Genomic DNA, 71,733 nt, shown 5'->3' with positions numbered 1-71,733 from the left:
GTAACCCTTAGCCTGGTCCAAAAGTTTTTGAGTCAAAAATATTTTCTAAAAAAATCTTGCTCTCATCCCTCCATTTCAAAAATGCTTTCCACTTTCCTTCTCTCAGAAGTCAGATGGAGGTCCGCTGCCAAACCAACTTTTGCCAGAATGAAGATGGTTTCCCAAAGTTGTTGAGAGCATGCAAAGTTCACCTCCGAATCAGGAGCCAGCCAGAGTATGATGGTCGTGAATTCGTCGAGCATGGCACAGAGAAGTGTGTCATGATTGTATACATTAGATCCAGTCTGCACCATGTGGAATGGAGTGTCACTGCTGCTGGGCACAGATTCAAAGACACCTGCCAAGTCGTCGCCCGTAAGGCATTGAGGCCCTGTGTCAGATCTATGAAGAAGAAGTGGTCAACACACCGCGCTCAGATTCTTTCCGCCATTTCAGAGAGACCGTCCCGTTTGGATGGCCAGGATGCGTGCATTGGAAGGGCAACAGCTGCTTGAGGACGACCCCACAGTCATGTACCTCACTGCGTACCTGCTCACCCTGGATGCACAGTATGATTTCTTGGCTCGGCACCACCGTCAGATGATTGCCCGAGCAGAAGATGTAGAGAAGCGCAACCGTCAGCTCCATGTGGATCTCACCACAGCTCAAGCCCATGCAACTGCATTGGAAAGTCGTGAAGTCATTGCGGTTGAAGCCCTGAAGCAAGCCAAGGATGAGCATGTCCAGAAGCTGATGGAGGCCTACTTGGTAACCCATAACCAACGTAGAGCCCTGCGGATCCAAGAACCCGCTTCATCCAACCCAGTTCAGTCCATGAGAGTTGAAGATCCCCAGATTCTTCAAGGTCACACGGTCTCTATCAAAGGAGAGAAGAAGGCTCGGAAACTCCCGGAAGGAGCCATAGTCTTGGAAGGAATGCCAGTCTTCCCTCATGTTATGGATAAGCAAGAGCACCCCGAGTCCTCCCAAGATCCACTGCCAGAGTTGTTTGAGCCCCTCACCATGAAGAAGATTCCAGCACCATCCCTTGAAGTCAAGGAAGAAGCTGCAAGCACCCCGCCAGCACCGCTGCCCTCTGAGGAGCTACAAGAGCCAGTCCCGCTTGAAGAAGAGTTCGACCCCGTGTTGCCATCTCAGTCGCTGCCAGAAGAAGGCATCAACATCAGCTCCCTCTTGTCCCATCTAGGAGATGTCTCAGATTGAAGTTGTGCGCCAGCCTTGCCAGAAGAGAAGCTGCCTGGTTTGAAGTTAGTTATGCCCAGTCCTCTACATGCATTGGGTAGTGAAGTTTTTTCTTCACTTTGGCTAGAGCCCTGCATGTATGAGAGGTAACCGTGTAGTCTCGTGTTTCAAAAACTCTAATTGTGTGGCCCCCTAGGGCATTTCAAAATGAATTTCGCTTGATGTTTTCTCCCCTTTTGAGTGCATATGTGATGCTTTAACGTTAGTGCTCATAAATCGCATTTAGCATAGTTCTCTGTTAAGGAGACGAGCAATAGTAGTTATGCTTAGCCCCCGAATCTCAGTAGTTCGTGCTTTGGAAAAACTCTATCCTTCCCTTATTCAAAACATTTGATTTGTTTGTGCTTATCATTGCTGAGCTTGTGTGTTTTCTTTCTTTTTAAGAAAGGTTTTCTCTAAAAACATAGATCACAAATTAGAGCTAATCCTCACCTTATGCTTCCATTCTCATCTTAACCCATCTCAAGAGAAAAGCACCTTACCCAAGAAGATATCGGGAAGCTTACCCTTGAAGCCTGGAATAAGCTACACAAGGAACCTATCCAGCCGCTCAGTCAAAAGGACCGACCGTGAGAATCAAAGCATTGCCCCTGAGTCAAAGTAAACAGGAAAAGAGGACAGAAGAAGTTATTACCATATAGAGAGGCAAAGATTCTTGGAACCAGAGACCACAAACATTAGGGTCATTGACCCCACAACTCACCCGTGGCCCCGCACGCGTGCCCGCCTCCATGCGCACCACCATCGCCCTCACCCCCTTTGCAGCGCACCCACCGCCTCCATCATCGCCGGCAACACCAGGCCCCCCTCCCCTTGTCGCACCAGCTGCCGCGTAGCACCTACTCCATCACCACTACTCCGCAACCGAACACCAACGCTCGCCTATAAAACTCCCCCAGCAGCTCCCTCAACTCCCATCCCAAGCAAAGCACACACCAGATAAAATACCCTCTGCCAAATTGCAAGCAGCTCCATTTTTCCACTCCCTCGCCCCTAAGATCATAATGCTTGGTGATTCTTGGGTTGAAGACTGTTGTACATGGTTCATAGTCTTTGGTTTCCTCCAATGTATGATGGTAATACTCTTTGATAGAATCCTCAAGTGGGAAGAGCAAAGAGAAAGAAAGGGTCAGTGAAAAGAAGATAGTAAAGAGAAGATAAGAAGAAGGTCTCCCAGAATCAACCCTGTGTCAGTCATATCTACGCAGCCTGCTCAAGCAGCAACAGCAGAAGAAGGCCCCGTAACACCCTTGTTATGAGGTACTTCAAGGAGTTCAAATCCCCAAGATTCAAGAGTTCTACCCTCATTCTTTTCAAGTGGGGTAGTGTTCCAGTAAGGTTCCTGCTATGGAGAAAAAGAAGAAGGCATGTAGCAAGCTTGTGGAGGACCAGATCATTGAAGTATAAGTTTCTGGATGAGAAGTGGTCACCCAAGTTTTGTTGATGAAGCACCAGAAGACCAATCAAGGAAGGAATCCATGTGGGAGTTCGCAAGAGAAAGGTTTGCGTGTTGGCATCAATCCTTCCTCAATAAGGTAGCTGCCAAGCGAAAGCCAGAAGACTGAAGATGATCTTTGAGTAGCTAGAATCAGCGTTTGCAATCAGCAACCGAATGCTCCTGAAAGGCCACATTTTGTTGAAGTTCCATCTCCTCGAAGAGTCTGCAAAGTGAAGATATGTAGCTGAAGTAAAGCTATACCCATAACCCTTCTAAGCCAAATCTCGAGGACGAGATTCCTTTTAAGTGGGGTAGATTTGTAACATCCCAAAAATTCAAATCTTGAAATTTTCTCAAACTTGCTCTAAATTCAAAATGAATTTCAAATTTCATTTCAAAATGTTTGTTTGCGAGTTGATATCAGCAAATAAACATAGTGGTCTATATTCCCTCCAAAATCCTCCTCAAAATATCCTACAAATGTTTCTCTAGTGACCCCCTCAAAAGCTTTCCAGAAATACTGTCCAGATATTTCTCGAGTAATCCCCTTCAAGTTCTTTCAAGAAATACTGTCCAAATATTCCACCCATATAACTCCAAGTATTTTCCTCTTGAGAAATACCTTCAGAATCATTTTTCAAGTCCCTATAAATATTTTCTTCATAACTTTCCTCATGCTCATACGTATACGTATGCCTCCAGTGTCATACGGTGAGCTCTACAAGCTAATCTTACTTATACAAGACAAATACATGCTAATCTCCCACTAATCCTCTCATCCTCCCACTAATCCTCTCATCCCTCCCCCTAATCCCCCACCATGGCTATAAATAGAGGGGCAAGGGCCTCCTCTCATCCCACCCCAAGCCATTTCATGGCAACTCTCTTCCCCCCCCCCCACACACACCCACTCCATGTTCCACACAAGCACACGGTACCACAAGGATTGTTCGGTCGTTCTTCGATCGTTCGTCCACCTGTTCTTAGTTTGTTCGTTCGTTCGTCCGATCGTTCGATCGTTCGTCCGATCGTTCATGGTTTGTTCGTCCGATCGTTCGATCGTTCGTCCGTTCGTTCATCCAAATAATCTTTGTTCAGCCGTTATGCTGCCGAAATTCCGATCGGTCATTCGTTCGATTGTTCATCGTTCGTTCATAGTTCCTATTCATCGTTTATCGTTCGTTCATAGTCCCTATAAATCGTTCGTCCAGATAATCTGTGTCTTGCCGTTATGCTGCCGAAATTCTAATCGTTTGTTCGATCATTCGATCGTTCGTTCGTTCGTTCATAGTTCCTATTCATCGTTCGTTCATAGTTCCTATTCATCGTTCATCGTTCGTTCATACGACTATTCACCGACACTATTCATCATCGTTCCTATATGATATCTATAATTACTTTTTTGTCGTCACTATTCATCATTACTATTCATCGATCATCCGATCACCCCAAATTTCAACTACTCATCCATCATGCTGTCTAGTCCACCTAAGACCATATTCCAATCATACGAACTCCGATGACTGTGATTTTTCTTCCAGTAGGGAACTTCCCATCTGGTCACCCATCCTAGGTTTCTCCAAGTTGAGCATGCTTAACTTTGAGATTCCTTTGAACCAGGCTTCCAAACTTAGATTCCAATAAATCTTGTTTCTAAATTCTTATCAAACTATTCCCTATCCAACCATGTCATCCCTTAAGCATGGTCCATATTCCAGAAAACTCCCAAAATACTCTTGTCCCATATTCTGCCTATAACTCTCATGTTCATACTAAGTCAGACGATTCATTCGTCACTATTCTCACCAACAGTGAACTTCACTGTGCTACACCACATACACTCAGCTATAAATACACCCAGCTACCCTCTCCCTCTCCACACACACTCAACACCCTCAGCCAAGGAAAACACCCCACCCACTTAGTTACTCCGCTCTGTCGGCTACACGCATAGTGTCGCTTCGCCTCTAGTCCACCCTCCTGGTAAGCAGCTCCGCTCCACCACCAGTAATATCACAACACCACATGACACAGATTCTACTCAAGATTCTACCCATCCATATATCGCTATTCTGACCACTATACTAAATATTTGTTGATATACTTGTTGGTTTGTATGTTTGCTTATTCATGTTGCCTAGTTATCGGAGCGTTTGTGTCGTCTCGTGGAGGCCAGATCCACAAGTCTACACCAGGCGGTGGAGCCAGAAGCCAGTTCCGCGAGCTCCCCTTCCTCCTTCACCGGATAAGCACGGCAAGCTCACTGGATCCCTTTGATGCATAAATTACCTATGATTTTTCAACCACAACCCTCAGCCTGTTATTTTATGCATGATATGATTTTGAGACAAGTTATTATGGCCACCCAGCCGCTTGCCGCAATCAATCCTTGATATATTTGTTACAAATGATTTGAGAAAAGGTGTGAGTTTTCAAAATAAAATGCTTTTCAAAATGTGTATGATGAAGGGTTTTCACCATTATTACCTTGTGAGTGGGATGATCAGGGACTCTCTGGTTTAGGGGAGGGCCTAAGGTGGTGGCTCAGCTGGTTTAGGTGTGAGCAGAAGGATTTTCCCCTCATATAAGGACCGGTTTGTCATCCTTCACTACCTGTACTCATGACAAGTACAACCACTCGAGACTGTATGGGCAGTCACTCAATCTGAACTCGTACGGTTCAAACCCCAGGATTATGAAGGCTGGGGAGCACCGTGAGGATAAGGAGGGGGAATGTTTTGTCCGGTTTGGACATGGTGGTGGTCTGACTCCTTCCGGTATAACCGCTAAGGTAAGGACGTGCGAGGAAAGAAAGAGATTCGGTTTCGGGTCTCACTAGCTATGAGATCGCAGAGCCGGACTAGTGGGTAAAGTGTACACCTCTGCGTAGAGTTTGAAAACCTATTCGAATAGTCTGTGTCCACAGGAATGGACAAGTCTAGTGTGGTATGGCAATTAGTGTTTTGTTTTAAAAAAAGGTGCGTTTGAGAAAAGTGGTTTTTAAAAGGTCCGGCGGTTGAGCTGTGAGCTATGGTGGACGGGAAGTCCAGTAGCTATTTTTGAAAATAGAAACCAGTGACTGCTGAGATACCTGGATGGTTTAGTCCAGGGGATTTTGTTCTAATATTGAAAAAAACTTCCTACTCTTTTGGGAGAGGATGCGCTTTGCAAAATACAAAATGTTTTACAAAACAACCCTACATAAAATATTGTTGTTTCTGCAAAATATCCTGAGCTCCACATATTCCATGCATTATATCTTTTTTCCCCAATCCGCGGGTGAAGGTGGGCTGCTGAGTACGTTTGTACTCACCATTGCTTATTTTTTGTTTTTCAGAAAAAGGAGATCAAGTAAGAGTTACGACTGTTCCCAACCTTGCCTATGGCTGTTGGACCGCTGATTTGCTTCGCTGCGTATATCGGGCTGCTTCAGCCCCACTCTGATGATATGTCCCGAGTTGTGGACCAACTCTTAAAGTTGATCGCCACCTTTATAGGTTTGTCTCGTTTAAGCAGATCTGGAATCATCTGATGTATAAATGTGTTTACTAGCCTCCTGGGACTAGTAATTGTATCACATTTGAGTCCCAGAAGATCTAGGGCGCTTCAGGTGGTATCAGAGCTGTTAGGTTGGCCGCAGGACGTAACCCTTAGCCTGATCCAAAAGTTTTTGAGTCAAAACTATTTTCTAAAAAAATCTTGCTCTCATCCCTCCATTTCAAAAATGCTTTCCCCTTTCCTTCTCTCAGAAATCAGATGGAGGTCCGCTGCCAAACCAGCTTTTGCTAGAATGAAGATGGTTTCCCCAAGTTGTTGAGAGCATGCACAGTTCGCCTCGGAATCAGGAGCCAGCCAGAGTATGATGGTCGTGAATTCGTCGAGCATGGCACAGAGAAGTGTGTCATGATTGTATACATTGGATCTAGTCCGCACCATGTGGAATGGAGTGTCACTGCTGCTGGGCATAGATTCAAAGACACCTGCCAAGTCGTCGCCTGCAAGGCATTGAGGGCCCTGTGTCAGATCTATTAAGAAAAAGTGGCCGACACACCGCGCTCAGATTCTTTCCGCCATTTCAGAGAGACTGTCCCGTTTGGATGGCCAGGATGCGTGCATTGGAAGGGTAGTAGCTGCTTGAGGACGACCCCACAGTCGTGTACCTCACTGCATACCTGCTCACCCTGGATGCACAGTATGATTTCTTGGCTCGGTACCACCGTCAGGTGATTGCCCGAGCAGAAGATGTAGAGAAGCGCAACCGTCAGCTCCATGTGGATCTCACCACAGCTCAAGCCCGTGCAACTGCATTGGAAAGTCGTGAAGTCATTGCGGTTGAAGCCCTGAAGCAAGCCAAGGATGAGCATGTCCAGAAGCTGATGGAGGCCTACTTGGTAACCCATAACCAACGTAGAGCCCTGCGGAATCAAGAACCCACTTCATCCAACCTAGTTCAGTCCATGAGAGTTGAAGATCCCCAGATTCTTGAAGGTCACACGGTCTCTATCAAAGGAGAGAAGAAGGCTTGGGAACTCCCGGAAGGAGCCATAGTCTTGGAAGGAATGTCAGTCTTCCCTCAGGCTATGGATAAGCAAGAGCACCCCGAGTCCTCCCAAGATCTACTGCCAGAGTTGTTTGAGCCCCTTACCATGAAGAAGATTCCAGCACCATCCCTTGAAGTCAAGGAAAAAGCTGCAAGCACCCCGCCAGCACCGCCGCCCTCTGAGGAGCTACAAGAGCCAGTCCCGCTTGAAGAAGAGTTTGACCCCGTGTTGCCATCTCAGTCGCCGCTAGAAGAAGTCATCAACATCAGCTCCCTCTTGACCCATCCAGGAGATGTCTCAGATTGAAGTTGTGCGCCAGCCTTGCCAGAAGAGAAGCTGCCTAGTTTGAAGTTAGTTATGCCCAGTCCTCTACATGCATTGGGTAGTGAAGTTTTTTCTTCACTTTGGCTAGAGCCCTGCATGTATGAGAGGTAACCGTGTAGTCTCGTGTTTCGAAAAACTCTAATTGTGTGGCCCCCTAGGGCATTTCAAAATGAATTTCGCTTGATGTTTTCTCCCCTTTTGAGTGCATATGTGATGCTTTAACGTTAGTGCTCATAAGTCGCATTTAGCATAGTTCTCTATTAAGGAGCCGAGCAATAGTAGTTATGCTTAGCCCTTGAATCTGAGTAGTTCGTGCTTTGGAAAAACTCTATCCTTCCCTTATTCAAAACATTTTATTTGTTTGTGCTTATCATTGCTGAGCTTGTGTGTTTTCTTTCTTTTTAAGAAAGGTTTTCTCTAAAAACATAGATCACAAATTAGAGCTAATCCTCACCTTATGCTTCCATTCTCATCTTAACCCATCTCAAGAGAAAAGCACCTTACCCAAGAAGATATCGGGAAGCTTACCCTTGAAGCCTGGAATAAGCTACAGAAGGAACCTATCCAGACGCTCAGTCAAAAGGACCGACCGTGAGAATCAAAGCACTGCCCCTGAGTCAAAGTAAACAGGAAAAGAGAACAGAAGAAGTTATTACCATACAGAGAGGCAAAGATTCTTGGAACCAGAGACCACAAACATCAGGGTCATTGACCCCACCACTCACCCGTACCCCCGCACGCGTGCCCGCCTCCATGCGCACCACCACCGCCCTCACCCCCTTTGCAGTGCACCCACCGCCGCCATCATCGCCGGCAACACTAGGCCCCCCTCCTCTTGTCGCACCCGCTGCCGCGTAGCACCTACTCCATCACCACTACTCCGCAACCGAACACCAACGCTCGCCTATAAAACTCCCCCAACAGCTCCCTCAACTCCCATCCCAAGCAAAGCACACACCAGATAAAATACCCTCTGCCAAATCGCAAGCAACTCCATTTTTCCGCTCCCTCGCCCCTAAGATCATAATGCTTGGTGATTCTTGGGTTGAAGACTGTTGTACATGGTTCATAGTCTTTGGTTTCCTCCAATGTATGATGGTAATACTCTTTGATAGAATCCTCCAGTGGGAAGAACAAAGAGAAAGAAAGGGTCAGTGAAAAGAAGATAGTGAAGAGAAGATAAGAAGAAGGTTCTCCCAGAATCAACCATGTGTCAGTCATATCTACGCAGCCTGCTCAAGCAGCAACAGCAGAAGAAGGCCCTTTAACACCCTTGTTATGAGGTACTTCAAGGAGTTCAAATTTCCAAGATTCAAGAGTTCTACCCTCATTCTTTTTAAGTGGGGTAGTGTTCCAGTAAGGTTCCTGCTATGGAGAAAAAGAAGAAGGCATGTAGCAAGCCTGTGGAGGACCAGATCATCGAAGTATAAGTTTCTGGATGAGAAGTGGTCACCCAAGTTTTGTTGATGAAGCACCAGAAGACCAATCAAGGAAGGAATCCATGTGGGAGTTCGCAAGAGAAAGGTTTGCGTGTTGGCATCAATCCTTCCTCAATAAGGTAGCTGCCAAGCGAAAGCCAGAAGACTGAAGATGATCTTTGAGTAGCCAGAATCAGCGTTTGCAATCAGCAACCGGATGCTCCTGAAAGGCCACATTTTGTTGAAGTTCCATCTCCTCGAAGAGTCTGCAAAGTGAAGATATGTAGCTGAAGTAAAGCTATACCCATAACCCTTCTAAGTCGAATCTCGAGGACAAGATTCCTTTTAAGTGGGGTAGATTTGTAGCATCCCAAAAATTCAAATCTTGAAATTTTCTCAAACTTGCTCTAAATTCAAAATGAATTTCAAATTTCATTTCAAAATGTTTGTTTGCGAGTTGATATCAGCAAATAAAATATAGTGTCTATATTCCCTCCAAAATCCTCCTCAAAATATCCTACAAATGTTTCTCTAGTGACCCCCTCAAAAGCTTTCCAAAAATACTGTCCAGATATTTCCCGAGTAATCCCCTTCAAGTTCTTTCTAGAAATACTGTCCAAATATTCCACCCATATATCTCCAAGTATTTTCCTCTTGAGAAATACCTTCAAAATCATTTTTCAAGTCCCTATAAATATTTTCTTCATAACTTTCCTCATGCTCATACGTATACGTATGCCTCCAGTGTCATACGGTGAGCTCTACAAGCTAATCTTACTTATACAAGACAAATACATGCTAATCTCTCACTAATCCTCTCATCCTCCCACTAATCCTCTCATCCCTCCCCCTAATCCCCCACCATGGCTATAAATAGAGGGGCAAGGGCCTCCTCTCATCCCGCCCCAAGCCATTTCATGGAAACTCTCTTCCCCCCCCCCCCACACACACCCACTCCATGTTCCACACAAGCACACATTAGCACAAGGATCGTTCGGTCGTTCTTCGATTGTTCGTCCACCTGTTCTTAGTTTGTTCGTTCGTTCGTCCGATCGTTCATGGTTCGTTCGTCCGATCGTTCAATCGTTCGTTCGTTCGTCCAAATAATCTTTGTTCAGCCGTTATGCTGCCGAAATTCCGATCGGTCATTCGTTCGATCATTTGATCGTTCATCGTTCGTTCATAGTTCATATTCATCGTTCATCGTTCATTCATAGTCCCTATTCATCGTTCGTCCAGATAATCTGTGTCCTGCCGTTATGCTGCCGAAATTCCGATCGTTCGTTCGATCATTCGATCGTTCGTTCGTTCGTTCATAGTTCCTATTCATCGTTCATCGTTCATTCATAGTTCCTATTCATCGTTCGTCCGTTCGTTCATAGTTCCTATTCATCGTTCATCGTTCGTTCATACAACTATTCAACATTACTATTCATCATTACTATTCACCGACACTATTCATCATCGTTCCTATTCATCGATGATATCTATAATTACTTTTTCGTGTCACTATTCATCATTACTATTCATTGTTACTATTTGTCGATCATCCGATCATCCCAAATTTCAACTACTCATCCATCATGTTGTCCAGTCCACCTAAGACCATATTCCAGTCATACGAACTCCAGTGACTGTGATTTTCCTTCCAGTAGGGAACTTCCCATCTGGTCACCCATCCTAGGTTTCTTCAAGTTGAGCATGCTTAACTTTGAGATTCCTTTGAACCAGGCTTCCAAACTCATATTCCAATAATTCTTGTTTCTAATTTCTTATCAAACTATTCCCTATCCAACCATGTCATCCCTTAAGCATGGTCCATATTCCAGAAAACTCCCAAAATACTCTTGTCCCATATTCTGCCTATAACTCTCATCTTCATACTAAGTTAGACGATTCATTCGTCACTATTCTCACCTACAGTGAACTTCACTGTGCTACACCACATACACTCAGCTATAAATACACCCAGCTACCCTCTCCCTTTCCACACACACTCAACACCCTCAGCCAAGGCAAACACCCCACCCACTCAGTTACTCCGCTCTACCGGCTACACGCATAGTGTCGCTTCGCCTCCAGTCCACCCTCCTGGTAAGCACCTCCGCTCCACCACCAGTAATATCACAACACCACATGACACAGATTCTACTCAAGACTCTACCCATCCATATATCGCTATTCTGACCACTATACTAAATATCTGTTGATATACTTGTTGGTTTGTATGTTTGCTTATTCATATTGCCTAGTTATCGGAGCGTTCGTGTCGTCTCGTGGAGGCCAGATCCACAAGTCTACACCCGGCGGTGGAGCTAGAAGCCAGTCCGCGAGCTCCCCTTCCCCCTTAGCCGGATAAGCACGGCAAGCTCACTAGATCCCTTTGATGCATAAATTACCTATGATTTTTCAACCACAACCCTCAGTCTGTTATTTTATGCATGATATGATTTTGAGACAAGTTATTATGGCCACCCAGCCGCTTGCCGCAATCAATCCTTGATATATTTGTTACAAATGATTTGAGAAAAGGTGTGAGTTTTCAAAAGAAAATGCTTTTCAAAATGTGTATGATGAAGGGTTTTCACCCTTATCACCTTGTGAGTGGGGTGATCAGGGACTCCCTGGTTTAGGGAGGGCCTATGGTGGTGGCTCAACTGGTTTAGGCGTGAGCAGAAGGATTGTCCCCTCATATAAGGACCGGTTTGTTATCCTTCACTACCTGTACTCATGACAAGTACAACCACTCGAGACTGTATGGGCAGTCAATCAATCTGAACTCGTACGGTTCAAACCCCAGGGTTATGAAGGATAGGGAGCATCGGGAGGATAAGGAGGGGGAATGTTTTGTCCGGTTTGGACATGGCAGTGGCTTGACTCCTTCCGGTATAACCGCTAAGGTAAGGACGTGCGAGGAAACAAAGAGATTCAGTTTCGGGTCTCACTAGCTATGAGATCGCAGAGCCGGACTAGTGGATAAAGTGTACACCTCTGCGCAGAGTTTGAAAACCTATTCGAATAGTCTGTGTCCACAGGAATGGACGAGTCTGGTGTGGTATGGCAATTAGTGTTTTGTTTTCAAAAAAAAAGGTGCATTTGAGAAAAGTGGTTTTTAAAAGGTCCGGCGGTTGAGCCGTGAGCTATGGTGGACGGGAAGTCTAGTAGCTATTTTTGAAAATGGAAACAAGTGGGAAACTGCTGAGATACCTGGATGGTTTAGTCCAGGGGATTTTGTTCTAATATTGAAAAAAACTTCTTGTTCTTTTGGGAGAGGATGCGCTTTGCAAAATACAAAATGTTTTACAAAACAACCCTGCATAAAATATTGTTGTTTCTGCAAAATATCCTGAGTTCCACATATTCGATGCATTATATCTGTTTTCCCTATTCCGCGGGTGAAGGTGGGCTGCTGAGTACGTTTGTACTCACCCTTGCTTATTTGTTGTTTTTCAGAAAAAGGAGATCGGGTAAGAGTTACGACTGTTCCCAACCTTGAATGTGGTTGTTGGACCGCTGATTTGCTTCGCTGCGTATATCGGGCTGCTTCAGCCCCACTCTGATGATATGTCCCGAGTTGTGGACCAACTCTTAAAGTTGATCGCCACCTTTATAGGTTTGTCTCGTTTAAACATATCTGGAATCATCTGATGTATAAATGTGTTTACTAGCCTCCTGGGACTAGTAATTGTATCACATTTGAGTCCCAGAGGATCTAGGGCGCTTCAGGTGAATAGGTGATCCTAGGAAACTTAACTCAAACAATACAAAATTGGTCCAATTTATGGGTTAGTGTGACTAAAAACCAAGTTCAGATGAGAAGAGGAGAGAAACAAAGATTCTTCACTTGATTGCTCACTTGAGATGTGTATTAAACTAAGAGCAATATGTAAGTGAAGCTTATGCTCAAAGGAAGATAGAAATCACAGTAAAGTTAGAGACACAACATTTTTTCCCTTGATTCGGCCAAAGCCTACTCCATGTTGTGGTGACCTCCTCGATCAAGCGTTGCACTCAACCCCTCTCAAGTTATCCAAAGATCAAACTTGAGTGCCACAATATTCTTCCTTATATCAATCCCATTTGTCAGGAATCTCCACAAGTTGGAGTCTCTCACGCCTTACACAAGTGATCACAATCAAAACCAGAGTAAGGGAGAGAGTAGAATACGCACACAAGAGCACAACGCAGCAGCAACACACACAAATGCAAAAAAAAGAGCAACAACAAAGAGATGGAGTAACAACTTAGAAAATGCGCTCAAATCTCTCTCAAGCACTTTGGAGGCGTGGTCGCGGAGTCTCAGAGCTGTAGTGTGCTCAAAGTATGCTTGGTGTGCTGCTCCATACGCATAAGGGTCCCTTTTATAGCCCCAAGAGGCTTAGGAGTTGTTGGTCCGGTGTTGCCCAGACCAGCCCATTATTCTCTCTATTGTGCCAAACTTCTTAACTCCTTTTTAGCTAGTCTTGAGAGGTTCCCTAGCACTTAGATGAACATGTTAGTAGAGAAAACAATTTACTAAGTGTAAGAACCATACCATTTTGATTCCTTTTCGTAAGGATTTGAGGTATGCCCAAACTCAAGCCCAAAAAGTGCCTTTCTTATTTTCCACAAACTTTTGGACTTGATTGCTTAAATTTGCTTTCTAAACACCTATGCTCATGCTCATATGAAGAGTGTTAGTTCATAGTGGTGTGTTGTCACACCCGAATTTAGGGGTACCAATCCCGGGCATGAACTTCACCAAGTGTGCTAGGATCAAGTCTCACACATATGATGACTCATGGTACAGAAACGAATGTCACATCATTAATATATAACGGAGTTTTGTACAAAATAGATAAATAGTTACATCATACGAAGACAATGATCCAGCAACCCTAGTTGACTGGGAGACGATGGCCTAGACCACTCACGAACTCATCATAGCATCCTTCACGCGCCTCATCGTGTGGTACCTGTCCCTGACCTGGGGGTGTGAGTACAGAAAGGGTGAGCTCACATACGTTCATCGCTCAACAAGTTGTGGGGAATAATGTTCATGAACACACCAAAGGTGGGAGCTCATGTGAAGTGTAAGGCTTACCAAAGGAGATGGTTAAAGCTGAGCATTGCTTTTTAGAGTTGGTCAAAATTTTATTAGCAGTTGTTGGTAACTTGTTCTCAAATGTTGTGAATCAAGAACAAGCCAACAGAACTGTTAAAGGTCAAAGACCTTCGTACTCCGAAGTATTATCTCCTTTTGGATATAATAATCTTCAGACGAAGGTCATGAAGGACATGACTTCATGATTCATAATAATTGAGATATGAAAAGACAATGAATGTAATTTATTGGTTTACCCACATATGTATTTCATAATATGCATATGTACATTAACAAAATTTATATTACATTGATACCTTGGGCTTGTTCGAAGGTGTTGATGCGAGAGCGATTACAATTCAGCGTGAACAGTTCGATGCTACTGTTTGTCTATTTATAGGCACGGGACATAGCCCGAGTAAAAGTACATTTGTGTCCCCAACATTTACTCACAACTATAATACAAATCATTAGGGACTGACTAATCTTTTTCTCTTCGGGCCAACATCATGTTTGATCTTCATCATCGCCTTAAGCCGAAGATGTTACTCTTCGGCTATAGCTTCAGCATTCATTCTTATCATCTTTGGGCTATATCTTCGTCTTGTACACCTTTGCCTTGGGAGAAAACTTTCATCCTGAAGCCGAAGCTCCCTGTAATAATCCATGTTATGCTGAAAGTATATGGTTAGTCATGTTTTTGAGGACCTTCGGAAGAGGAAGGCCCCCAACAGCAGTTACTAAGTGTAAGTAGATACCGACCCAACTAAATAAGAGATCAAATTAATAACATCACCCACAATGCAATGCATATGACAAATTAAGTTTAATTCCATAAGTTAATCATGTGAGTGTCCGAGCCGCTCATGACCGTGAGCACGGCTGATATACCAGTTTTACACTCTGCAGAGGTTGCACATCTTTACCCACAAGTCGTTTTACCCATTTGACATGGGGTTGTACGGACCCCATACACCTCTACCAAGGAAGCGAGGCAGGGTAGCACTATGAGGCCTTTCCACAACTCCACTAGTTCGAGAAAACTCGCTACAGATTTAGGAAGAAGGAAGCATATGAATCCCTCGTCCAATAAGCTTTACAGATAGTTCGACCTGGGGACCTCCCTATACTCTAGCAGCGACGCCTCCCTGCTTGCCCCATCCAGGTAAGGCAATCTCTCCCTAGCTTTCCTAATTACTTGGTCAAGGGCGTCCCATTCCACGCTTGTAATAGCACTGTTTTCCTGGGTGGTTCTCCATGTTCTAATAAACATGATGATCTTATCATGAAAAATAAATAAAACAACAACATAATTGGAACATGGTCATAATAAAACATTAATTTCACAAAACCAGGTAGAGCAATAGCAAATCTACCCAATAATTCATCTGTTTGCAAGGTGGGGGTAAACAATGCTAAGGAAACCTATTAGGTCCCATCAAATTAACCTAAGCATGTCACAGTGATTAATAGGGACATTATTAGGTAAAGAAAAGTGATCAAGGGCACAACTTGCCATAGACTCGAGATTCCAGGTACCAAGTTGGTCTTCAGATTCTCGTGACCTCACTGTTATTCGTAGCAATACATAAAATAGACAAGGAGTACATAAACATAACAATACACCAAACATGAGAACAAACAACATAAGAATATTCTACTCAATGCTACGAGATCGTGGGTTCGAGAAACACTAAATTCGGAGTTATAGTTGGAGAGAGATGGATTTCGGAAGATCTATGTGATTAACCAATTGGATCTAGGTCTTTATGATGATTTTACAAATTATGTGATAGAGATATTAAAGGAATAACTTTAATGTACATAATACTAGAGTAGAAATAATATTTTAGTTACATTATAATCGTAGACAAACTAACTTTGATTAGTAAGATAAATCTACTACTCATAGGATAAATAAATATCTAATTGTAAAAGTATGTGATATGACACAAATATTGTTATTATTGCGTAGGAAATTTTATTACGAAGTTGATGCAACTTGAACGGATCAAATTAGGGTTAAAACGTAGGAGATATGAATTTTCTAAGGTTTCCGGGTTTATTTTATAATTAAAAATCATTTTCTTGATTTATAGGATCTACTAACATCCTCAGATGGCGGTTACAATTTACTAGGAAAGCAAGGGCTATTTTATTAAAAATAGGACTTACATGAAAGGTTTTCTGTGCAAGAGTGGGTTGTGGATTGATTCAAAATAAAGTTAGGGTTTTTTAGAAAATATGTTTGGTCGAAGGGGTATAGCGCGATTTCAGTCGCCTGATCTGATCCAATGGTCTAGATTAGATCGTGGCTGCCCAAACTCCTAGATCGCCCGATCCGCGACCAACGGCCCAGAAGTTGCCCACGCATCCAACAAGCGCGAGCCCTTGGATCCAGATTCAACAACCCAGATTAACCCTGGTCGAAAGGGTACCCCACTTCTAATCGTGGCCGCACAAATCTAATCGGACGGTCGAGCCAGCACGGGCCGAAGTGTTACCCTGGGTTCTAATTATGGCCAACTGATCCGTGATCAATGGCCATCGCCCTTTCTTCTCCACCCAACCAGCCGGACACGGCGGTGAACAGGCCCCCCAGCGGTGGAGCCATTGCCGGATGTACGACTGACCGATGCCTCGGCGCCATACTTCCATATCCTAGGTTCTAGGGTGCGTGAAACAGAGGGGAGATAGGTGAAGTTACAGGGGCACTCACAGGCAATTAGACTACCATGCCTGTGTTGTCCACGGCGCGCAACTACATCTCGGCGGATGAGTGTCTCCAACGAGCAATAGCAGCCGCACAGAAGGCCCTTCTCTTCGACGATACCACGACCAGCCTCCACGTGCATCAACGAATCCCCACGACCACCCAACGAGAGCAGAGGCCCGGTCATGGCGAGGTCCGGGTGCGGCGACCCATGATGATGACAGCGGCATTGAGGCAGCGGATGATCGATGACAAGCACATCAGGCGCCACCACAACTCCTCGCACCCAGCGGTTTCACCAGGCACGAGCCTCACGTGCACGCGGTACTTCTTGTCCCCGCTGCATACTTCGAACAGCCACCCAGGCGGGGTTTACAGCGGACGGTGGCCACGTTCTTCTCTCTGTGCATGGTGACGGAGCTTGGAGGTTTGTTGATGCGAGGTTGTGCTAGCTCCTGTTCTGGGATGGGGAGAGGTATAGGGCTCCGCCTATATATATCCAGAGAGGATGACCTGAACGCTTTGATCGCAGCGGATTTCACGGGTTCCGTTTGTGACGGTCTTGGGGAAGAAGAAGATAGAGTGACACGGTGGCCCCACTTGTCACCCACACTGCCATCGCTTTACCGTGGGAGCACCCCGCTGACCGAGGGGACCCACATGTCGGTGCAGTAGTGAGCCAGGCGCCCAAGGCCGCAGGGTGGGGAAAGGATAATTGGGCCGAAAGCGCAGGTTTGGGCCCGTCTAGGTCTCTTTCCCTTTTTCTTTTATCTTTTCTTTTTCCAAATTCAAAACTTCAATTCAAACTTAAATTCTTGTTTTGAACTACGGATTTTTAAAAATAATTCCACTATGAATAATACTCCCACTATTTGCCATAATATTATTTATTATTATTGTTTATTTTCCTTCCTATTATTTAATTATGGAAATAATGAATGACTTTATTAAAATTTCCTTTCTCATTTTATGTTGTACATTTTTCATTTATAATTTGAGGTCAAATTTAAGTTATGATTCCTTTATTCAAATAGAATGTATCACACACAAAAAATAACATCAGCATGAGATGCACATTTTTTATTTATTTATTGGTTACTTGACTAATTTGATACTATTAATTGAATATGAAAAAGGAAAGGAACTAATTAATCTCCAATGGTTCCAAAAAGTCCCAAAACGCTAACATAATTATATTTATATCATTTTTCTCTTATACAAATTTTAGGCTTTACATGTGTTGAGCATTTAATCACCAAAACACTTAGAAATGGCTCAATGGCACATTTCCCTTTCACTAGTCAGGACCGCAGACAGTCCGATTTCGAGGCTCGGATGGTCCACAGTATAAAGACTTTGGATCACACCAAAACACATATTTCTATAGACTTCTCTGAGTAGATCGCAGATGATCCACGTCCTGACATTTTGATCACTTTCCAAACATGTTTTTGAACAAGATCTTAACTCGCGAATCTGAAGGGTTGTTAGTCCTCATACAAATGCAACACCTAAATGCTCTATGAGGCACTAAGTTTAACATAGAGAATTGTCATTGACCCCTCTTGATAGTTTGGCTATCTAGCCTACTAGTTCGGTCAATTCTCTTCTCTAAACACATTGTGACCAGCAAAAGTAAAATCCTACATAATACCTTTGCCTTCATACGTTCCACAACCAATGATTAAGTCTCTGAGACTTTCAATGACGTGCATTACTCCATTGTCCAACCTGCATCCTTATTTCTCCAAGAATTCTTTAGTCCACATATGGTTGTCATTAATTACCAAAACATCACTTAGGGGCCTAGATGCTTCACAAGTGGCCTCGTCCAAAGGCGACGATAATGTAACGCTAAAGTCTATCATTATGGCTTTAGAGGGCCCAACACTAACATGGTACAATATTGCCATCCTTGTATATTGACTCGTGGTGTGCCATTTTCAATTGATTTCTCCTCAATTTTCAAGGCTATAGACCTAACACCAACGCCCTCATGAAGTTGTCACTATGCAAGCAGCTGGACAAAGAGAGCCTCCACAAGCATTATAACATATTATTGTTGATCAACTCCCAACTCTCATCCACCAAATACAGCATCGCAATACATTATGTCACCAACAGTCTCCAAACTGGACATCTCTATAATCACTACACCAGGGACATGTCCAAACCCCTCTAGAAGTTATACCAGCTGTTCGAGAATACACACGCTTCAAAGAGCTACACTATAGAAAGTTGTAAACCCAGCGAAGGCCAAAGGATGCATCAGAGGCTAGAAATAAGCCATGGGCCCACGAAAAACAACAAGATAACTAAGTGGACTAAGAGCATCTCAAACAGGAGTCCTAGACAGAGTTGTATTTTGAAATATAGGACTCTAACACTAAAAGCTTGCTCCAACAGAGGTCTTATTTCACAAAAAATCATCGAATATTTATAATACTCAGCCTCTCAGGTCCTAAATATAGGACCCCATATGTTGGAGCCCTATCATCGTTTTGTAGACCATTGCTAACCTTTGTTTCCTACATAACATGATCTATTTCCTAATAACATGATATAGGACTCAACCGTTGGAGCTGTAAATGTTTTTGTGGCCCTAAACACATCAAGTTAGATCCTATTTTAATTTTTAGAACTCAAATATAGGACTTCTTGTTGGAGATGCTCTACATCAACAACCAACAAGAACAAACCAGTGATGGACCCTTCGTATTAAAGAACACACCCAAGAAGCAATGATGGGCGCAAAGACCAATAGAGATTGAGGACACGGTAGAAGCTCTGGTCAAGAGCGGAATCCATACTGGGTTCTGTGACGAGGATGTCAGACACTCTACCAAAGAATACCCCATCACAAAAAAAGACTAAAGAAAGAATGGCGAGGTCAAACTAGGAACAAGCAGTGACGGCTATCGCCCACACCTCGTACCAACAACAATGTCAGCCACGCTACCAAAACCCACAAACATATTACCCACAATTCTCACCAACCCCATACTAGTTGTAGTTACCACACCAAGAAAGGTTGCAACTCCCCCTCCCCCACAGCTCCACCCCACCCTCCAACTACCACCTCCACACCCAAAAGACGGAGAACAACTACCTCAAGCCCCTCCATGCACAATAAACACGATATCTAGAGGCTCCAGCACTAACTTTGAAAATAAATGATAGCAGAAGGATTATTACTGCATTGTTACCATGTCGTCGTTATGGGACTGATTGTGCAAACTATATGGTCACACATCTTCATAACCTTTGACATAAGGGATGTCAATTTGTGAAGTGCCTCGCATACAGACACCATGGTCATCAACCACAACATCAGCAATTGGGACGGGCACAAAGTCCTCGTTGACATCAGTAGCCAAGAAAACATAATTTTCATGTATGCCTTCAAACACATGGCCATCAACCCTAATCAGCTTCAAAAGGCCAACAACCCACTTTGTGGTTTTAGTGAAGAGGCCACCCTGTCCATTACAAAAATAACACTATCAGTTTTGTTCAGAGTCACCCCCAATGTGAGGACCAAACACATAACATTTGACATAGTGGACATGGCCTACCCATAAAACTCCATCCTTGGACAGGGTGCAATCAACAAGTTTGAGGCAGCCATACATGGCATGTATGCATGAAAATCCCTAGGACACTTGAGCAAATCGTAGTCTAGAGGGATCAACAAGTCACCTGCAACACAGAGAGGGACTTCACCCCCCGAACAGTACAACGTCCACTGCCTTGCGAAGGAGGGCGAGGGCACAATGTTGAGGTCCTAAAGCCTCAAGATGTTTCGCGAGCTAGGGAGGTGTCTGTAGAAGACTATGACATGGACTAACATTTGAATTTGGGTCCTGATGTACTGTTAGAGATGGCTAGTGTTGCGGGTAAGGCCACTTCGTTTTGTTGGTTTTTTCATTTCTTACCTTTTTCACGTTTTTTGTTTTGACTTGCAAGTGTTAGCGCGAAGACCACTCCTTGGTGGTTGTAGACCGCACACTTAGGAAATGTCCAGCGGAGGAGCTGAGCATGTGGTTGCATTTTTGTGCCTCCATCATGTTTTGTCTTGCAAGTGTTAGCGTGAACACCGCTCCTTGGTGGTTGTGTACTACACACCCAGGAAATGCCTCATGGAGGGGCTGAGCATGTGGTCACATTTATGCGCCTCCACCGACCGCTGAAGTATACACCATCTATGACGATTTCTCCTAATTCCATAGTATGCATCTATGTTTTATCCCATCTAATGGCTAGTGCTGAGGGGATGAGATACTGAAGTTTTATAATGTTCTCCAAGATCTTTTATGTAACTTTTCCTTTTTATATTTAAAAATAAATGAAATTTCTATTTTATATCTCAACTTAAAAAATTACAATTATGGGTACTTGTCGCGTCAGTGGGGAGCAGTATAGACCTGTATTGTTTTGTTTTTTTATTGAGCAGTTCTTGTTGCACCTTACCCGAGCGCTAGGGCTCCTGTCGCTCAATGGCAGTGCGGCAGGGAGCTTGTCGCTCGGTGGGTGAGCGGCTGGGGACCTGCCGCTCTGTGGCTAAGTGTCAGGTCCCCGCTATATAATCATTTCTATCCCTCTAGAATCTCATTTGTGTCATTTTCAATACAGAGAAGAGTCCATGGAGGGGTAATGGAGCTCTGTCTGATTTTGTGTGTCTCGTGACTCGTTATGTTAAAATCTACCTATTCCTTTCAAGTCGGTTTATATTGTAATTCACATATATGTATATAAAATAATTGTTAATATTTATTTAGTTGCTTAGATTGTTTTACCTCATGCTGTAGGTATACATAAATGTATTTTTTTCGAAATCTGGATATACATTTGAAATTTCGATTATTTTTAAACATAAAAAGGAAAAGTTTTCATCTTCTTACCACGTTAGCTGAATTAGAGGCGTGAGGCGGCCCAGGGCAGACAGCAGCGCGCGCACATAAACGATGCCAGAAGAAAAGGAAGCTTATGTGGGTGGCAACGCAGGAGCTGGAAAAAAAACACCTCATCCACATGCAGAGCCGCAGGCCCTGCCCACCTCACAATGCCACCCCAGCCTGCTCCCAAATATCCATGATGTCCGGGAAACAAATCCTATCCCCGCCGCCTACGCCGGCCGTTCGCGCTCACCTACTCACCACATTCGTTCTCGCCGTGGACGCGCGCGTGAGGTGAGTGAGACCACCACGCCAGACAAGAATTAATGGCCCTGGAGACGTGCTTCAGAGCGTGGGCGCTGCACGCCGCCCCTGCTGGCAGCAAGGACAGGCTCCTCGTCTGCAGCAGCGGCGGTAACCTGGTGCTGCCGTCGAAGCGGGTCGCGGCCGCGCCGCTGTCCGTCGGCCGCGTCGCCACGCGCCGGGCGCGGCACGTCTGCCAGTCCAAGAACGCCGTGGACGAAGGTAATATTATATAGGAGTAAGTTTCGGTGCCTGCGAATATATATATAAATAAACTGACGATGAGCCTCGCCCGCGTCGCGTCGCTGGTGGCTCCGTGGGCAGTGCTGGTGGCGGACGAGAAGAACTGGGACGGGATGGTGATGGCGTGCGAGACGCCGGTGCTGGTGGAGTTCTGGGCGCCGTGGTGCGGGCCGTGCCGGATGATCGCGCCGGTGATCGACGAGCTGGCCAAGGACTACGCCGGCAAGATCATGTGCTGCAAGGTGAACACGGACGACAGCCCCAACGTGGCGTCCACCTACGGCATCCGCAGCATCCCCACCGTGCTCATCTTCAAGGGCGGCGAGAAGAAGGAGAGCGTCATCGGCGCCGTCCCCAAGTCCACGCTCACCACCCTCATCGACAAGTACATCGGTAGTAGCTCATGAGCGCGCGAGAGAGGCAGCCCATGTCTCGTGATGTGCCCCCGAGCTGCATCTGCATGCATGGGATACTGGGATCGATGATACATGTGCCCAGCTCGCGCATAAACACCATGTATCTCTAGCCTTGCCCTTGCATATATATGGATGGATATATGATATGACGATGATGCGTAATGCGTTCATTCGGTTCAGGCAGCCAGCCCTCTGCTACTGCTCCGTCATAGCCTTGCCCTTGCATCACATGGACCTGCCTGGGCAGCATCAACGGCGTAGTGTGCTGTGGCAACGCCGGCGTAGTCTGCTAGTGTTGAAACAACATTCATTCTTGTGATCATTTTATCGAGCAGCTAGAGCACACGTGAGCCATGGCGAGCAGCATCTACGGCGTGATCTGCAGTGGCAATGCCACATCCTGCGCTCGCCGTGCCGAGGTTGCGCCCCGACGGACAGTGCTCCACGCCATTGTCCAGATCGAGACCGGCGATGGAGTGTCCGCTTCGACTGGTTGTCGTCGGCGTCATGGTCATCCATGGAGATACAGTAGCGGTGGGTAGGTAGGTTATGGGAGAAGTGCGACGGGCGGATGGAGGAAGAAGTGCGTTCGTGAAGGAGGATAGAAGAATCTCTAATAAGCTCCTTTTGAGGAGAGATAAAATGATTATCATAATCTAGGCTTCAAATTGTATAATCTACTCATAATCTGCTTGATTGTTTGTCATCTTGATTATTTACAATGGATTATATAATCTACACAGATTATAATCAGAAACAAACGGGTCTAGTTTCATATTGCCACTGCTCCTACTATTATTTATTGCCCAACTCGTTGCTAACTTCAGCCACTGCTCACATCCAGCCTTCTGGCTACCGAACAAAGACTTGTGACACAGATACTCTCCAGAGCTGAACATCACCAGCCCGTCACAATACAAATACTCACGAGTGACACATACTAACGTAAACTCACAGCCGGACTACCAACCCATTTTTAATCCAACAAATGAAACGAGAGGAACGCCGTGGTCATGTGAAAGATCAACCTGCTTAAACGAGAGCATTTATCAGAAACACAGGTACACAGATGACACACCAAGATTCACACTCCCTTCAGAATTTTTTTCCTGCTGCTTTCCACTAGTTAATAACAGCTTATACATGGTACAGCAAAGCTACAATGAGATTCTTGGCCATCAAAGGTGGAAATAGGTGCTCATGCTTTCACAACTTACGGAGAGCCATGGTACACAAGAGTACAGACTGCAAGAGAGAAATCGTTGTCATCCAACCTGGAAAAACAGGGGAAAGAAAGACGCCCTGATCTTGCCCCAGTTTGGAATCCGCCAACACTTGCACCCACAATGAGTCCCATGTGAAAGTAGGCTCTGATTCACGGGGCCTCACTTTTGCAGAACACAATGGGAGACAGCCATACAGACAGTTGATGTAACATGTACCGATCAGCGCTCATGTTTCATATTCGCTGTAACATGTAGCATGCACCATCAGTAAGAACACTCCGCTTCTGAGGGAGGGCAGGTTGTGGTGAGGCGTAACTTTTGTGTTGTCAGTGATGGACCGACCCAGCAAGGATAACTGTATAATATTAGGTGCGAGCTTTCTGACTCCTGCTCACTCTACTGAGCAGGCTTCCAGTCGTATTGAAGGTTATTGAAGCTGTTTGCAGCTCTAAGGCCCCCAAGCAATTGGTTTCCTAAATCGCGCTGTTGCTGCTGGTGGGCCAACTGTGTCAGGTCATGCGCACTGTGATTCATCACGGTCCTTCCATTCATTGCCAATGCGTTGTTCCCCATCGCCGTTCTCATTTGTTGACCAAGGCCACCCATGGCCGCAAATCCCATCCCATTGATTCCAGGGTTATTTGTCATGGGGTTACCAACTAAGGAGTTGACACCGTTCATACCAGGAGTAATTGTGTTTGCTCTCCTCATATCGCTGCCAACTGGGCCAACACCATTAATATGGGATTGCATCATCAAGTCTTGCAATATCCTCTGGACCGAGCTTTGAGACTCAATTGGCTCGGGTTCCTGAGGTCGGCTTGCAGGTGTTTGCATAGGAGGTAGGTTTGATGACATGGTTGGTGAATTCATTTGGCTTGAGTGCTGAGGAGCAGGCATCATATTGCCATTTGATGCCGAGGGTGCTGGCAAAGGAAACGATGCTGGTGCATTTGATTGCATGGAGTTTGTTGAGTTGGCCTTAGCAACCGGACCACTGTTTCCACCATTATACAGACCATTGCCGCTGCTTGTTGGATGGTCTTGTCTGCAATTTACTGAGCCTTGAAGGAGACCAACAACAGATGAAGATGGTGCCGAAGTAGATGGTGCAAAATTGAGTGAATTGTTTGATGTAGCATCGCCATTTCCAGAGGCAGAGACTTGCATTCCAGTTGCGGGAGCAGAATTTTGACCACTCTGGTTAGAATTCTGTGGAACAGGCTTCTGCTCCTCAGATTGCTGCTGGGCTTGAACAGAACTAACCCCAGAATTCCCTCTCCTAGGGAATTTATGTAAGCTCTCTGGAGAAAAAAGAACATGATTGTGTATGTTCAAAACAAGCAGAAGAAAATGATTGATACCAGGCTTGCCAAATTAAAAATATCAAACAACTTATCAATAATGATACTATATAATGCATGCCAACTCATACCCAATAACTATGTGTTGTATGTTCAATAATATATTTCATTAGCTTTTCATCCAGACAAAAGCATGCATAAACTAAGATACAAATATTTGGAAGCTATATAAAAAACAAAGATGTGATGAACATTAACCGATAGAAAGTTTCCATTTTTTTAGTTATCCTAATTATGTGTTGGAACATCACACATCCCAAATCGTACACGACACTGCAGAAATATATGGGTTGCAAAACACAGAAATAGAACTGTTCCAATGTGATAGGGTCATAGACAGTAGAAGAACATGCAAGTAGGATGTTCAAAATCAATGGTAAAACAGACAAAATGCCTAATAAAACATGTAGCACTTCTGCACTTGACAAATGAGAAATTAACATTGACCCTGTACTTGAAGTTACAGACTTGTAGTCCGAATTGGGGTGAACTGGTACCCAAAAAATCTCCTTTCACCTTATTGAACAAATTATGTTTTGAAGCAACAATACATTAAGCCACAAGAACAGGATAAAAGGTAAGTAATACTGCACCTATTGGACCAGACCCAGTCTGCCTGCTATGATCGATCAAATCTTTCATACAATTAACCACCTCTGCAATCTGATTATCAATGTTTAGACAAAAGAAAAGATTAGTTAGGGTGATAAATTCAATAAGAGTGGCATAAAAGAAAATGAAATTGATCGATAAATCTACATGGCTATGTACAATGCAATCATGTGCAGTTGTGGACACAAATTGCAAGGAAGTTTGGCATGTTATTAACTGAATCAAAAGGACTCATGAAACAGTCAGTACCTGGAGGCAGCGAACATATCTTTTTGTGTATCCTAAATCATTTACCAATGGCACTTCCAGTGCCTTAGCCAACTGGCGAGCACATGCGACAAACCTAGTTCAACAATTTTGTGTATTAGAACAATTAATACGGAGTAAATGGAAGTGACAATCACGCGTCCCAATACAAACAGAAATCATAATGAGGGAAATAAAAGCAGTTCTCTTAATTCAGGGTAACATGACATCAAATATTGGAGGATTCTTGTCACACCAACCTCAAATATAAGGCATGCATGTATTTCAAAATTCAAACATTGTAATCTTTGACAAATGAATAATCATAAGAATTTGTACTTAAAAGTATTTTCTAATGATCAAACTTTTGTTGCCACAAATTATGTATTATATATTTTAAACAAATTAACAGTCAAAGTGTAATCTTAACGACCACATCAAATCAAATCATGCCTTATATTTTTTAACAAAGGGAGTACTAGATTACAGGAGCAACAAACATCTCTGAATAATACACAGGACTGAAATTCACATGGCCAGGCCAGTAACTTGTATGGCAAGAAATTATAAATCATTGCTCCCATAAACCCATGCAGGATAGATACTTATTACTTGCGGTGCTCATTACTACTCTAACTCTCAGTTCATTATAGAAAATCAACTCAGTGGACCCACCAAGATGGAAATGTCAAAATAGTTGAGAAAGTTAAGAGTAACAAATCAAGTCAGGGGCCATTAATAATGAGGACATATTAACTACCAGGGCACCACTTGCATCATATGAATGTCGGCTATGTAGATAGCAGTATAATTCAGAAACTAGGTGGCTCAACAAATCATAAAAAATGTGTATGTTTTCAATAGCTTGTATACTATTACCTCCATTCCAAGTTGTAAGATGTTTTGGCTTTTCTAAATACATTGATTTTACTATCATGTATATCTAAGTGCATAGCAAATGTCATATATCCAGAAAAGTCAAAACATATTATAATTTGGAATGGAGTATTTATGTCAACGGAAGTTCGAATGTCCAACAGCAAAAGGTTCACTTGTTCATTGCAGTGTTTTGAATTTTTGATGTTCCTGCTCTCCGTCGCTTAGTTTCAGATTTTTTTTGGCTCAATAAAATATTCCTTTGAAACAGGAGCTATGTTCCTGGTAAACGTGTATTGACTACTTGCTCAACGCAAATGGCACACATGATATACACAGCCTCCAAAGCGTGTATTGACTACTTGCTCAACACAAATGGCACGCATGATATACACAGCCTCCAAAGCACACAATACAAAAGATGATGTATATGCATGTTATAGTTAACTTAACAAAGCCCCTTGAAATTCTCCATTTTGGGCAGTGTTTGAATGCAAAGTGCTAGATACTCACATGCACTAATACTTTATAAAATGAAGGTTATGATTATGACATGCAAAATTCAAATCAGAACTCCAGTATGTTGCTAAAAAAATATAGCAAACAGCAAATAACCGGTTCTACTATGAGGTTGCAAGCTATGCTTGATTTATATAGAGGTACAACCATGCAAGAACTAGAAGCACCAATGAATAAGAGAGACAAAATCTGCAAAGATCAAGAAACCATGTGCCATAAGTATGGTTAGCTATATCAGCATAGCACTGTGGGGAGATTGCCAGATTGGATAACTAAGCTCAGAATGGTAGCTTGGCAAAAAATTGAATTTACCAAAGAACTTAGTTTAAAGTTCAAAAGTATAAGCACATCAAAGAAGAGTCCTTACGAGTTACAATTGTTTTGCAAGTCCTGACTTGATAGTGATGCTGAACTTTGAACAGAAGACTGGTACTTCTGCACTACAGCACCAAGTTGACTGACCTAATAGAAGATAAGGTGCATGAAATTAAGTCCTCCATGATCAGAATCACAATACAGATGACAAAATGCACATTCCATTATCTTTGGCAAAATATACCTGTGGTATGATTGATCTCCGAGGAATAAGTTCCTCGTGACGCCGGGCACAGAACTCCCACGATGCAATCTAAGAAGTAAAATGGACACAACAATTTATCCAACAGCGTTAAATTTATCACGAGTGTGACAAACTACTCCTGTGCTACATAATTATGCATTATTATAGGCATTTTCTTCGTTCATTATTTTGAGGTGGCTTTGCTAGTATCTCTTTCTTTGAACCATTTTTTGCCTTGCACAATAACGGGAGACAAAAAGGCTACCTTGGTGATAACCTCTGAATTATAGTTCTACATGCATGCATGAGGGCATGCAAGATTCCCTAGTGTAATAAATTTCAGTAATTGCATTAATTTATAAATCTTTGATCACACGAGAAAGCAAAAAAATGAACTCCTGCCTAACGACATTAATTAACAAGGCCAGAAAGGTAATTTCGAACAAGACTATCATTCAGTTTATCCTAGAATAAAAAAAAACTCGGCCGGGGAGGGAAAGACCGTCCTCCATGTATTATATTAAGAGTTTATCTTAGAATACCAAACAGTTTTTTTGATACGGGACACCATTCCAACAAAATAACAAAGTACCTCAACTAGAGAACATATTACCTTCAAGTCTTGGTTGAATACAATTCTTAGATGCCCCTCACGGACTACACGCAGTTGCTCAAAGACACTCTCCTGGATTGCTTTGGTATAGTCCAAAACAATCTGTCCAGATGAATTCTGGGACTCTCTCGGCATATCAACATACAGAAGCTCCTCGAGTGTACCACTGGCATATTTGATTTGGCACAACCGTGGCAAGACCTCAACCGTTGTTTCTATAAAAGGTAAGATGGCATCGAATAGTAATAATGCATAATCGCATGGAAACATAAAATATCTACTAGGATATATTTAAAAGACAATTATACCCACCAAAACCTCGCCCTGGCTTCCTATTGCATATCTCACAATGCCAAACATCCTAAAACATAACATAGCATTGTATACATGTTAAAGAACCAAAAAGCCAAATTGGGGCATTCTCAAAAAATATATCGCATGTAAACAAAAGACTGTATGATTGCTAGTAATCATAACAAACAACCAGGTCACTAAAATTGAACTACCAGCCTATATTCAAGTCGACAAAAGATAAACCTGAGGGAAAACTCCGGTAGTTTGACGGCCATTGCCATACAGAGAAACGCACCACCTCTTCTTGGCACTTGGGGCAAAGTATTCATTGACAAAGTTTCTCCAGTACTCGATGTTATTGTCCTAATACCATATCTTTAATAATGAGCATCCGCCTAGGTTGAAATGATGACAATAGTTGTTTGTGACAAATGTTTACCTGTGGCCTGTTTTGCTGGTGATACATGTAATGTGTCAACCTCTTTGCACAGGTTCCTGGTTCATAAGCAGCTGATTTACCGGTTCTCATATTTAGACTTTGTTGACGAAGCAACTGCTGTTGCTGTTGTTGTTGTTGCTGTTGTTGCTGCTGCTGCAATTGGTTTCTCTGCAAAGGCAGGTTCTTGAGAATCTGCTGCTGTTGTTGCTGCTGCTGCAGTTGTAAGAAACGCTGCTGTTGTTGTAGGAGGCTCAACTGAGTAGCTGCAGCCTGGGGGTTCTGCTTAGACAGCTGCAACATATGTTGCTGCTGCTGTAGTAAAACAGATGGGTCTGAGCTTTGGTGCTCCATCTTGATAGCACCCAAGCTCCTCAACGCTTGCAACTGTGGCTCGAGCTTCACACCACCACTCGAACTGCGCAGCATCTGTGCGGAAACACTCTGATCAGGCTGCCCCATCTGCTGCTCCAGTTTGACCCCACCAAGGACGCCTCCATTCTCCAACTTCACTGCAGGCTGCTGCTGCTGCTGAGTTTGTGACATCATATGCTGCTGATTATATGTCATTGACATTTGCTGTTGATGCTCTTGCTGATTTTGTGAATCTTGTGGTGCATCCAGCTGCTGCTGCTGCTGCAAGCTGTCCACGCCAAGTTGATTGCCCAAGCTACCAGGGCCCGAGGAAGAGAACGCCATGGAATCCGGCCCTCCAGTGCCAACCAAGTCACCAACGCCATCAAGGCCGCCTCTGTGCTGCAGCCCACCGATCGGGAGCCCAGCGCCGCTGCCCGGCATTACCCCAGTTCCCCCATTCCCATAGGACTGCTGTCTGCTGAGCATGGACGCGACACTGGACGCGCCCGCCAGCAAGCCGTTCCCGCCGCCAACACCGCCATACTGCGTGCGCGGCGAGACGAGGGACGAGAAGGGCGACTGCGACGGGAGCACCCCGACGCCCATCCCCATCCCCGGCTGGCCACCGGCGCCGGCGCCGGCGCCGCCGCCAAGGAGGCTGGAGCTAGTCCGGAGCAGCGACGCGCCCACCTGCTGGCCCGGGCCCATCGGGTTGTGCTGCCCCGACGGCACCATCTTCCCAAAATCCGGTCGGGAACCGTACCTTCACTCCGCGCCGCAGGAACGGTGGAGATCCGGTGCGCGTCGAAGCATCCGCCGCAGCGCGGCAAATCTAGCCGGGATTGCGACACCGCCGCAGCTCGGCAAATCTAGCCGAGATTGCGACTCCGCCGGCAGCCAAAACCGGAGCCGAGCAAAAGCGTCAGCGCACCTCCTCGTCACCTTTCGTCCTGTAATCCAGCGAAACCAAGCGAGTAGCAGCACCGAGCAGGGCGACGCAAGGAAGCGCGGATTAGCCAGAAGCAAGCACGGGAGCTCCCCAGCCCCGCGTCTCCGAAAGCAAGGAAGCCACCACAAGAATTACGGCCGGCGAAAAACCCACCAACCGAGCCCACCTCCGCGCCTCCTCGATCCGAGCGAGCCCGTGGAGGAATCCGGCGATCCGGGCCTCGGCCCTCGGGAGCAGCGCAAACGTCCCTCCTCCGGCGCCGAGGTGGCGCCGCCGGGCCGTGCCGGGGCTCCGCACTCCCGCGAGGACGACTCCGCTGGAAGCCTGGAACTTCCCTCGCGAGCCGCGGCGAGCAGGAGGAGGAGGAAGCGGAAGCGAGCGAGCGGAGGAAGGAAGGAAGGGAAGGCCGGAGCCAGGAACGGAAGGGGAGAGAATGCACTTCGCAGTAGCAGTAGAAAAAAATCCCTGCGACTCGGGTCGGGTGCGTGTGTGCGCGTGTCCCCGGGACCCGTCCTTGCGGACGTCAAAACCTCAGAGCCGCATTGGATTCCGTCAAGGTCCGCGACCGCCCAGCCGCCTGCCCGCCCTGTATCGCTGACGCACAGGTCCCACGTGGTGGACCTGGATGTGGACCCCGAGGACGAGGGGGACGTGACGCGGCGGGTTTGCTGGGAGCCCGGTCGCCTTCGCGTCCTCCTCCGGCGCTGCGGCCTGCGGACGTTCGCGCTCGTGTTTGTGTGTGCGGCTTTGTTTTTCTTTTCAGTTTTTTTTTTGGTTCGTCTTCTCTTCCCTTTCCGCCGCTGGCGCTGGGACTCAGGCGGGCCGAGTCGAGGGGGAAGCTTGCGAGGTGGGAAGTCAAAAGGAATCCGTGCCACATCGGACCCAGCGCGGCGCGCGTGGCAGACACCGGTGCGTGGGCCCCCCTGTTGGTGGGGTAAGGGATGTCAGTGGCGTGCGCGCGCGGCACCGCGGGGACGGAACGGTGGCGGTGGCGCGGCGCGTGACGGGCTGACGGCGTGGTGTTGTGTGCTTGGCTGGCTGTGCCTGGCGTCTGCGTTGTCAGTGCTGGTGAAGTGGTGATGGGAGCCGTCACGTCCACTCACGCCTAGTCCTATCGCTCGCCGTGGGAAGGCACCCCGGCGGACGCTCACTCGATGACTCCGGTCATTCTTGATCTACCGTGCACGGTACACCAATGCACTGTTTAGAATCTATTATTTGATAGTGAAGTATTTTAATATTTTCTAAAATATCATGTTTTTTATAATATCTTAGTATTTTTATGATATAAGATGTATATAGTTATATTTCTGAAAACTATCCTTTTATAATTATGGTATTCTAAATACTATGGTATTTTTGGAATATACAAATATTTACATGTTTTTTGGCATGGCTAGTTTTTTTTTGCTTAATATTATATTAAAATGTTGTATCCAAACAATGTTCTTTAAACCCATGGTATTTATAGAGTTGCTAAAACTATGGTATTGTTATTATAATTGTAAAGCATAGTAGTATAAAACTATGATTTTGAGAAACATTATTGTTAAATAGGCTCTCGCTATCCAATGGTCCAATTATGTTCACTCTTTAAAGATATCTATCGTAGGGACTCTGAAAAAATAAGATATTTTTATCAAAATATTAGATCTTAATGAAACTATTAGGTATGTGCTCGTGCGTTGCCACGGAACACGACATGAGCACAATGGTGTTAGGGACCCTCACGCGAAATAGTGCCTTGTTGCAGATGAGCGCGAGCCCGAGCACGACACCACTTGATGTCACGAGTTCCATCGTTCTATTGTGGGACTTCCATTGCCACGAGCTCTATATATAAAATGGGTTGTTCATGTCATAATAACTAAAACAATGATGCGCCAAAACTTTTGCTGCTACGCTCGAAGACTCAAACAATACTGACAAAGCATATATCCTTATCTAATTGCCTCATTCTTGATAGACCCACACAAGAATAGAAGATCAGAAAAAATAAAGATCAATCAAGCATAACAAGGATATAGTATTTTTTAACAAAATATATAGCAAGTTTTGTGTAGCAGTTTTAGACATGCCAAATATAGTGCAAATGCATAGCAAGTCATTGAAAAGGATAGGAAACAAAGCCAAGAGGAACGTAGAAAATAAAATGGAGTCAAGTTTCTAAAAAGCGTCACACAAATATACATTTCTAAAAAATCTTCACACGTTCGACATGACGTCCTCTAGATGCCACCTCTCTCAACACTTTCCTGAAACCAGCAGACATTCGTAAGGGATAAATCAAATTTTAAATAGCACCTTGTTTCTTAACAATAGAAATCTTAGTGCATGGCGGCAATGTATTCAAAAATAAGAATACAAGCTCAAATAAGGAGAAGATAAAATGGAGTCAAGTCAACTTATCAATTTTTCACGGACGATGGAATTGAAAGTTTGAACAGAAGTTAAATTACTAACATTTTAGTGATCTCCACAATATGGGATATAGAGATCAATAGAGAACAACATAATGCATGATGCAGACCTAATGCTTAAAGGACCAACAAATGTCAAAGAAGCACAACAACAGAGCTCCATCAAAATCACAAGGTAAGTAGAATGCAACTGTGTAGCATTTTGTTAACAGAAAGTGTATCCAAAAAAGGAGGACAGTGCATAAACTCTCTAGACTGTGATTAGGTGTAAAAACTCCATTCGGACCAAGAAAGATCATCAATATCATAGTCAATCTTTTGCCAACTCTACGCATTTGAATATTTGATAATGATAGTGATTTCTTTGTCATGTCATGAAAAAATAAAAATAAACAAATGTAAACAATAAGGAGCCATGGCTAGGCAAACCTTTTGTAGTAATTGAAGGCACACAGATAAATAAATCACATGATTGAAGCAAAGGTTCAGAGAAATGTAACTGAAGGTTACAAAGATGAGAGAGTTTTGAGGTGTTGATTGTCCATCCAGAATTTTGCTAGAATTTATTCTTAAAACAACCTTTGCAGTTCCATACAAAATCCTATCAAGATATGTATATGCATAAGCAGTTAAGCACACATGATAAAATTATGAGGGATTGCAATTCAAACTAACAGTAAAATGAATGCTTAAGTGATGGTGGGATTCAATAAACATATTTGTGTTAACACCCCTTCAAGAAATTGTTATATCTTCACACTTAGCACAACTATGCAGCTGCCATGTGAGGGCTATCATAGGTACATTTTCTCCATAATGAGCAGTAGGTATTCTATTGTGGGTGTCTATAGATAAACAGTGTGATTCTATGAACAAAGTTCTTATTCAGCTCCTGATAAAGGCTCAAAATTCATATGCAGTAGGTATTGTATGGCACTTATCCAATTTGCAAGGTCACCCAGATGGCTCAACAAAGAAGGATGATGACCTCCACGAAAATGGGTCGATTGGTCTGGGCTCTTTAGTCCAACAAAGTTAGATAGTGGATACCTACAGCACATAGTGAATTAGTGATACTCTTTTCTGTATAAAATTTTGTATGCATTGGAGATAACCAATAGTTAGAAGATATTTCCTATAGATCCTTCCATAGTAATATGCTACTTCATGCTAGCTAGTTCTGAGAATTGCATTAACGGTTGTTTGTTAGTGATTCATCACATGAAGATAGAAAAAACAAAAACAAAAAGTAGCAGGGTTCATATAAGCTTATGCATTGCTAAAGAAATTTGTAGTAACAATCTACACTTTGTTTTGGGCTTGCGCTCTGCTTCCTTCGATGCTTATTAGTCATTTCGCCTAGAGAAGCATAAACTACCTGATTGCGAGAGGAGTTAAGAGAATGACTCACAAAGAAACCCATATGTTGATCTATATGTAGTGAGGCTTATGTCAGTCAATGTGTGCAGCATTTGGCATGCATTTCTTGATTTTATACATTCTAAATTTGCCATTGTACTCTTTATTTCAGGTTGTTAGAGATAAAAGGACTGGCAAAACTAATGGTTATGGATTTGTGAGCATTTAAAACCCTACTGAGCTGGCTGCAGCAGTAAAAGAGATGAATAGTTTGTATCTCTCATACAGGACGTTAGAAAAAATAAGCAATAATCGTTGCTAGCTACCAGAATAATAAAAATAGAACATAAGTAGTAATCGTTGCTAGTTACCAGAATACGAATTTCCAGTTGCATGTGAATGCAGACTGAACAGTCATAGCCTCAAGCCATAATCCAAGATGAATGCAGACTGAGAGTGTTAGCACCTATTTCATCGCACTGACTAATAATTCTGTCATCGTAAAAGGATTATTAGAACATATTATAACCTTCCCTCATGATATTGGGAAAAAATCCCTAGACCATCTTTGTTTAGGATGTAAATATTTGTGCTAATCTTTTTGGAAGAAATATATGTGCTCAGTTACCAGTGTCGCTATTTATATTAGTATATATGAATAAGTCTATAACCTTACATAATCTCGGGCACGGGCACATAACATGTTCATTAAACTGCAGAGTCATATAGGGATCTTTATAACCTTAAACAATAGAACATAGATTAGATTTACCTTATAGTCCTCAATGAAGAGATCAGTTTAACCACTTCAAGTTCCTTTGAAATACCTTTATGTTTATTCATGAGAACAAAAATAACATTAGAAGAAAAGATGAAGGTGTCTCTACTCTCTACTCTCTAGCACTGTGTATGATTCACCTTTTTCTAATCTAAAGAAAAGTCATACTCATAGTTTATAAAACTAAACCACACAAGCCACTTGACAGTGTTGGCTAGGATTGCTCTAATCACACAAGCCAGTTAACAAGTAGTGGCAGGAGTGTTGATTCAATGGAAGTAAGCTAAACCTAATGCTGCATTAAAATGATCACATTAAACTTATTCACATGACCAACAAAGCCATTAAACCCTAATAAACTGGCAGTTTCCTTGCACACCAATTAAACTGGCAGTTTTCTTGCACACCTCTGGATGACTCAGGCTTTGTCTATGTTTTTCATAATCATAACTACTAGATGGCTAGGAATGTTTTCCTTGGAGTAAATGTAAAAAACAAATTGCTAGTACTTCAAAGACACAACTAAACCAATGTGATGCACCACTGCTACTTTGTGGTAGAATTATTCTGAATTCCAATGTTTATACTTCTAAATGGGCTTGATTTGATAGCTGCACATGTACGGATAGGCTGGACGCGCCCTAGCCGGCTCGATACGGTAGTTTTAGGCGTACGGTGATGTCGGCGTTTCGACGCCGGGGGGTCCCTGGACCGACGAGTAAATTGTCGCTGCGTGTCCCAGCCCAGATGGGTCGGCGCGAGATGGAACACAAGGGGGGGAAAGGGAACCACGGCTCGTGTTATCCTGCGCCCAGGGCGGATGCGCTTGCAGTAGGGGTTACAAGCGTTCGCGAGAGAGGGAGAGAGCCTGCTCGTCAGCCCGTCCTCCCGCGCGGCCACCTTCTCATACGAGGGCCCTGGACCTTCCTTTTATAGATGTAAGGAGAGGGTCCAGGTGTACAATGGGGGGTGTAGCAACGTGCTAACGTGTCTGGCAGAGAGGAGCCAGAGCCCTATGTACATGCCGACGTGGCTGTCGGAGAGGTGTTAGTGCCCTGTTCATGTGATGTCGTGGCCGTCGGAGGAGCGCTTGAGCCCTGTAGAAGCACAGCTGTCAGGGCTGTCGGGTCCTTGCTGACGTCTCCTTGCTTCCGTAGGGGGCTAAGAACCGCCGTCGTCATGGGAGCACGTGGGGTGCCATCATTACTTGTTTACCGGGGCGAGCCAGATGGGACGCCGGTCTTGTTCCTCGTAGCCTGAGCTAGCTAGGGGTAGGGTAATGATGCACCCCCCAGTAACGTGGTCGGTCCGAGCCCAAGGTCAGGCGAGGCGGTGACTCCTCCGAGGTCAAGGTTGAGTCCAAGCCCTGGGGGCGGGCAAGGCGGAGACCGCCTTCCGAGGTCGAGGTTGAGTCCGAGCCCTAGGGTCGGGCGAGGCGGAGACCGTCTTCCGAGGTCGAGGTTGAGTCCGAGCCCTGGGGTCAGGCGAGGCGGAGACCGTCTTCCGAGGTCGAGGCGGGGGCCAAGCCCTAGGGTCGTGCGAGGCGGAGACCGTCTTCCGAGGTCGAGGCGAGGCCGAGCCTCGGGGTCAGGCGAGGCGGAGCTTCCTATGACGCCTAAGGCTAGACTCGGTTGCTGTCAGTCTCACCCTGGCGGGTGGCACAGCAGTCGGAGCAGGGCAGGCAATGATGTTTTCCTATCAGGTCAGTCAGTGGAGGGGCGAAGTGACTGCGGTCACTTCGGCCCTGCCGACTGAGGAACGCGCGTCAGGATAAGGTGTCAGGCGATCCTTGCATTGAATGCTCCTGCGATACGGTCGGTTGGCGAGGCGATCTGGCCAAGGTTGCTTCACTGCAAAGCCTGTCCGAGCTGGGCCTCGGGCGAGTTGAAGGTGCGCCCGTTGCTTGAGGAGGCCCTCGGGCGAGACGTGAATCCGCCTGGGTCTACTGTTCCTGCCCGAGGCTGGGCTCGGGCGAGGCGAGATTGTGTCCCTTGAGTGGACGGAGCTTTGACCTGTATTGCGCCCATCAGGCCTTTGCAGCTTGTGCTGATGGTGGTTACCAGCCGAGTTTAGGAGTCTTGGGGGTACCCCTAATTATGGTCCCCGACAGTAGCCCCCGAGCCTCAAAGGGAGTGTTGGTACTCTCTTGGAGGCTTTGTCGCACTTTTTTGCAAGGGGACCGGCCTTTCTCGGTTACATTTTGTTCCGTTGGGTGCGCGCGAGCGCACCCGCCGGGTGTAGCCCCCGAGGCCTCGGAGGAGTGGTTTGACTCCTCCGAGGTCTTAGTGCCTTTCGTGACGCCTCGGCCGGTCTGGTAGTTCCCTCATGCGATCTGATCGTAGCCCGGGTGCATGGTCAGGTTCCGAGTTCTCGGGCTGGTATGTTGACGCCGTCAACGGTTTGGCCGGGGCCGGGTTTGCGAGAGCAGCCCCCAAACCTCCGCACAGAGCGAGAGGACGGTCAAGGACTGACTCGGCTTTTATCATACGCCCCTTCGTCGCCTTTCCGCAAGGAGGAGGGGGGGAAAGCGCCATGTTGCCCTCGGAGGGCGCCGAACATGGTGTCTCCAGTGAGTTGCTAACGGGTGATCCGAGTGGACGCCCGTGCCCCGTTCGATAAGGGTCGGCTAGTGGCCCAGAGGCGCGATCCAAAAGTACCTGCAGGTGATTTGCCGGACCCGGTCCCGTTTGATAGGGTTCGAGGGCTCGATGCCTCCCTCTGATGGGATTCCATTACAGAATCGCTCCTGCTGGTCTCGGAAATGTCCTAGGGTACCTCGGGAGCGTAGCCCGAGCCTCGGTCATGTATCGGACATACCCAGAGTCATCCCTCGCTCTGCGTGTTCTGAGGCGGTTGTCGAACCCTTCGGGGGGCCAGCCTTCGAACCCCTGATCAGTAGTGGGCGCGGAGCCCGAGTGGCCTGAGGCGGCTGTCGAACCCTTCCAAGGGGACAGCCTTCGAACCTCTGACCAGTAGTGGGCGCGGAGCCTGAGTGCTCTGAGGCGGCTGTCGAACCCTTCCGAGGGGCCAGCCTTCGAACCTCTGATCAGTAGTGGGCGCGGGCCCGAGTGCTCTGGGGTGGCTGTCGAACCCTTCCGAGGGGCCAGCCTTCGAACCCCTGATCAGTAGGAGGGCTCGGGGCCCGCTTCCTTCGTGGAGAAGGATCCCTTTTAGAGTATCCCCTTTCCCGGTCCTATAGCAAGAGAGAGAAAGGAGAAGAGGAAAAGGATACGAAATTGAACGATGTGGCGCACCTTTTTTGACGCGGTCACCATGGCGGAGGTGAAGCATCGCCCGCTTCGCCTGCCAAAGGTGTCGCCTGCCCTACCGCGGAGTTAATGTGACGAGACGGGTGGTTCGCGGGGCAGCCGTTGTGCGTGTGTGAGTCGTTCGAGGAATGGGCGTTTCGCCTTCGAGTTTGAATTTCGCGGCGGGTTCGGGCGAAGTGTTGAACGGGTCTTGCCCGGGCCTTTATATATCCGGAAGAGGGACCGGTGGTGGTTCTTTACTCTGCTGCTCGCCTCCTGCTTTGGTTTCCGCAACCCAAGGGAATAGCCAGAGAAAGGAAGCCACACACCTTGTCCACTCCGCCGCCACCCCCTTCGCTTGGCGATGACCGACCGGGTAACCGTCGTTCCGCCGCGCGACCCGTGGTCTTTCTCCACCGTCACGGTGGACGATCTGGAGGCCCTTGTCACCGATGGCTTGCTCTGTCCCCTCTCTGGTGACTCGCAGCCGGAGTGGATGGTCCCTCCGAGCGGGGCCACCCCGACCCCACCAGTGGGGTATGTGCTGAGTTTCGTCTCCTTCCATGAATGGGGGTTCGGAGTGCCAGCAAGTCGTTTCATGCGGGCGCTCCTGCATTACTACGGGGTGGAGCTGCACAATCTCAACCACAACTCCATCGCGCAAGCAGCCATCTTCACGGCGGTTTGCGAAGGATTTTTGGAGATTGACCCTCACTGGGATCTGTGGACCCATCTCTTCTCCGCGGAGCCTTTTGCCTTGACGACGGGGGAAAGGAGGGTCCGCATGGCGGTGCGGGCCGGTGGCTGCATCCTCCAGTTGAGGCAGGCGCGCGTGCAACAGTACATCCCCGCCATCCTTGTGTCTTCGAACAAGGGGTGGCAGCGCTGGTGGTTTTACCTCCGTAATGACGATGGGAGGCTCCCGTCGTTTTCTCAACGAGTGGTGACTACCGCCGGCAGCAACTGGCGCTATGGGGCTGCGCACGAGAAACAGAAGAATCTCCATCCCCTTCTGGAGGCCTTGCCAGAGCGGCGGTTGCTGCTTTCGGAGATGATGCCGGGGGTCGACTTGGAGGGTTTGCATATGTCCTCGGTCCCCCTCTCCGTCGATGACCTCCACAGGCGGGTAGCTGGCACGGTAGGGAGGCTGGACGCCGGCGCCCTTACCCAGCCCTTGATGCGTCCCGAGCGCGGGTGCATATCCCTGGTGAGTGTCCGCTCCTTCTTCCTTCTTGTGTAAAATTGCCCTTGGTTCTCACAGTCGAGATTTCCATCCGTCTCCAGGAGTTGGGGTGTCACAAGCCTTCCCTGCCACCGTTCCCGGAGGACGCGGTGGACCGAGCCGCGCGAAGGGTCGCTGCGGAGAAGAAGGAGGAGAAGAAGGACGCGAGAAAGGCTCAGGCTCGCAAGCGGATGCGGGCTCGGGACGCCTTGGAGAGGCGCCGTCGGAGGCAAGAGAGGGACGGGCTCCCGAGGGAGCCGTCGTCAGAGACGCCTGACGACGACGATGACGATGATGACGAAGACGACGACATGGCGGCCCGCCTTGGCCTCAGCCCGGATCTGAGGCTAGGCCAGGGGTCGTCGAGCCAGCCCCCGAGTGGGCTAGCGCCGTCGGTATCCGGGGCCGGGACATCAGGGTCCCGGTCCGAAGAACAGGGGCAGGCTGAGGGGGTACTTGACCCCTTGGCCGAGGTAGTTGAGGTGACCCCGGGGAGTTAGGCCGACCCGCCTGTCCCCCAAGAGCAGTCGCCCGTGCTGGCCGCACAGGAGGTTGATCCTCAGGTCGTCGTGACTGCGCCTGGGCAGATCGTCCCTTCGGCGCCCCGGGCGCCCGAGGCGAGGATGGTGCCGAAGCCGGAAGCGGGGCAAACCTTGGCAGCGCCTGCGGGGGCCGAGGCCCGAGGGGCCTCCCCGCAGGCACGATTGGCCTTGGTCCGGAGCGGGTAAGTATCTGAGGATACCTCTGTCCCAGCTCCTTCTTCGTGTGTCCTGATCCTGCTTTTCCTTTTCCTCCCAGCAAACGGAGGCACGGTTCGACCGATCTGGCTCCCCGGAAGGCCCTTAAGATGGTGCCGGCTTCTACAGCCGGTGCTGCACCAGGCCACGCCGGCCGGCTGGCCTCCACACAAGATGCCCCCAAGCAGGGGGCTCAGGCGGCACGAGTTGCCGTGGGGCGAGCTCCCCAGGCTGACCCCTCCGTCGAGGCGGCCGTCGTGTCGAGGGAGACTGCTGGCGCGACCGTGGCCTTGAGCCCACCTGACGTGTTGCCGGCGCCGGCACCAGCTTCTGCCAAGGCTATTGCCATTCTGGCCATGGAGCCACCCGTCGCCGCCGATGCTGAGATGGTTGAGGCGCCGCTACTCGAGGCCGGTGATCGAAAGCCTGTCCCCTTAGCCGAGGAGGTACCCGATGCGCCGACTGCAGGGGGGTGCCGACGCCTTGGAGGAGGGGGCGCAGAACCGCGGCCCGTCCTGGGGAGTGGCGACCTCGTCCTTGCGCGGCGCGATCCCAATGAGCGACGTGGGCAGGCGCTCCGGTTCTGGACCCGTGGTGCCTCAAAACCCCTCTTCGTTCTTGACGATGAGCGGGAGGAGCAGTCTCGGGACGAGCTCAGTGAGTGTGCCGAGGCAGCGATGGGGTCGCTTCGGTCGACCATGGAGGTCCTTTCCAGGAACGTTCCCAGGATCCTCCAGGTAAGGATTTCAGGCATACCTTTCACGTGATCAAGGCATTCTTTATGACGCCCTGCTTCCCTTCCTCAGGATCTGACGGATCTGAGCACCACCAAGTCGTCGTTCATCCGCCGCGAGGCCGACGTCTGGGGTTCGCTGCGGTTCTTGAGGGCCGCGCTTGCTGAGGCTACCGAGCGTCTCTCCCAATGGAGCGTCGAGGCGGCGGACCTTCGGTTGCTTTGTGATGAGCTGGGGGTGGAGGCAGCGGCGGCACGCGCAGAGGCGCAGCGGCGGTAGTTGGAGCTTGGCCAGGTCGTCGGTGAGCGGGACCAATCTCAGAACCAGGCTGCCGAGGCTGAAAGCCGGGCTGAGGCCCTTGGGGGGCAGCTAGCCGAGGTGTCTGCTCGGGCCGGAGCCCTTGTGGAGGACCTGGCCGTGGCCGTCGGGTCTGCCCAGTCCACCCAAGCCGCAACCTCGGAGCAGCGTGCCCGAGCTGAAGGTATGTTTTGGCTGCTTTGAGATTTTGATTCAGCTTCATTCTTCAACTCGTGTTTGAAGAATTCTGTTTTGGCTGTTTGTAGAGTTCGAGTCTGCCCTCAACGAGTCCGCCAAGGCACTTGCCCAGGCGGCTGAGCAGAAGGAGGCCGACCGCGTGGCCATGTCCGAAGCTATCTCGGCCTTCTGCCAGGTCTTTGGTCTTGACGACGTCCCCTCGGGAAGCTCCCCCCAGAGTCGCCTACAGGCCTTGGGCGGCCATGTGCACGGCAGACTCCGCGAGGCACTGCATCACGGCGTTAGGCGGGCCTTCACCGTGCTTGCTTCCCACTACGATGTGGATCTAGAGCGGGTCAGCGAGGGGTACTGTCTTCCCGACGAAGATGAAGCTGCCCTGGCCGAAGTTCAGAGGCTTGACGCAGCCGTCGCGGGCCCAAGCGCGGTGCTGGCGTCCTCCTTCGAGGTGGAAATCCTTCCGCTTGCGTCGCCGTCCAAGGTCGGGGCGGATCTCGCCGAGGGTGGAAATGGCGCTGAGGGTGGAGACGAAGCCGAGGATGCCGCTCCTCCCCCGGGCGATGCCTGATTCTGCCAGAGCAGTTTGTTTTGAACATGTATGTGTGTTTCGCGGCCGCCGAGGCCTGAACACTTTATCGTTGTGTTATATAGTTGCGTTTCTTTTCCTCCTGTTTCGAGTATTCGGACTTGTTCGTCAGTAGCAGAATCGCTTATCCGAGTAAGAGTTATTTTTCGCGGAAGGTGACGAGTGAGGTATCCGTATCCCAGAGTCGTAGGAGTCCCTCGGCTCGGTCGGCCTTGCCGCTTACATGCGCTCTTATTCGTTTCGCGGGGTTCTGTTACTGATATAGCCGGGAAACACGAAAGTCGTTTTAGTGGAAGAGTTTTTCCGAGGAAAGTTTTGACGCAGAGGGGGTTCCCCCCTTCTAGCCCCCGAGGGAGGGTTGGGCTTTGCCGAGGCAAGGCTGACCCTTCCTTGATGGTTAGACTTTATTTGTGTATGTAAAGAGAACGAGGCATATGAACGACTTGAAAACATCTTAAGGGTAAAAGCGACGTAGTTTTCGTATGTTCCAAGCGTTGTTGTAGACCTCGCCATGATTGTTGGCCAGCTTGTATGTTCCGGGCTTCAAAATCTTGGCGATGATGAACGACCCTTCCCAGGGAGGTGTGAGCTTGTGGCGCCCTCGGGCATCTTGTCGTAGCCAAAGCACCAAGTCCCCCACCTGGAGGTCTCGGGACCGAACCCCTCGGGCGTGGTAGCGTCGCAGAGACTGCTGATACCGTGCCGAGTGTAGTAAGGCCATGTCCCGAGCCTCTTCCAGCTGGTCCAGTGAGTCTTCTCGGCTGGTCTGGTTGCTTCGGTCGTCGTACGCCCTTGTCCTCGGGGAACCGTATTCTAAGTCTGTGGGCAAGATAGCCTCGGCCCCATAGACTAGAAAAAACGGCGTGAAGCCCGTGGCTCGGCTTGGCGTCGTCCTCAGACTCTAGACCACCGAGGGGAGTTCCTTCATCCATCGCCTGCCGAACTTGTTGAGGTCGTTGTAGATCCTCGGCTTAAGTCCCTGCAGAATCATGCTGTTGGCACGCTCTACCTGCCCATTCGTCATGGGGTGAGCTGCGGCGGCCTAGTCCACCCGCATGTGGTGGTCCTCGCAGAAGTCCAGGAACTTCCTGCTAGTGAACTGGGTGCCGTTGTCGGTGATGATGGAGTTCGAGACCCCAAAGCGATGGATGATGTTGGTGAAAAACGCCACCGCCTGCTTAGACCTGATGCTGTTTAGGGGTCGGACCTCAATCCACTTGGAGAATTTGTCGATAGCGACCAGCAGGTGCGTGAAGCCCCCGGGTGCCTTCTGCAAGGGACCCACGAGGTCCAGACCCCACACAGCAAACGACCAGGTGATGGGTATTGTCTGTAGGGCCTGAGCGGGCAGGTGTGTCTGCCTTGCGTAGAATTGACACCCTTGGCAGGTGCGTACAATCCTAGTGGCGTCGGCCACCGCGGTCGGCCAGTAGAAACCTTGTCGGAAGGCGTTTCCAACGAGGGCTCGAGGTGTTGCGTGATGACCGCAAGCCCCCGAGTGTATTTCTTGCAATAGCTCCTGACCTTCGGCGATGGATATGCATCGCTGGAGGATGCCTGAGGGGCTGCGGTGGTAGAGCTCCTTCTCGTCACCCAGTAAGACGAACGACTTGGCGCGCCGCGCCAGTCGCCGAGCTTCGGCTCTCGAGGGGTATCTCTCCTCGGTGGAGATATTGCAGGTACGGGGTCTGCCAGTTTCGATTAGGCGTGACCCCATTCCGCTCTTCCCCGATGCACAGTGCCTCACCCTCGGCGGCCGAGGGTGCCTCGGGCTGGGCCGAGGCCTCCTCGGGCTCGAGCGTGTCGTTGGTCTTGACGGAGGGTTGACGTAGGTCTCGGGAGAAGACGTCCGGGGGAACCGTTGTCCGCCCCGAGGCTATTTTAGCCAGCTCGTCCGCAGTCTCGTTGTATCGTCGAGCGACGTGGTTGAGCTCGAGCCCGTAGAACTTGTCTTCCAGGCGCCGAACCTCGTCGCAGTAGGCTTCCATTTTTGGGTCGCGACAATGGGAGTTCTTCATGACTTGGTCGATGACGAGCTGCGAGTCGTCACGAGCGTCGAGGCGCCGAACCCCTAGCTCGATGGCGATGCGCAACCCGTTAACCAAAGCCTCGTACTCGGCCACGTTGTTTGACGCCGGGAAATGGAGGTGCATCACGTAGCGGAGGTGCTTCCTGAGGGGTGAGATGAAGAGCAGGCCCGCACCTGCTCCTGTTTTTATCAGTGACCCATTGAAAAACATGGTCCAGAGTTTCGGTTGGATCAGAGCTGCTGGAAGCTGGGTGTCGACCCATTCAGCCACAAAGTTCGCCAAGACTTGGGACTTGATGGCCTTCCGAGGAGCGAACGAGATTGTCTCGCCCATGATCTTCACCACCCACCTTGCAATCCTACCCGAGGCCTCTCAGCACTGGATGATCTCCCCCAGGGGGAAGGATGACACCACAGTCACCGGATGAGACTCGAAGTAGTGTCGCAACTTTTGCCGCGTCAGAATTACCGCGTACAGTAGCTTCTGAATTTACGAGTAGCGGATTTTGGTCTCGGACAGTACCTCACTGATGAAATAGACCGGCCTCTGGACGAGCAATACATGCCCTTCTTCTCGTCTCTCGACCACGATCGCGACGCTGACCACCTAAGTGGTGGCGGCTACGTAGATCAAGAGGGCTTCTCCGGCAGCGGGGGGCACCAAGATGGGCGCACTTGTAAGGAGCACCTTTAAGTCCCCGAGGGCTTCCTAGGCCTTGGGGGTCCAAGTGAAGCGTTCGGTCTTCCTTAAGATGCGGTACAGGGGTAGGCCTCTTTCGCCGAGGCGCGAGATGAAGCAGCTCAGAGCCGCAAGGCATCCCATGACCCTCTGTACTCCTTTCAAGTCCTTGATGAACCCCAGGAGCATGCCTCGGGGGACTCCGAAGACACACTTCTCGGGATTGAGTTTTACGCCTTTCGCCTTGAGACACTTGAATGTCGTTTCAAGGTCAGTGAGGAGGTCGGAGGCTTTCCTCGTCTTGACTATGATGTCATCGACGTAAGCCTCGACCGTTCGGCCAATGTGCTCTCCGAACACGTGGTTCATGCACCTTTGGTATGTCGCGCCTGCATTCCTTAAACCGAATGGCATAGTAATATAGCAGTACATGCCAAAGGGTGTGATGAAAGAGGTCGTGAGCTGGTCGGACTCTTTCATCCTGATTTGGTGATACCCTGAGTAGGCATCGAGGAATGATAGGGTTTCACACCCAGCAGTGGAATCCACGATTTGATCGATGCGAGGCAGAGGGTAGGGAACCTTCGGACATGCTTTGTTTAGACCAGTGTAGTCTACACACATCCTCCATTTCCTACCTTTCTTTTTCACAAGCACAGGGTTGGCTAGCCATTCGGGATGGAATACCTCTTTGATGAACCCTGCAGCCATCAGCTTGTGGATCTCCTCGCCTATGGCTCTACGCTTTTCTTCGTCGAATCGGCGCAGAGGCTGCTTCACGGGTCGGGCTCCAGCTCGGATATCCAGCGAGTGCTCGGCGACATCCCTCGGTATGCCAGGCATGTCCGAGGGACTCCACGAAAAAACCTCGGCGTTCGCGCGGAGAAAGTCGACGAGCACTGCTTCCTATTTGGGGTCGAGCTCGGAGCCGATCCGGACTTACTTGGAGGCGTCGTTGCTGGGGTCGAGAGGGACAGACTTAACCGCCTCTGCTGGCTCGAAGTTGCCGGCGTGGCGCTTCGCATCTGGCACCTCCTTGGAGAGGCTCTCCAGGTCGGCGATGAGGGCCTCGGACTCGGCGAGGGCCTCAGCGTACTCCACGCACTCCACGTCGCATTCGTACGCATGTCGGTACGTGGATCCAACGGTGATGACCCCGTTGGGGCCCGGCATCTTGAGCTTGAGGTAGGCGTAGTTGGGGACGGCCATGAACTTGGCGTAGCATGGTCTTCCCAGCACTGCGTGGTAGGTTCCTCGGAACCCGACCACCTCGAACATGAGGGTTTCCTTTCAGAAGTTGGAGGGAGTCCCGAAGCAGACAGGCAGATCGAGTTACCCAAGGGGTTGGACGCGCTTCCCGGGGATGATCCCGTGAAAGGGCGCCGCACCGGCCCAGATCGTGGACAGATCGATCTACAAGAGCCTGAGGGTCTCGGCGTAGATGATGTTAAGGCTACTGCCTCCGTCCATGAGGACCTTAGTAAGCCTGACGTTGCCGATGACGGGATCGACAACGAGCGGGTACTTCCCCGGGCTACTGTCGGCACGCGGTCGGGGTGGTCGCCTTGCTCGAAGGTGATGGGCTTGTCGGACCAGTCTAGGTAGACTGGCGTCGCTACCTTCACCGAGCAGACCTCCCGGTGCTCCTGCTTGCGGTGCCGAGCCGAGGCGTTCGCCACTTGCCCACCGTAGATCATGAAGCAGTCGTGGACCTCGGGGAACTCCTCTGCTTTGTGGCCCTCCTTCTTGTCGTTGTCATGGCCTTTGCCACCTTCCGCCGGGGGCCCGACCTTATGGAAGTAGCGCCGAAGCATGACGCACTCCTCAAGGGTGTGCTTGACGGGACCCTGATGATAGGGGCACGACTCCTTGAGCATCTTGTCGAACAGGTTGGCCCCTCCGGGAGGCTTCCGAGGGTTCTGTGCTCGGCGGCGACGACAAGATCTGCATCGGCGACGTCGCGTTTCGCTTGCGACTTCTTCTTGCCCTCCTTCTTCGTGCCGCGCTGAGCGGACGCCTCGGGGACATCTTCCTGCTGGCGCCCCTGAGGCTGCTTGTCCTTCCGGAAGATGGCCTCGACCGCCTCCTGACCAGAGGCGAACTTGGTGGCGATGTCCATCAGCTCGCTCGCCCTGGTGGGAGTCTTGCGACCCAGCTTGCTCACCAGGTCGCGGCAAGTGGTGCCGACGAGGAACGCGCCGATGACATCTGAGTCGGTGATGTTGGGCAGCTCGGTGCGCTGCTTCGAAAATCGCCGGATGTAGTCCCGCAGGGATTCTCTCGGCTGCTGGCGGCAGCTTCGGAGATCCCAGAAGTTCCCAGGGCGCACGTATGTGCCCTGGAAGTTTTCGGCGAAGGCTTTGACCAGGTCGTCCCAGTTGGAGATCTGCGCAGGAGGCAGATGCTCCAACCAGGCCCGGGCGGCGTCGGAGAGGAACAGGGGGAGGTTGCGGATGATGAGGTTGTCATCGTCCGTTCCACCCAGCTGGCAGGCCAGCCGGTAGTCCGCGAGCCACAGTTCTGGCCTTGTTTCCCCCGAGTACTTGGTGATGGTAGTTGGGGCTCGGGACCGGGTCGGGAACGGCGCCCATCGTATGGCCCGGCTGAAAGCTTGCGGACCAGGTGGTTCGGGCGAGGGACTCTGATCCTCCCCGCTGTCGTAGCGTCCCCCACGCCTGGGGTGGTAGCCTCGGTGCACCTTCTCATCGAGGTGGGCTCGACGGTCGCGGCGGTGGTGCTCGTTGCCGAGGCGACCCGGGGCTGCGGGCGTTGCATCCCACGTGCGCCCGGTGTGGACCGAGGCTTCCCTCATGAATCGAGAAGTCGCGGCGCGATGCTACAGGGGGTACCCCTGCCTTCGGGAGGTAGAGCTTTTGGCCCGTCGGACAGCGGCATCCTCCAGGAGATTCTTGAGTTCTTCCTGGATACGCCGCCCCTCGGTGGTGGATGGCTCCGGCATCGCTCGGAGTAGTATGGATGCTGCAGCCAGGTTCTGGCCGACCCCACTGGAAGCCGGGGGCAGCCTTGCCCTGGCATCGTCAGCGATGCGGTGCTGGACATCCTGGGCCAGATGACGTGCTTCTTCGGCTAGTGCTCGGCCTGCCCACTCCTGCCCGATGTTCTGCCGGAGCTGCACAAGTTGTCCTGCCTCCTCGTCGAGCTTGGCCTGCATCTCGCGGATTTGCTCGAGCTGTGTGTCCTGACCCCCCGCAGGGACTGGGACCACAGCTAGCTCCCGAAGGATGTCAACGCGAGGCGCAGTCCTAGGGGGATCGCTGTCCTTCGGCATACCAAGGTGGTTGCCTTCGTCGAGACCCCCTAGATCGACGTGGAAACATTCGCGACTGGGGCCACAGTCCTCGTCGTCAAGGCTGTGGCCACAGTCCTCGTCGTCAAGGCTGTGGCCACCATCGGAGTAATCGGAGAGGCAGTAGTCACATGCGGTCATGAAGTCTCGCATGGCACTGGGGTTATCGAGCCCGGAGAAATACCAACCAGAGTCGGGCTCGTCATCTTCCTCAGAACCCAGGGGCCCGTAGGTCGAGACGGCCGTCAGTCGGTCCCAGGTCAACCACATATGGTACCCCGGAAGGTTAGGATATGCCTTTATGAAAGCGTCCACCGAAGCGGGGTCGCTTGGTGGGTCGAAGCTGAATCTAAAAGGCACAGGGTGGAAAACGGACAGTACCTCTTGATCGACGGATGGTGACGAAGTCGCGTCGGGGACGGACTGCACCGTTATCTCAGGTACAAGGCTAATGCCCATCAAGTCCTTCGCGAGCGTGCTGGCGTCATCCGTCCGCTTGGGGTTGGCATGTTGCGGGGAAACGACGCTTGTCTTCATCTTAGACGCGAGGTCAACGCCCGACGTGTCCCCCGCTGGGGCGCCGGCGTCATCGACTCGCTCGACAGCCGACGAGGTGCCGCCTCCTGCTTGGCCATGGTTGCCCCGCCTCCTCCTCCTGCGGCGGGGAAGGTGACAGGACAGACCCGGATGCCGCTCTTCCGCCACGCGGGGAAGACTTCGTTGATTCCGCCGCCGTCAGGTGTGCTGACGGCCGTCATTGTCGTTGTCGCGCGACGGAGGAAGGAGTACCATGTCGTAGCTACCGTCGAGGGACATGAACTCGAGACTCTCGAAACGGAGCAGCGTCCCCGGCTAGAGAGGGTGCTGGAGACTACCCATCTGGAGCTTGACGGGAAGTTGTTCGTCAACACGCAGCAGGCCCCTACCTAGCGCGCCAACTGTCGGCGTTTCGACCCCGGGGGTCCCTGGACCAACGAGTAAATTGTCGCTGCGTGTCCCAGCCCAGATGGGTCGGCGCGAGATGGAACACAAGGGGGGGAAAAGGGAACCGCGGCTCGTGTTATCCTGCGCCCAGGGCGGATGCGCTTGCAATAGGGGGTTACAAGCATTCGCGAGAGAGGGAGAGAGCCTGCTCGTCAGCCCGTCCCCCCGCGCGGCCACCTTCTCGTACGAGGGCCCTGGACCTTCCTTTTATAGATGTAAGGAGAGGGTCCAGGTATACAATGGGGGGTGTAGCAACATGCTAACGTGTCCGGTAGAGAGGAGCCAGAGCCCTATGTACATGCCGGCGTGGCTGTCGGAGAGGTGTTAGTGCCCTGTTCATGTGATGTCGTGGCCGTCGGAGGAGCGCTTGAGCCCTGTAGAAGCACAGCTATCGGGGCTGTCGGGTCCTTGCTGACGTCTCCTTGCTTCTGTAGGGGGCTGAGAACCGCCGTCGTCATGGGAGCACGCGGGGTGCCATCATTACTTGTTTACCAGGGCGAGCCAGATGGGACGCTGGTCTTGTTCCCCGTAGCCTGAGCTAGCTAGGGGTAGGGTAATGATGCACCCCCTATAACGTGGTCGGTCCGAGCCCAAGGTCAGGCGAGGCGGTGACTCCTCCGAGGTCGAGGTTGAGTCCGAGCCCTGGGGTCGGGCAAGGCGGAGACCGCCTTCCGAGGTCGAGGTTGAGTCTGAGCCCTGGGGTTGGGCGAGGCGGAGACCGTCTTCCGAGGTCGAGGTTGAGTCCGAGCCCTGGGGTCGGGCGAGGCGGAGACCGTCTTCCGAGGTCGAGGCGGGGGCTGAGCCTCGGGGTCGGGCGAGGTGGAGCTTCCTATGGCGCCTAAGGCTGGACTCGGCTGCTGTCAGCCTCATCCTAGCGGGTGGCACAGCTGTCGAAGCAGGGCAGGCGGCGCTGTTTTCCTGTCAGGTCAGTCAGTGGAGGGGCGAAGTGACTGCGGTCACTTCGCCCCTGTCGACTGAGGAACGCGCGTCAGGATAAGGTGTCAGGCGATCCTTGCATTGAATGCTCTTGCGATACGGTCGGTTGGCGAGGCGATCTGGCCAAGGTTGCTTCATTGTGAAGCCTGCCCGAGCTGGGCCTCGAGCGAGTCGAAGGTGCGCCCATTTGCTTGAGGAGGCCCTCGGGCGAGGCGTGAATCCGCCTGGGTCTACTGTTCCTGCCCGAGATTGGGCTCGGGCGAGGCGAGATCGTGTCCCTTGAGTGGACGGAGCTTTGACCTGTATTGCGCCCATCAGGCCTTTGCAGCTTGTGCTAATGGTGGTTACCAGCCGAGTTTAGGAGTCTTGGGGGTACCCCTAATTATGGTCCCCGACAGGTGAGATGCAGATTAATAGCTTTAAAATGACTTGTTTTGCTTCCACTGATGCGGTCTGCGTCTCTCATGTACAAGCAACCAAACATAAGCTCAAACAAAGTCAACGATTGCGGTGGCCCGAGATAAGTTGATACAGGCAAAATGTGGTTTGCTTCACCAAATTGTTAGTACATTAGTGGCTTGGATTACAAACACAACACACAAAGATAATAAAACTCTAATAACACAATGGTGAAGGTGCTCCCAAATTACAAAACACATAACACAAAAAATGAAAATGCACCAGGTTAGGAGACAACTAACACATGCAAAAAAATGATTTCTTTAACATACAACAGGCAGGTGCACAATGAATTTGCCTGATGCTCTGACATGTTAGTTTGATTACCAGGGTACTAAGGACTTGACTTGCAATGTGGAAATATTGTGGCTACCCAGAAATCATAAAGAGGTAAACTCTAAACTGTACATATGTTTCTACCTTCTATCAATTACTTACTGAGCACAAAGGAGTATATTACTTACCCTAAACTGCAAATACCCCAAATATAATGTTACAGGCTGGAAACAAAGGAAAAAAACCAATGTGTACCGGCGGGATTCAAGGTAAGATGTACTGATTTGATCTAGCGGATCTCATTGAAGAAGCTGGCGGCGTCTACGAAGTGTAGGACGTCGGCGAGTCGGTGCTTCTCAACGTGATCTGTGCCTCTGCTGGCCACCTCGCCCCGTTGCCGTGCGTGACAATGGCTACCTCGTTCGTCGATGCCTCGGCCCCCTCACCCACCGACAAGCACTTCTGTTGGCCACCTCGCCTGCCGATGCGCGTCGCCACCGCCCTCATCCGTCGACGAGCGCCTCCGCTGGTCGCCTCGCCCTCCGACGTGTGCCGGCGCGGTCACCTCGCCCTAGACGGTTAGATCTGGACAGACCTTGGCCGAGGGCGCTCGACCTCGGCGGCCAGCAACGCACGCCAGCTACCCACGTCCATTGCGGCACCGCTGGTCGCACCTTGCCAGCTCCACGCTCGTCGAAGCTCGGAGGCGGCGAGAGAGGGGCAGTCGGTTGCCCAAGGGCACTCGCCCACAACGACCATAGGGGGAGCTCAGAGAGGGGCGACGCTGACGTCTTTGGATTCGTCTCGGTCGACCTCGCGAGCTAGGGAGGCAGTTAGCACAGATCTGGGCATGGGCGGTAACGACCGCTGTCTGGGGTGAAGGGGGCAGGGAGGACAGGGGTGTGCAACAGGCACGGACCTCGCGAGCGAGGCGGGGGAGGCGGCTGTCATGGGTGTTGGGGTGGCGCTGGCCGCTCGAGGGAGGCGGGCAACAGCTGTCTCAACAGAGGCATCGCTAGACGCGAGCGGAGCGGGGGCTGGGAGGCTAAGGGGGCGGGGGCATCCATGGATGCCGCGACGAGATTAGCGGGGCGGGGGGAGGGCGAGGGCAGAGCCGTGGTGATGCCTCGGTGGACGCCCTCATTCCGCTCTTAAGGAGTAGTGTATATATATATATATTAGATCTTAACGAAATTATATATCTCTACTACTTATTAAGACTACAAGGGTAGCCTGTCGTTCTGGCGTTATGTAATCTCAACCATCTGTTTTATTATTATGCTTTTCAACCGTCCGATCCCACCAGTCGTCCGATCCTGCGACCCGCCCTCACGGCTGTACCCAATCCCTAACCTCCCAATGCTCCCAACTGTTAGCACGCTGACGCCTCCTCTTTCTCCCCCGCAGTCCCCAACCCTCCGCGACTCCGATCCGCCTTCGCCCCCCCCGCTTCCCACTCGTGCTAAGCCCAACGACGAGGACGTCGACGAGGCCCGCGTGACGATGGTCTTCGCGGCTCCAATCCACCTCTGTGTCGCCCTTGCACCCCACGAGCCCCGCTCGTGCCAAGCCCGAGGAGGACGAGTAGGGTAGCGACACCAAGGTGGAAGGGACGAGCAGCGCCCGCGGTTGCTATGAAATCGCCGAGCAGGGAGATAGTCGCCGCGGTGCGTAGTCCGGCTTGGGCGCGGCGGCGTGGAGTGTTGCGGGTCCATCTGCCGCGGATCTCCTCTCCCCATTACTGGGAGGTCCGCCATCCATGGAAGGTGCGCCATCTACTCCTCTGCCCGCCATCCATGGAATTCTTGTACCGCGCCGTGGATCCGCGCAATGGAAGGTCGTCTGTACCGCCCGCTGCCCACCCCTACTAGAAATTCCATCCCGCCGCCCCACCCCACCAGCAGAGACAATGCGCGATGCACCTCCCCTCCAAAGCCATCCACCTCCCCTCCCCCCTTGCACCGCACCGCACACACACACCTGCACCAATGCCATTTCCGTGCCTGGATAGATCGTAGGTCTACGAGGTAGCATCGAATGGCTCTCCAGTAGGAAGGGTAGAGCCTCCATGTGGCGGCCTCCAGATCGTAACTCTGATTCTTCTTCCCACCCCGCGGTGAGACCCGCCCCAACCCCTTTCTTCTCCCTCTCTATCCATCCTCGACCCCTCTCTCGTAATAAGGAAGGACAGAGCTCAACCAAGGCTCTCCCCTCAGCAGGCGCATCGATAGACCGAATTTTGGCGAAGAGAACGCTTGGAGCACCTCTATCCCCTCCACGATGGAGGCCAGGTACAGGACAACCGTGCTAGGGAACAACACTGATTTGATGCCGTTTTGGAGGTGAGGTGGGGGTGATTTCGAATGCTTCAAGGATTTCATGACTGGTTTGTGTTGATCTAATTCGTTCTTGGTCGTTTTCGTTTTCAAAGGATCTACGCCCTCGTGGCATGCTTGGTGGCCGGACTTGCCCTCACCTCTATCCCCTCTTGGCCTCCGTGATGGAGGCTGGGTACTCAGCGGCCATGACATGCTTGGTGGCCAGATCCTGTAATGTTTATAATGTTCCATTTTGTTGATCCAAGCCACCAATGGAGTAAAAGCTGGAGTATTTTTTCCCAATTGGTTATACATGTCAGTTTTCTTGTTTCTGTGCTGAGATACTGGTGAACCTGTAGGTGCCTGAGTCATTTTGGGGCATTCTAATCGTAGAGCTCTGTTGGGGTGAATCCAGTGATGTGAGTACCTTTTAAACTATCATGGTATGATTTATATTCTCTATTGACAACTCACATTTTTGTGCTATTTTGCTTGATGCTTGGAAGAATCTGTTGTTTGGTTTATCTATTGTATACATTCATGTGTTATTCTGCTAGATGCTTGGAAGAAGCCATCTATGGAATTGTTTGAAATGATTTGAGCATTTAATCCCTTATCTTTGAATAGATGACATAATTGGAGACTCTGTCCATATATCTATGCGATGTTCTGTATTTACTACAAGCACCATTATAGGATAATAGTGTTCTTCCATAGTCCCTTGCATCGGTTGGGCTTTAATTTCAATAGTCTTGCATCGGTTGGTATTTAATAGTCTTGCATCTGTTGGGCTTTTTCTGAAGCGCTAATAGTATTCTTCCATAGTCCCTTGTCCTTATGTCCTTTGTGGAAGGTCAAGGATATTTTAGGTTCAAACCATGTATAATTTCATTTCTGCTCCAATTATGTGGCTACAACTTACCTGCATAGACAAAATATAAGTATGTGCAATAATCTAGCTAGCAGAGTCGATCTTCCCTACGCTATAGAGCATGTAAATTACTAATAATTTGTCTAACAAAAACTGACCCAATCCTAGAAATAGGGATGGCAAACAGTAGGACTAGAATTCAGCTGCAAAATGCCAGGGACCATATAAGTCAGGTAATAACTATCAGGAAAGTGAAGCTATAAGTTTCTAGCTTCACACTATATAGCTGACCAGTACATTTTGCTTGTTTAGTTCACTAGCATATTCATCCATTGACGTGGTTCTTTTTTCCCTTTTCCTTTTGAGGAGCTGACTGCTTGTCCGAGAAAGTGTTTATTAGGATCATTTTGCACTAGAAGGTTCAAATAATGTTTGGTTAAAAAATGACATATGTTATAGGATAGAGGCTATAAATCTATACTACTATATTAAGGCTGCAAGGGTAGCCTGCCTTCCCTGGTTGGCTGGTTCTGCTTTCGGTGAATCTGCACCGTCCGATCGCTTCCGTGAATCTACACCGTCCACCCGCCCACGCCCACGTTCGTCCCCCCGCCTCCCCCTCCCCCACCCCGCGTGAGCCGCCGCCGCCTTGCCTCCCCCTCCACGCGAGCTGCCGACGGCCCCTCACCACTTGCGTCTCCCCACGTCGTTCCTCCGCCCGCAACCTCCCAGGCGCGCCGCTCAAGGGCCCGTCTGCATGCCTTCTTCGACACCGTGGTGCTCAGATCTCCTCTCCACCACTGACGACGACCACCACCATGGCAGCCGCCTTCCTTGTGCACCTCTCTCGTCGCGCCACCACCACCTCTACCTCCGCAGCGGCGGCCTCCCTCCGGTGCCTCCTCATAGCCCCTCCACCGGCCTCATCCTCCCGTCCCCATCCGCTCCGCCCACCAAAGAAGAGCATCTGGATCTCTTCTTTTTCGAATCCACAAAATGGTTGTTAAGCTACTACTATATTGCTGACCAGATTGATTTACAAATTCAGTTTGAGGTACCTTCGTTAGAGTGCATGTTTACTCAAGGTTGTTGTGTTTCTTTGTTTCTATGACTTGGATAAAATATGGTTACTTCTTTCTGGTGTGATATATTATGCAGTGCATGACCACTGAATGTCTTAGGTTTGCCTCATGTCCTCTCTGCTTCTTGTCATTGATTGGAGGATCACTGCTCTTTTCTTTTAAAGTAATCCCAAAATCATTCATAGGATCGATCGTTTTGATTTTACATTCAGAAGTGAAGTCAGAATCCACCAACGTTGTGGAACCTTTCCCATTGTTTGGTAGATCGTATTCATTTTCCAAGCTCTTTTGATTTACTTCAGCGTCGTCAGCAATTCCAACAACAAGGTCTGGGGTATGCTGTTTTGGTAGCTCATTATAACACCCAAAATTCTATTTTGGGATTTAGTAAGATTCTCCAAGACTATTGAGGATTAAAATTATTTCATTTCACCTAATTGGACTTCCTAAAATAAATAATGATAACACTAAGACGTTGATAGTTTAAATATATATAAATATATACATACAAAATCTAAACCTTAAAGCTAGAATTCGAATCAAAACTAAATAAAAATATAAACAAAAAGATCCTTGATTATTTACTTAGGGAAGCAATTATTTTATGAATTATATGAACCCACAAAAAAATTATTAAGTTAATCCATATATCATCGGGGATTATGTATTACTTTCTAAAATTATTAAATTTAGACGCATGAATTGTATATTTGGAAGCACCAACATAAATGAGTAAGGTGGTAAATAATTAAGCAACATAAAACTATACTTGGCATTCTGGTGTTTTATTTGTTTGTGAGTTTAATATACGTGTAAAAAAACTTAGAATTCAAATTTGGAGAATTCGAGATTTAATTAAAAAAAGGGGTGAATGAAAGGGGAAAACACAACCTGGTCTTGGGCTGATGGCGCTAGCTAGCCACACCTGATGGGCTGCCACCGTGCGCTAGGAAGTGGATGTTGAGGGGTTTTTTTATTTCTATTGTTATTTTATTCACCTTGCCGGATTTGACGTCATCACGATGTCACCCCTGACATCACATATACGTGATCCTTGCTAGCCGATCCTATCTCCTTTAGTTCTGGGCGTATAAATATACGCGGGTTGTGACTCCCTCGGCCATCGTCGAGACTCGTGAGGCCTCCGAGCAAGCAGCGGAGAGATCAAACTGAGAGATGGAGAGAGAAAGCCAGATGCCGCGGAACCACTAGCGCCGTGGTCGGAGAATATCAGCATCCTCACCATTGGTACGTGAACCTATATCTGTTGTTGGGATCTCGTCTCCGTGTAGCGCTCCCCGGATTGGGATCTAGAGCACAGGACTGCCATCCAGTAGGCTCACCGGCGATGCCTCGCCGTGGCCTCAGGCAGCGGCACCGTTACCAGGCTTGGGCGATGGGGGTGGAATATGGGCCGTCAATCCCAGATGAAGGGCTGGGATTTGATCCCGGATTCTGGTTTGGCCTGAACTCTTCTCGGTCGTCCGATGTGGATCCGGCGCGTGATAATCGACCTAAGGACTTAAAATCCAGGCGCCTGGTCGTTGATCCAACGACCTTGATTGCGTACAGCTTCATAAACCCTCGGGGTCTGATCAGGGTGGTTCGATGGTGATCAGACGGCTCTTGTGACCCCATACCCCTTCGGAGCTTGTGAGTTTGTAAAAGAGACCCTGAACAATTGGCTAATCAACCCGCGATCCTAGTCAGTTCTAAAGTAATTGCATGATGGCCCAAGAATTTACAGATGGCACCCTACAGTTCTCTGGATTGATGCGCGCAGTACAGAGGAGTAGGAAACCAAATAAATTCAATTAGAAAATGATTTTAGTGTTAAAATAATTTTAGAAACTTATTTAATTCATAGAAAATCCATTCTAATTCCGAATTGATCCATTTCAGTGACATTAATTTTGTAATATTATTGTTTATCATTTTATTTCACTGTTTTGACATGAAAGTCATATTAAAATTAATCTCCTAATTAATCTTGTACCTAGCACCTAGAACTTTTGGAAGTCCATAACTTAAAATCTATAACTTCAAAATTAATAATTCTTGTTCCTGTGATTTTATTTTAATATGTAGATCATCAATATGTATTTTGCATATATGTTTGGTGTGATGTTAATTTTTCCTATACACTGTTTGTTTGTATTGCTACGACTAGCGTGAGGTCACGAGTCACCTGATGAGCAAGTTGGTACCTGGAATCTCAAGTGCCAGGCAAGTTGTGCCCTTGATCACTTCTTTTACCCACTCATGTTCTAATTAATCATAATGATCTGCATAGGTTAATTTGATGGGACCTAATAGGTTACCCTAGTTTGTCTATCTTTATGCCTTGTTTACCACTAAACTTTCTGGGTAGTACTTGCTAGTGCTATATGTGGATTTGGGCATTGAGATACATATTATTCATACTTTTGTTATCAGTTGCTATTTACTGTTCATGATAAGATCATTATGTTAATTGGAACATGGAGAACCACCCGGGAAAACAGTGCTACCACAAGGGTTTAATGGGACGCCCTTGGCCGATTAATTAGGAAAGCTAGTGGAAGACTACCTTACCCGAAAGGGGCAAGGGCAGTAGGGGAGTGGTCAGTGTAGGGAGGCCCTCGGGAGGATTTTGCTGCGATGGCGGTCCTGCAAGGGATTCCTGCATTGGAGCTTCCTATAAACTGTAGCGGGTTTTCTGAAGCTAGTGGAACTTTGTAAAGGCCTCGTAGTGTTACCCTGCCTCGCCTCCTCGGTAGAGGTGTATGGGAAGTCGCGATCCCTTGGCAGATGGGTAACATGACTTGTGGGTAAAGATGCGCAACCTCTGCAGAGTGTAAAACTGGTATACTAGCCGTGCTCACGGTCATGAGCAGCTCGGACACTCACATGATTAATTTATGGAACTAAATTCAATTTGTCATATGCATTGCATCGCAGGTGATGTTGTTACTTTTGTTCTACTACTTAATTGGGTTGGTATTTACTTATACTTAGTAATTGCTACTAAAATTTTGACCAACTTTAAAAGCAATGCTCAGCTCTAACCATCCTCTTTGGTAAGCCTTACACTTCACATGAGCTCCCACCTTTGGCGAGTTCATGCACATTATTCCCCACAACTTGTTGAGCGATGAACGTATGTGAGCTCACTCTTGCTGTCTCACACCCCCCCACAGGTCAAGAACAGGTACCGCAGGATGAGGCGCTTGGAGGATGCTGTGTCGAGTTCGTGAGAGGTCTAGGCCGTCGTCTCCCAGTCAACTTTGGGTTGCTGGACCGTTGTCTCCTTATAATGTAATTATTTATTTATTTTGTATAGAACTCCTATTATATAGTAAAGATGTGACATTCGATCCTGTGCCATGATTCATCATATGTGTGAGACTTGGTCCCAGCACACCTGGTGATTATGTTCGCGCCCGGGTCTTGGTGCCCTAAAACCCGGGTGTGACACTCATGAGATGCAATGCTTACAATATTGTCATCTACTCATCTTCCTCATCATCTGAATAATCAAATACCACTCTTCTCTTTCTGTTATTTGCATTAGTGGATCCCCTCTTGTACTTTATCCCATGTTCATCATCGCTGCTATTTCCATCTGCTTCTTCCTTCGCACAAATTTGTGCATCAGCAGTAGCTGAAAATATTAACAGCATTAGTTCTATATTAGCATGCCTGTAAAGGGTTGATATACAGGACTAGATGTGTGCTGAGAATTATAGACGAGAAAGTAAAGCACAAAGAATTTGAATACGAACATTTGTGAGATAATACCTGCAACACTTGCTACAGCTGTAGAATTAGTGGTACTTGGAGGCATAGGTTTTGCTGATGCACGGCCCCACATGTTAGCCAGCGATCCACCATTACTAGGCATGGCCTTTCCATTTTGAGCTTTACTTTTGCTTGCATAGGTATCAACTGATTGTTCTTTGACAACAGGACCATTGCCAACCTTATCTAATATTGTGGAATTATCCTTCTCAGACTTAGTGCCTGCTCCCTGCTTTGAACTTACAGGCAAATCTTGCCGCCGAGCAGTAACAAACTGCTCCTTTGGAGTAACACTAGGCTTAGACCGCGCGACGACTGCAGCACTATTCAAGGGCTTTGGTGGCAATGAACTCACATGCTTTCCATTGGATGTTCGCTTGACAAAAGAATTCAAAACACCACAAAACTTGTGCATGATTGTGAAGTGACAAAATTGAGAATACTGATCAGGGATAAAAGTTGCATAAATATACATGCATATGAACACATGTTTGCATCAAGGTATTTCTCTAACAAATTTCACTATTTTATATATAAATCTATCTCCATCTATATGTGTGTTTGGTTATGTATATTCTCATCTGGTTATTTCTTCGCTTACAATTCCTTCGTGGGCATGCCTGAGACTTGGGAGAAAACCAAATGGGCTAAGAGAACAATACCTATTATCTCTCAAACAGTTCTCATAGTCAAAAGGCTGGTTGAAAATCTCCTCTGCATGCACAAATTCATGATTCCAAAGTATAGCTGTATCTTTTGGAATACAGGCCTGGATACTGTAGATCTGAACCGAACAAGAATCTTTGAAAATTTGCCTTGCTTCTGCATGGAACAGATTAACTTTTCACATAAGAAATTTGACACTAGATAAAAGAAACATATCGCTGGGAAGTGAAATGGTTGTTTTCCTTTTTTGCTACTGACTAAGAAGAGATCCAGATGCTCTGATATTCACAGAGGTAACTGCATGCCGGAGTAATCTATACTACTTATTAAGGCAACAAGGGTAGCCTGCCGTTCTGCCTTCCATCAATCTCAACCGTCTGATGCGCCATGGAGCCTCTCTCCCATCCGATGCACGTGCTCTCTCCCTCGACGCACCCCTGCCCACGATCCCCAATCTGCCTCCCCTGATCCCCATTCTGCCTCCCCTGCTCGAATCCAAAACCTTAGGCGGCGCTTGCAGTCTGGATCCCATGTCCCGGTCCCCCGTCAAGCAGCCGCTCCTCCACCACGCTTACCCGTCCTCTCGTTCCCCCGGGGCCCGGTGTCCGCCGCTTTCCAAGGGGCATCGACGTGCCCAACCTGAAGAAGCGCGACGACGACACATGCAACTAGATCCGTGTCGAGGCCGCCACGGCTTCCGTGCATACGCTAGAGATCGGCATGGCCATCATGATGAGACGCTGTGAGCTCCCCGCGCGGGACCTCTGCCATCTCGACCTGCTCTTCGTGATGGGTCTTCGGCCCATCTCAGACCGCCTTGGCATGGTCCGAGATTTCCAGAATAGGTATGCATATTAATGTATTGGTGGCAGGGGTAACTGCTGCAATATGATGACATAACTCTGTTGAAACATGGCCTTAACAATTTTTTCTTCTATGTAGGAATGACATATTTGTTTTCTTATTAAACACAAAAGCTGGGGGCTTGGTATTAATGTGATTGCTGCTGATACTGTTATTTTTATGAAATTGTTTGGAATCCAACACAAGCCAAGCTGGCAATGGATAGAACACACACACACTTGGTCAAACAAAGGAGGTAATTGAAACTTCAGTTTATGCAAAGTTTATTTCCTTCAGTTCATAGACCATCATTTATAATTTTTAAATGACATATGAACTTCATGACAAACTTACTATGAAAATACGTGCGTTGCTGCAGTTTGACTAGCTGTTGTTTGATAACATTTATGGTTAACTTGTTTCACATTTCAAAAGTTAGATTGATTATTAATGAAAGCTAATGAGGCGTTTAATTTTCAACTCCACTTTTAATCATCATTCCTTTCATCCAGTTTAGTTTGGAAGTGTCCACCACTCCTTTTTTCTTTGCTCTTTTCCCCTTGTAGATTATTGTACGATAAAGCCAGACTTAAATGCCAACCCTGTTAACTATCCGGTAGCATTCTATGTAGCTACTGGTCACAATTTTTTTTGTCTTGGATTCTTGGTTACCATCGCAATCTCCAAAGCATATTTTTATTGTTAATTCGTGCTATAGTATGTTTTTAGAACCTAATAAAGTGATGAAAGTACATTCTGAGACAAACCTAGACGTGTTCTTTCGAGTTTGCAACATATTTGCATGAAAGGTTATTGATCAAAATTTTGAAGTTCGACTGCTTATGTCCAAAGCAAGTAGTATTTCTAACCATTGGTTGTGAATCGGCTAATTGGCTATCACATGATACTTTACTAAACGTCGGTACATAACCATGATTCGGTAAACCAGCTCACGTATTCCAATTAAGACATCTAAAAACTGTGGTCTGTTGCTCCTGCACATGGCAACCAATATATTTCATTCTTGTTGCTTGCATATCTAGCATTTGGTATATCTCTACTTCGTTCGTACAATATTTTTCTTCTTCTTTCGATGGAGTTAAAGCTCTGACGTTTAGTAAGACAACTTCTCATGATATATAAAAATGGGTGAAATGTCTTTATGTTTTTTCTATTTTTGTTTTACTTCCTTTATATTGTCTTACTCTATCTATTTTCTGTTACCATCTTACTCCTGCCAGATCTATGTGCTATCTAATCCAGATCCAATCCAGAAGCAGCAGTTTGTAAAGTATCACTAATTGTATATTTACATTTCTACGTGTTATCTAATCCAGATCCTAACAATGTGCATGATGATAACTAAGCCCTACTTAGTTTTTGTAGAAATTTACAACAAATTCAATGGTACCATCTGAAGGTCAAAGAAAATGGTTCTTGTCATTGTAATTGATATATGCACAATTTAGTTTTAATGAGTACAGGTCGAAGAAAACATTTAGCCTAGGCTCAGGTGCACAACAGTATAGGGGGACGTGAGAAGGGGGGCGTCCAACGACGGCTGGCGGCGGAGGCACTCAAGGTCGGGGAGGACGAGGGCAACAGTGTTGAGTGACTAGGGTTCATTCTGACGGAGAAATGAGGGAGAGCAAACATGGAGAGGGGTAAAGTTAGAAGATGAAGTTCCTTAACGGCATGGAATTCGTCTTAATGCTAAATAAAAGGAATTCATTCGTCCGCAGTACGACTTTGGTGATTCCCTCATTCGGGATACCGAACTGGTGAAGGCCACCGTTGGGAGTATTATAATCCCAAATTTCTTCCACCTCTTCTTACTGCTTTACCTTTGGAATACAGGCTGAAACTGATTCTGATGAAGTTTATGCTCAAATTATGATGCAACCAGAAGCAGAGCTGAGTAGGTTCACTTATATAGTTTCTTGCAGATCTCAAAACTCTCATTGCATTGTGTTGTCTATTTCTTTGTTTGTTCAGTATAGTACTGTATCTCATGTCATGATCTTTCTTTATTGCAATAAACTTTTCTAACTATATTGCACAGTCGGTATTACATGTGAATGTATTGACTTATTTTCCTAATTCACTAAATTAGCAAGGTGAGCCCACTAGCCCATATCCTGAGCCACATGAGCCTGAAAGATGCAACATCCATTCCTTCTGCAAGACCTTGACTACTTCAGATACAAGCACCCATGGTGGATTCTCTGTCCTTAGGAGGCTTGTTGAAGAGGGTCTGCCCCAACTGGTTAGCGTCATAATGTATAATATACCTACAGTATTTGAGTTACGACCTTTGAAGTGGGATGATTTTTATCCGTAGGATATGACTCATAATCCACCATGGCAAGAACTGGTGGCTAAAGATCTCCATGGAAATGAATGGTATTTCTGTCACATATTTCGAGGTTAGTTTCTGATCTCAATGTACCAGTTAAACCTACTTTTAGTTCCATAGTATAATAGTGTTGTTTTTATATTCTGATGTGGTGTTAATTTTGAATGAACTTAGTTCCCCTGATTCAGAAACAAATTTACTGTAACTATTTTTTTATCACAAACAATGATGCTTTCATAATGATTTAGGTTACTATGACCCTTGAAGTATTTGTTGTTACTTTTAGGGCAACCAAGGAGGCATCTACTTATGACAGACTGGAGTGTTTTTGTTAGCTCAAAAAGATTGGTTTCTGGTGACACATTTATTTTCTTGAGTGTGACGGCATTGCATGTTAAAGTTGTCTTGTACATTTACATTTGTTTCCTGGCTCTACTGAATTTTTGGATCAACCTTCTAACTGTTCTTCATCTAATTGAGGTGAGAACAAAGAGCTGCGGGTCGGGGTAAGGAGGCTCATGAGACCACTAAATAACATGCCGTCTTCGATTATCTCAAGCCACGACATGCATCTTGTTTGCTAAAAAAGTTCTATTTCTCAAATTGCTAACTGCATGATTCTTTACTGCTAGGTCTTGATTTGTTGGATGATATCTTTTTGGGTTATAAAGCTGAATGGCCAATGGATATTGGCATTACAATAGACGCACTGAAAATATATGCTGAAAGTCAGATTTTCAATGTTTTTACTGATTGAAGTATGGAGATATCTAAATTTTCTTATCAAGTATCTACAACAAGTAGTTTGCTTTGCTCTAGCTCTCATAATAGATCTTTATAATGTGACATTTTGCTATGTATGTGAACATATGACCCTCTTGATTTGTTGGATGATATCTTATTTACTTGTGTAGTAGTGATCTTGTTTTATGCAATCATATTTACTTACCATTTTGCATCGTTTGAGGTGCAGATCAGTGGAGTGCACCCAAAATAGATAATTTGTTTCCCCAAGAAGATTCTTTATTTGTTTTAACCAACTAGAATCGTCCATGCTGTTTTTAGATTCATCCATGTTTGCATACTAAATATTACTTCTAAAGAAACATGTTACATGCATATTTTTTAGCAGAAACAAAATACAATAGAGTTGTGAAGAAGGTATTTTTGATAACTGCGCATCGTAACTATCTTGGTGGTGAAATCAACTTCACTGATGGATCTATTAACGTAAGTCGCCTAAAATTTGATTGATTTAGTCAAAGAGCTTGCAAATATTCTTATCATGATTCCTATCTTGGATCTTGGTTAGATCTATTTATCTCATTAAAGTGTAGACCATACATTTACTGGAATAAATTTGGCAACAAATAGGTGTTGGCTGCGACACAAATGCATTGGGAGGCTGCTGAACATAGATGCTTACAAATTTAGTGGGTAAATGAAACGCGATTGCGATTGCAATTAGCAGGGCACACTTTACCTTGTTAGTATACCAAATGAGGAGTAAAGTTATTAATAGCTATAATTAGCCACCCATGATGTAGTCAAGAAAAAAATAACTGAACTCTTCTGCTTATAATTTCAACTCTATTAGTAGATATTGTTATCAGGTGTTTAAAAAGAATGTGGTCATCTTGTGTGACATTTGTGTTCATAAATTGTTGCTCTACTTATAACCTTTTTTCCAATGTACTCATCAGTTCTACACTCGCAGCCAAAATGTATGTTCATACAGTGGGAACTCCTGCATACATTGCTCATGATGTTCTTCTGAAGAAGGAATACAATGGAAAGGTGTTATGCGTAGTGTCGTTGATTATTCTACACTTGACATACTGTTTCTGTTCAATGTGCATGTTATTCTTCTCCACTTGAACAACATGTTTGTTTTTCAAAACATTTTATACACGCACAGTTTGTAGTCATGCATAACAGGGAACTATGTTGGAAGGTCCGGATGCTAAATTAGTCACTAACTCTTTGTTACTGAACTAAGGTTGCTAATGTGTGGTCATGTGGAGTGACGCTATACGTGATGCTCGTAAGAAGCAAATAATACTTTCATTATCTTCTTGACACATGTTTGCTTTGAAGGAATTACTGACGTTACCTATACAGAGGATCACCATCCCTGAGATAAGAAACCATCCATGGTTCTTGAAGAACCTCCTAGCTGACCTAATGGATGATAGCATGATGAGTAAGCAGTATGAGGAGCCTGAACAACCAATGCAGACATGAATGAGTTCATGTAGATCCTCGCTGGGTGATCATTCCAGCAGCTGGTTCACGTGGACTCAATCAATTTCTGAATGATGACATTGACCTCGACGATGACATAGAGGACCTAGACTCAGATGCCGATCTTGACCTGGAAAGCAGTGGGGAGATCATGTATGCTATTTGACAGCATTGAATACTTTGTTGTGTCGCAAGTTACCAAGATAATTAGAGACAAGGGGGCAGGTTGCTGTGCTTACAAGTATCTGTTGCAGGTGTTGTTCATGCCTGATGCTGATGCCCCTTTTTTCGTACTGTTGTGTTTGGATGGTGTACCACCAGTGTTTTACAACAGTTTGGCCCTTGGAATTGCTACTGCTAAAACTTCGTTCCTCTGAGAAGACCTTTTGTTTTTGCATTCCCAACCGAGGGACAACAAAGTACTTGTATTATTACATTGTGTTTGTAACATATGTATTTGGTGTAGGAAAATAAAGAAACTGCATTGCTCGTTCTTGTTCCATCCGTATCTCATTATTTGTTGAGGACCAGCTTGCGATCTTTCTTAATTTTGGTGTCTTTTTTACTGTTGTATCTCACACGGTTGAATCACGAAGGCCTAATCATTGAAACGTCGGTCACATGTTTAAATGTTTGAAAATTTAATGGTTCTATGCATTCATAATTGGTATAAATCTTAGGGTTGGGATTCGGATACGTTCTATATACATAGCCAGATCAGCTTTTGTTACAAGAAAAATACAATACAATATCACTACTGCGCTTCAGATGCCTAAAAAAGTATTAGGGTTTCAAGTGACTCGCTTGTGCTCCATGCACTACGTTACCGAGCGAACAAGGCCACACGCCCCACACGGTCAGCCATGCATGGGATACATATTATTGTTGCAAAGGTCGTGATTTGTTAATTATTTTTTCGAGAGTGTTTCACGTACAACCTACCCATATGACTAGAGTATGAGCAATGCTCTTTTTTGTCATATTATATTCTTTTTGCTGTTGTTTCACTATAAAATTATTATAAATTCTTGCATATATTTTTGCTAACATATATTAGATTTTATCAGGTATATGTCAATGTGTTGCTTGGATTTAGATTTCTTTGTGGCCGCGACACAAGCAATATCTACTGGTTTCAACGATTTTTTCTTGCCAGTGAGTATGTTGGTAGCTTTTTTTGCTTCCTATTTATGACATCTTGGACGTTTTAAATTTCGAGGGATGGGTAAATATAACTGGAGATACTTTCTATATGTTTATGCCTTTATCTAATTGTGCCAGCTCTGTGAATCATGCAAATTCTAAAATGGACATATCATATAACTTCGATTCCTTTTGGGCAATTTAGTTTACAAAACAACTATGATTATATATGAACAGAGGATAGTCGTAGTAATGCACAAGCACCTTACTATCAATTAAAGTTGTAAACATCCATTTTAAGTAATGCTAATAAAAGTATAGAATAACAATTAGTGTTTGTGCATATCAATGTATTTTATCCTATTGATTCTGTAGCAACACACGACATATAATTATCATATATATAAGTCTGCATGATACTGATGGTCGCAATGTAGTAGTGGAATAGCTAGATTAAAATAACAAAATTTATGTATGTCCATGATCACAAATAGATTACGAAATCTTTTCTTAGTATAACACATATTTATACATAAGTTATCATGGTATTATATGTTCCCGTTGCAATACACGGACACTCACCTAGTATTACATATATACATGGGTGTTATCCCTCGTCCAAGGTGATTTCAACTAGACCACTGAAGCACCCTGCAAGCAAGTCCACCCAACCAATCCTAGCACACTCATCCATAATTTAACAATTATGTCTAGATCCAATCCAACCCGCCACCGTAACATCCAGAAATTCCTCATCATCGTGTCTACACTCATCTGCCGCAGCAGCCACCTCCTATCCTTGACTATCATTCATTGGTTCTCTAAATGTTGAATGGTTGAATGATTTCATGTTATACTTCGTTGGATATTGAATTGCTAAATGTTTGTTCTTTATAAAATTCGTTAAACGTAAAATTGGTGACTATTTGTTTCTGATGTACTTCGTTAAACAATGGATGGCTGGAACAAACATTGAATTGTTGAATGCTTCTTTCTTTTAAATTTTTAAAAAACAATGAATAGCTGAAGTAAACCTTGGATAGCTTAATGTCTGTCACTTCTATATTTTATTAATCATTAAATGGCTAAAATAAACCTTGAATTGATAAATATTTGCTCCTATTATACGTTGTTAATGTGCGGTGGGCGGGTCAGCTCATTTAAACGCAACGAGCTTGGTTCTACTACTGGTAGGTTGGTGTGGATGATTCTCTGGTCAAATTAGTTCCCTGGTGTGTTGGTTTACTAGTGGATTGGTCTGATTTGTCATTTTGATCTAGGTGATGGACCTTTTGGTCCTGTTAAATGTTTTAGCATGTATTTACATATAGTTATATATTTTGATGAACCATTTGTCTAGATCTTTATTTATCTCTGGAAAAATATACAGTGGAGAGAGTATCGTGTGTGGATCATTCCTAACATTTAGGCTAGGGTTAGTGTCGAAACTAAAATCCCTTTTACAATTAGAGAGGATTGAAGGAAATAAACTAATATCCTCTTTAATCCTCTTAAATTTTGAAGGAAATATGAGTTTGCAAACTAGACCTTAAAGCCTAGATTTACACAGGTGCAGGGCTCTTTTTTGGCCAATAGATTCTAGAAGAAAATATTTTTATATTTTTTTTTGAAACAACCCAATATTATAGCAAGAGCGCAATCTATGTTCTGACGTCATTTTGAATAAAAAGTTCTACTTTTAATGCACTATGCATTTCCTCGGATTGCATGTTTGCCATTAGAATGAACAAACAAGAAAAATGCATCGAATACATAGAGGATATTAATTAGGCGGGTACCATTTGGAATTAAATTACATCGAATACATAGATTTTGATGCTTGATGATCATCACAATCGTATAGACTAACTTGTTTGTCTAGTCTATGATTCATAGGTGTATAAGTTCACTCAACTCAGTTCTAAGACATAAATAGCTCAAAACTGACTATAGAGGGGTAAAAATTGAAAAATACAGATAATACCTAATTTCGCACCTTAGATAAGTTGCATATACCCCTAGGAACCTTTTTGACACATCTAAGCAGGTTGGAAAGCTCAAGTTTACAAAGTCAACCTTTTGGAGCAAGTTTGAGCTCAATCAAATTACTAAGTTGGAGAGAGTAAAAGTTCAAAAACATGACTTAGAAAGGTTGGAATGTCACCACATATGTTTGTCTAAGTCATAGGAACACCCTCAGAGATAGCCAAAAAGATTTGAAGAAGATTTCAAGAAAAGAGGAAAATCTGCTTTGTTGTCTTGCTCACCAGGGACTCACCGGACCGGTCTGGTGGCGCATCGGACCGTCCGGTCTAAGGACAAAGACTTCACAGATTCCAGCTCTACACCAAATGGCACGCCGAACCTGTACTGCTCACAGTCCGGTGCACAGACCCGGTCTGGTGTGAATTATAGCAAATTGCTCATTCTCAGGGGAAAATTTAGGTTGAGCACCGGTGGCACACTAGACCACCTGACAGGATCACAATGGTCACCTGCCATTTTAGAACGGATACCTGCCAGACCACTGTTCACGATTTAGTGGCGCACCGGACCAGTATTGTTCACGGTCCAGTGCACCATCCGAGTGTGCAGTTTTGGCAGATTTTCTCCAACGGCTATGTTGGTCACTTGTTCTCAAATGTTGTTAATCGAGAACAAAGAAACACCATCGTTAATTATTATGGACCTTTGTCTTCCGAAGCATTATCGCCTCTTAAATATAACGCTCATCAGACGAAGGTCAAGAAGGATATACCTTCATCATTTAATATATGAACAGAAATGCAAAAGGATGAAGATAATAACTGCATCTTGTTAATTCATTCACATTTGTATCCCATAAAACATGTATGAATATCAACATAATTCATAATATATTGATACCTTCAGCTTGCTCGAAGGTGAAGACGCGAGAGAGTGACTATAATTCAGCGTGAACAGTACAGTGCTACTGTTCATCTATTTATAGGCACGGGAAGCAGCCCGTGTAAAAGTACATTTATGTCCCCAATATTTACATATGATCATAATACAAGTTATTGAGGACTAAGTAGTCTTTTTCTCTTTTGGTCAGCATCATCATTATACTTCATCTCTGTTGTGAGCCGAAGCTATCATCTAGTGATAGCTTCGGCGTTTACTCTTATCTTTTTAGATCTGTCTTCATCTTATGTACCTTCGTCATGAGGAAGAGGCTTGCATCCTGAAGACGAAGCTTCATGTAATAGCTTATGCATGCTGAAAGCAAATGGTTAAATATGTTTTTGAGGACCTTCAGAAAAAGAAGGCTCCCAACAGTAGCCCCTTGCAGTATTAATTTGTTTTATTGTAACAAATTCAGACTGCGACGAGAACGAAGGCCTTTAGCCAAAGGTCCGAAAACACCTTCCCTTCGCTAGAATAGCGAATCATTCTGACCCGTGGGACCCACCGCGCTGTGGGGCTCTAAGTGTATATATAGAGACCTGTGTCGTGAGTATTTTTCGTGCTATCTAGCTGCTTGTACCGTGCATGCCATTTTAACCTTCTTTGCGCCTTCGCCGGTGCCCGTGGGGCTGCATCAATTCTGGAAAAGGTCGGCTGTGATCATGTGAAGGCTGTTGTTCAGTCAGAATTTGCTTTCTTAGCCAATGACATAAAAATCCTTCAACCGAAGCTTCTGCGCTAAGTGGAAAATTTTACTCCGAGGTATGGCTGAAGGGCAGACGAGAAGTCACCGACGAAGCCATCAAAAGAAAAGAAAAGGAAACTCATGATGCTTCGGAAGAGGCAAAAAGGCTGAAGAAGCTGTCGAGCGGGCTAGACTTATAGGTATGCATTTGTTGTGGTTTAGCTTCGTAATCTGTTTTAGCTTCAGAACTAACAAACATGTATTATGGTGCAGCTGAACTATCTCCCCCTCCGGAGCCATAAGATCCAGAAGCCAACCCTTTCCTGAAGGAAGCGCTCGAGACTATTAGAATTGCTAATGAAGTTGTTGACGAAGCTGTCAATAAGCTGTTAAATGAAGTTGGCGAGAAGGTCCTGAATGAAGACTAGTTTAATGTCATTAAACATGATCCCTAGTCTTGTAAGAAACACTTGTAAACAATTTGTGTGTATATTGATGTAATATATTTCTTTGTGATGCATGAAACTTCCGTACATACCGTTTTAAGCCGCTGGCAAAAAAAACACCTTCCCTTCTTTTCATGCTTCACGGAGAAAAAGATTTCTCTTCTGTCAATTCAATACTAAGTATTTTGCCACGGTTGCTGCATAATAATACTATTGACTGAGATTCCCCTCTTGTGTAAAAATATATCTGTCGAAGGCATATCTTGTGATACAGCACATTCTTTCATGATCCGATAGGTATTGTTGAAGGAGCAATTTTCCTTCTTCGCCACAGATTTTTGCTGATGCAAAATGATGTATGATGTGATGCTATGCGATATGATATGATGGTATGATGCAAAATGATGTTTATGCCGAAGATAAAAACCAACACAAATACACACCCAGACTCTGCATCCCCCTAAGGAACGACTTTGGAGTCTCTTCACCTTTTACTTAGGTGGTATTTCAGCTCCGCATTCCCTTAGGAACGACTTTGGAGCTTCTTCACCTTTGACTTAAGTGGAATTTAAGCTCTACATCTTGTTAGGAACAATTTTGTAGCTTCTTCACCTTTCACTTAGGTGGTAACTTAGATCTGCATTCCCTTAGGAACGACTTTGGAGCTTCGTAACTTAGCTCTACATTCCCTTCGGAACGACTTTGGAGCTTCTTGATTCGTTCTTGTTACACTCGATGGTGTAACCACAGGCGTATTACATCAGGCCGAAGGTTAAACCTTCTTGTATTGTCTTTTTGGAAGAAAATATAAAGGCAAAAAGGGTAAAAATACATTGGATTAGGGCACTCTTTGGCCGAAACGTTGTGGCACCTTCAGTAGATATGCCTCGACTCCGGCACAGTGTTGTTGACTATGCGAGCTTCGGACTCCTCTCGAATGTCCCGCTGTTGTTGAGCTTGACGATGCCCTTCTGGTTGTTGGTTGTGAACCAAAGCAGGCGCTAGTGGTGGAAACTGAGCCCAGGAGGCTTGGGAGTGACTCGCCGAAGCAATAGAAGTCGTAGGCTGTTGGTTGCCCACATACTCTGGGACATACGGAGAATAGCATGAAGCAGTATGCAAGACCTGCTTTGGTGGGTTCTGTCGTGCTTCGGCTTCAGCGATTTCCTTCTGTTTCTCGATCGTGACTTGGCACATCCTTGTCGTATGTCCCTTATCTTCCCCACAAAATAGGTAGAACAGTCTCCTAGGCTGATTACCATATCTTCCTCTGAAGCTTCTATTGACGCTGATCCGGGCGCCAATCACTGCGTTGAGAACCAGTGTCAGTGCTCTCTGCACAGGCATGTACCGTCGGCGGCCAAGGGCCGGACGGTCCGTAACCTAGAGCAGGGCTAGGGTTCCCTGCCTGACGGGCCGGACGGTCCAAGCCTATAAGTCGGACGGTTCGCGCGTGCG

The 71,733-nt window shown here is 47.0% G+C and overlaps 3 protein-coding genes and 1 long non-coding RNA gene across 4 annotated transcripts; 2 read left to right on the top strand and 2 right to left on the bottom strand.

Moving 5' to 3' along the window:
- The first annotated feature begins 21,745 nt into the window (after positions 1-21,745).
- On the top strand, positions 21,746-22,789 carry LOC103640889 (thioredoxin M-type, chloroplastic-like). The gene is made up of 2 exons (XM_008664343.3): positions 21,746-22,179; positions 22,282-22,789. The coding sequence occupies exons 1-2, from the start codon at positions 21,981-21,983 to the stop codon at positions 22,605-22,607; spliced, it is 525 nt and encodes a 174-aa protein (XP_008662565.1). The 5' UTR covers positions 21,746-21,980; the 3' UTR covers positions 22,608-22,789.
- An 844-nt stretch (positions 22,790-23,633) lies between these two features.
- Positions 23,634-31,143, bottom strand: LOC100279192 (uncharacterized). The gene is given in 9 exon segments (NM_001152216.1): positions 23,634-25,146; positions 25,800-25,869; positions 26,068-26,161; positions 27,827-27,921; positions 28,019-28,087; positions 28,632-28,846; positions 28,944-28,992; positions 29,169-29,288; positions 29,365-31,143. Coding segments are annotated over 9 exon segments (2,709 nt in total). The 5' UTR covers positions 30,454-31,143; the 3' UTR covers positions 23,634-24,238.
- A 21,460-nt stretch (positions 31,144-52,603) lies between these two features.
- On the top strand, positions 52,604-53,755 carry LOC111590311 (uncharacterized). Its single transcript, XR_002749426.2, has 2 exons — positions 52,604-53,255; positions 53,345-53,755. It is a non-coding gene; the product is annotated as an uncharacterized lncRNA (long non-coding RNA).
- Positions 53,756-58,567: 4,812 nt separating this feature from the next.
- LOC103642327 (uncharacterized) lies at positions 58,568-60,335 on the bottom strand. Its single transcript, XM_008665629.2, has 4 exons — positions 60,206-60,335; positions 59,627-59,804; positions 58,965-59,371; positions 58,568-58,827 (listed from the first exon to the last, which is right to left on the bottom strand). Exons 1-4 carry the CDS (start codon positions 60,333-60,335, stop codon positions 58,673-58,675), a joined length of 870 nt encoding a protein of 289 aa, XP_008663851.2. The 3' UTR covers positions 58,568-58,672.
- Between the last annotated feature and the right edge of the window lie 11,398 nt (positions 60,336-71,733).

Source organism: Zea mays, chromosome 10 (assembly GCF_902167145.1).
Source record: "Zea mays cultivar B73 chromosome 10, Zm-B73-REFERENCE-NAM-5.0, whole genome shotgun sequence".
Lineage (NCBI taxonomy): Eukaryota > Viridiplantae > Streptophyta > Magnoliopsida > Poales > Poaceae > Zea > Zea mays.
This window is presented reverse-complemented; position numbering and strand designations above follow the sequence as displayed.

Bases quoted from the DNA above. Each gene is read 5' to 3' on its own strand.
- LOC103640889 (XM_008664343.3), top strand. From the start codon at position 21,981: ATGGCCCTGGAGACGTGCTTCAGAGCGTGGGCGCTGCACGCCGCCCCT. The intron at 22,180-22,281 runs GTAATATTATAT...CTCCGTGGGCAG, and splicing joins CAAGAACGCCGTGGACGAAG to TGCTGGTGGCGGACGAGAAG.
- LOC103642327 (XM_008665629.2), bottom strand. From the start codon at position 60,335: ATGCACGGAAGCCGTGGCGGCCTCGACACGGATCTAGTTGCATGTGTC. The intron at 59,372-59,626 runs GTATTGTTCTCT...AATCATGCACAA, and splicing joins AACTGTTTGAGAGATAATAG to GTTTTGTGGTGTTTTGAATT. The intron at 58,828-58,964 runs GTATTATCTCAC...TAATATTTTCAG, and splicing joins AGCTGTAGCAAGTGTTGCAG to CTACTGCTGATGCACAAATT.